General features: G+C 44.8%; 1 protein-coding gene across 1 annotated transcript; it reads right to left on the bottom strand.

The window, feature by feature from the left end:
- Positions 1-32289: 32289 nt before the first annotated feature.
- GLRX2 (glutaredoxin 2) lies at positions 32290-48672 on the bottom strand. Its single transcript, XM_063426188.1, has 5 exons — positions 48583-48672; positions 44717-44794; positions 42003-42060; positions 41184-41360; positions 32290-33643 (listed from the first exon to the last, which is right to left on the bottom strand). Exons 1-5 carry the CDS (start codon positions 48618-48620, stop codon positions 33521-33523), a joined length of 474 nt encoding a protein of 157 aa, XP_063282258.1. The 5' UTR covers positions 48621-48672; the 3' UTR covers positions 32290-33520.
- Between the last annotated feature and the right edge of the window lie 23417 nt (positions 48673-72089).

Below are 72089 nucleotides of genomic sequence, written 5' to 3' on the forward strand. Positions count from 1 at the left end.
AACCAAACGGAAGAGAATAAAAACAGCAATAGTGCTCTCAATAAAATCTTTCTGGTATATAAAATATACTCACAATACATAGAGCAGACTGACTGCTCTATGACAACAGCATAGGTGGTATGATCCCCACCTAGGATTCTTTGGAGTAGTGGAGAAAAGTAAAAAAGGCCAGGTTGTAGTAAAAATTAGATACAAATTAAATAATAAAAATGTGAATAAAAGATGATGGTACACAGACGTAAAAAGGACCAAAATCTATTTATTAACAATATAAAAAGCAATTAAAATTGGCGCCAAAATTGCTCTAACCAATCGTAGAGCAAATTGTGATTGCAAATAAAAAACTGCTTATTTTTTTATAAAATATACATAGCTGATCACAACCTAAATAATACTTGTTTTTACACTCTTTTAATATATTTAGACTCCCATAAGTGAAAACTATGGTGGGGGGGCGGAGCCTAACCAGCGAACTGGCAAGACGTGTGCAGCAGGAGCTCCTGCCACACGGGCGCTGTTAATGCCCACCTGTCGAGCCATAGGTCTCAAATCCTCTTGCCAGTGTGCCCATGATACGGAGGAAGCCTACCGGAGCACACTGATATCAATATCGACGCCCGGGATGACCGAGCACCGCGACGGCAGAACGGGGCCTAGCTCGAGAGGAGGCAGGGAAAGACGGCCGCTTTCCCGCCAAAGGCAAACAGCCGCAAGCGACTACGAGTGCTTACCCCCCCCCCCCCTATGGACCGGTGGGGGAGATCCCGGTCCCCGCCGGGCGGGGAGCCCCATACTCGACACCACATGAGTAGGCCTGCAACTCCACCACGTAAGGTGGGACCTGGGGCACCCAAGATGGCGGACATAAGCGTATCCAGAATAAGCAACAGGCAACAACCCGCCAAACAAGTCCACGACACACTAGTAAGTGATTCAACCGGTGGAAAACCGCAGCCGTACCTCCGGGCCACGCGGCCTATAGAGCCACAAAACAGAAGAGGCACCACCAAGATGGCGGCCCAACACAGGCCCCGAACAAGAGGCTCATACCCCAAGCGACCGGTACAGCCAATGGAGGCGTTGGACCGGCTATATAAAAACTTCTGTGCAGTGCTCCACAACTGTGGAGTGACAAACCACCAAGCTATGAAAGAAGTGGCCCTATGGATGCGCCCGGCAACCAGGCGCCGCCACTATGACGCACTACCGAGGGCCCCAAGAGCAACCGCCCTGAGGGGTAACTACAAGCAACCAGCAAAGCGGGACACGACAACTGGACGGGCAGGTAACATCTCCCGTTCCCCCGCAAGCAAGGACAAAAGAGCCACACACGTCCCACGTACACCCACCTCACCGGACCCAAGACTCCGAGCCAAACGCGGCCCACAGCGGCCCCATAGGCCCCAGACCCATGGCTTAAAAACACCAGCCTGTAAACTGACCCAAGACAGAAAGGGCAAAGTACGTTGCCTCCTACAATCAATAACCCTGGAGAAGCCATCAGCCCTCAGCAAGCACCTACCTACCATGGGAGTCGGTTGACACCGGATTGAATAATTGCAGCGAGCGGCCGCTGGCGGCAACAACAGCCGAGAGCTGTGCAATATTTACAGGACTGAGCGCTATTTACCTTGAGGGACTCTACTGTTTCATGCAGCACAAGCAACCTTTATTGTTAGTTTATACATGCCTCACTAAAGTTCTAATATTCAGTTCAACATGTTCTATACCATAGTTAGTTTAGCCCACAAGTGCAGGAGTCTTTAAGCTACTCTCATCTAACCTCTTACTGATGCATACTTATTCTATTCACAAATTTGAGCCTGTCGCTCTGCTGCCCCTGGTGGATAAACATAAGCCTACAGAAATCTTTTATTACTAGTGACCTTAAATCGCGTCTTCATGACCAAACGCAGATTTTTGTTATGTTATTCACAATGGCCCTGCAAGTATGCCGACTTAGATGTGTTAAGCGACAGTTATCCAGAGGCATGTCTATTAGTCTACTAGACCAAACTTAAATCTGCCAAGCTTAGCGTGTTTAAACTACTCTATTACTGTTCTAAAGCCTGAAATTTCTATGTATTTCCACGACGAAATTTGGCAAAACACCTGTGATCACATGTTTTAAAAATGTCGTAACTTGTGCATAGCTTAACTTACCTGACCAGTACCACTAACGCTGAACTAGCCAGACTGCTTGCATATTGAAGTTAGCATGTACTTAGCATAAGTAACTAATGTTTTGTTTTTTATTGTTATATATGTGTGACCTGTCGCTTGACTAGCATGACCTAGCGAGATACTAATCCGGATCCTATGATCCTTAGCTTGTATTTTCAAATTGGAGCTTAACTACGTTACATAAAAAAAAAATTAGGCATTGAAAATCTGGAAATGTACGTTAACTTTGTGTATTGTTGTACCAACCCTATAATGTAACTCGCTTTAATGTTTCCTCCGTCTTCTCTTCTGTACCCTATACTATATGCCTTAATAAAAATCAGATTGACAAAAAAAAAACTATGGTGGGAAAGTAGCCGAACTGGAGATGAGAGTGGAGTGTGGCCCTTTAGGAGAGAGATAGAAGTTACTCTTGAAGGCCATAAGCATTCCTGAAAAGATGGGTTTTGAGGTACTTCTTAATGGATTGAAACAGGGTCGGTGCAAGGACTTCTGTCTACACAGGCGAAGACACATTTTGCTGCCCCCAAAATTTGTCTTCACCTGTCTATCTAATATTCCCCCTTCTGCCCCTGTTGACCATTCTTTGGCCCCTTTTGTGCGTCTAGCCACCTTTTTCTTTCTCGTTTTCCATTTCTGTATATTGCATCTCCTGTTTGGCTGTCAGGATCGGGACAGGGATCCAACACGCAGCGTACAAACAGTAGCCAGATACGTATACCGGACCTTAGAATGGCCGGACTAACGTAAGTAGTACTGAGAGAATAGTCAAAGACAAGCCGAGGTCAAGGGTAACAGAAGACAGGAGAGCGAGAGACAAGCCGAATCAAGGATACAGAGGTAAGCAGAGTAGAATAAACAAGCCGGGTCAAAACCAAAGGGGATAAGCAGAACACAAGCACTGAGTGACTAGAACAAGCTAGAACCACGACAGGGCAATGAGCTGACGAGAGAAGCTCCGTTAAATACCCTGTTCAGAAAAGTAACCACGCCTCTGAGGCGTCCTGATTGGTCCTGCAGCACTTGACTGGCAGGTCGTTCCGGTAGTGTCCTGACGTACTTCCGGACGTAATGCTGTAAAAGGCAGTCACTCCCTCGCGGCCGGCTTTGCACGACCGGATAGACCGCGAGGAAGGAAGCCATCAGACCGTCCGGATGGAGGAACTGCTAAGTCTCTACCTCTTTCGGAGGTAGAGACCACAGGTACCCTGACAGTACCCCCCCTCTCAGATACGCCCACCGGGCGGAAGACACCAGGGCGAGAAGGGAAGCGAGAGTGGAACGCCCTGCGGAGACGGGGAGCATGCACCTCCTCCTGAGGTACCCAACTTCTCTCCTCAGGACCATAACCCTTCCAATCGACCAGATATTGCAGTCTCCCTCGGGAGACTCGAGAATCAACGATGGAATTGACCTCATACTCCTCCTGACCCTCCACTTGCACAGAGCGAGGAGGGGCGATCGTGGAGGAGAACCTGTTACATATTAGTGGTTTTAGCAAGGAAACATGAAATGAATTCGGAATGCGTAAGGCATTAGGCAACGCTAAACGATACGCAACTGGGTTAATTTGAGACAGTACCCTGTAAGGTCCAATATATCGAGGAGCAAACTTCATGGACGGCACCGGTGCTGCCCTTCTACGTTTGTCAGCGTGTTTTTTAACCAGCATGGAATTGTGCAGAAGGATTTGTCGAGTCTGATCCCACAACTTCCTTAAATTGGCAACATGAATATCCACCGACGGTACCCCTTGAGAAGAAGACTCCGAAGGAAGGATGGAAGGATGAAAGCCATAATTCAAGAAAAAAGGGCTAGACTGCGTAGAATCACAAATGAGATTGTTATGTGCAAACTCCGCCCAAGGAATCAAACCGACCCAATCGTCCTGGTGTTCAGAAACGAAACAACGTAAATATTGTTCAACTTTTTGGTTAGTGCGTTCAGCAGCTCCATTGGACTGAGGATGATAGGCAGAGGAGAAATTCAATTTGATGCCTAGTTGGGAGCAGAAAGATTTCCAAAAACGGGAAACAAATTGGGAGCCTCTGTCAGAGACAATTTGGGAAGGTATCCCATGCAAACGGAAAATCTCCCTAGCGAATATCTCCGCCAATTCAGGCGAAGATGGGAGTTTAGGTAAGGGAATGAAGTGAGCCATCTTAGTAAATCTGTCCACCACAGTGAGGATAACAGTCTGCTTTTTAGAGATAGGCAAATCAACAATGAAATCCATAGCCAAACAGGACCATGGCTTTTCAGGGACCTCTAAAGGATGCAGAAATCCGCATGGGAGCGAATGAGGTTGCTTAGTCTTGGTACAAACCTCACATGCCCCGATGAATTCTTTAATATCTTTACGTAAGTCAGGCCACCAAAAATCTTTAGAGACCAGAGCATATGTTTTGCGGATGCCCGGATGCCCCGCCACTTTGCTGTTATGGAGACAGCGTAGCACCTCCAGTTGGAGAGTGGCAGGAATGAAGTGTCGATCCCCAGGAGTCTGTTTGGGTGCCAAATGCTGAGACTTCATGATCTCGGAAAGCAATGGAGAGTGAATCCTAAGATTCGTGTTTGCGATGATATTTCCCTTAGGAACTATGGAGGACAGGACTGGTTCAGTTATAGTGGATGGTTCATATTGACGAGACAAAGCATCGGCTTTAGAGTTCTTAGAACCAGGTCTATAAGTAAGTACATAATTAAAGTGAGTGAGGAACAAGGACCAGCGAGCCTGTCTGGCGGATAAGCGCTTAGCCTCCCCAATATAAGACAAGTTCTTATGATCCGTTAATATAGTAACAGGGTGTAATGTCCCTTCCAGTAAATGTCTCCACTCCTTTAAAGCCTTAATGACCGCTAACAGTTCCCTCTCCCCGATGTCATATCTGCTCTCAGGCCCAGATAATTTCTTAGAGAAGAAACCACAAGGGTGTAACGGTTTATCCACCCCTAACCTTTGAGATAGAACAGCCCCAACTCCTGTCTCAGAGGCATCGACCTCGAGCAAGAAAGGCAGAGTCGTATCAGGATGAACAAGAATGGGAGCCGAGGCAAAAAGTTCCTTGAGAGTCTTGAAAGCAACAAGAGCCTCCTTAGACCAGACCTTAGTATCAGCCCCTTGTTTGGTCATATTGGTAATAGGCGCAATGATAGAGGAGTATCCCTTAATGAAGCGCCTATAGTAGTTGGAAAAACCAATAAACCTCTGGATAGCCTTGAGTCCTTTGGGCAAAGGCCAGTCTAAAATAGATTGGAGTTTTCCAGGGTCCATTTTAAAACCTTTCCAGAAATCACGTACCCAAGAAAGTCTGTCTGAGACTGATCAAAACTGCATTTCTCCAATTTGCAGTATAGACCATGTTGCAGAAGTTTGTGTAATACCTTTCTGACCTGTTTATGGTGAGTCTCAATCTCCATAGAGTGTATTAGTATGTCGTCCAGGTAAACAATAACACAATCATGTTGAAACTCCCTAAGTACCTCATTAATCAAATCTTGAAATACTGCAGGAGCATTGCAAAGTCCAAATGGCATAACCGTGTATTCGTAGTGGCCATACCGGGTATTGAATGCCGTCATCCACTCGTGACCATGCTGGATTCTCACCAAATTGTATGCCCCTCTAAGATCTAACTTGGTGAAGATCTTGGAGCCCTTAAGACGATCAAATAACTCGGTAATCAGTGGGATAGGATAGGCATTTCTGACAGTTATTTTATTCAAGCCTCGGTAATCGATACAAGGTCTCAGCGTGCCATCCCTTTTTCTTAATGAAAAAGAACCCAGCCCCGGCCAGAGAAGAAGACCTCCTAATGAATCCCTTTTCTAAATTCTCCCGAATATACTCCTCTAGAACCGAGTTTTCCTGAACAGACAAAGGATATACATGGCCCCTCGGAGGCATCGTCCCTGGTAAAAGCTTAATCTTACAATCAAATGACCTGTGTGGCGGCAAAGAATCAGCATTCTTCTTGTCAAATACTGCCTTTAAGTCTAGGTAAAGGTCTGGTATTTGTCTTTCTGTGAACTGAGTAGGATTCTCCGGTATGATAATATTAGCTAAGGGAGAAACCTTGCTTAAACACCTATCCTGGCAGCCCTGGCCCCACGAGAGTATCTCCCCTAACTCCCAATCAATAATAGGGTTATGTTTCTTCAACCATGGGTACCCTAGAACTATGGGAACGGAAGGGGACGAAATGAGCATAAGAGATAAATTCTCCACGTGTAGGATACCAACATTTAAATCAATGGGTATGGTTTCACGAAAGATAACAGGGTCTAGTAGTGGTCTACCATCTATGGCCTCAACGGCCAAGGGTGTCTCCCTTAGCTGGGATGGGATGTTGTTTTTACTCGCAAAGGCCTGGTCGATAAAATTCTCCGCAGCACCGGAATCTATCAATGCCATAGCCCTTACTACTTCCCTCTCCCAAGTCAAGGAAACTGGTAGCAGAAGCCTGTGATCTTTATAATTAGGAGTAGAGGACAAAATAGAAACACCCAAGGCCTGTCCTCTAGAGAGACTTAGGTGCGAGCGTTTCCCGGACGGTTAGAACAGTTCGAGAGTAAATGACCTTTGGCTCCACAATACATACACAAACCCTCTCTTCTTCTGTACTGTCTTTCCTCCTCAGAGAGGCGGGTATACCCTATCTGCATAGGTTCAGGAAGCAAAGATACCGTGGAGTTAGGACTTGGAAAAGAGGGAGCTAACCTAAAAGAAGGTCTCCGATTCCTCTCTCGAGTGTTCTGTCTCTCTCTTAAACGTTCATCTATACGAGAGATGAACGAAATTAAATCTTCTAAATTCTCAGGGAGTTCTCTAGTAGCAACCTCATCAAGGATTACATCAGATAGGCCATTCAAAAATACATCCATATACGCCGGCTCGTTCCACTTGACTTCTGACGCCAGAGACCTGAACTCTAGTGCATAATCCACAAGTGTTCGGTTCTCCTGTCTCAGGCGCAACAGTAATCTGGCTGCATTAACCTTTCTACCTGGAGGGTCAAATGTTCTTCTAAAAGCAGCTACAAATGCGTTATAGTTATATACTAATGGGTTATCGTTCTCCCATAGTGGATTGGCCCATCTCAAAGCCTTCTCAATAAGTAGGGTGATAATAAATCCTACCTTTGCCCTATCTGTAGGATAGGAGCGAGGTTGCAATTCAAAGTGGATACTAATTTTGTTTAAAAAACCACGACACTTCTCAGGCGCCCCACCATAGCGTACTGGGGGGGTAATGCGAGAAGAAGCACCCACTGTGGCTACCTCTAAACCTGAACTGACAGGAGAAATAGGGGTATTACGTATCTCCTCTGGTGGGTTATTGGCACGAGATAATAGTGCCTGTAGCGCAAGTGCCATCTGATCCATTCTGTGATCCATGGCTTCAAACCGAGGATCAGGAGAAGCAAGCTGACTGTTTGTACTTGCAGGATCCATTGGCCCTGTCGTAATGTCAGGATCGGGACAGGGATCCAACACGCAGCGTACAAACAGTAGCCAGATACGTATACCGGACCTTAGAATGGCCGGACTAACGTAAGTAGTACTGAGAGAATAGTCAAAGACAAGCCGAGGTCGAGGGTAACAGAAGACAGGAGAGCGAGAGACAAGCCGAATCAAGGATACAGAGGTAAGCAGAGTAGAATAAACAAGCCGGGTCAAAACCAAAGGGGATAAGCAGAACACAAGCACTGAGTGACTAGAACAAGCTAGAACCACGACAGGGCAATGAGCTGACGAGAGAAGCTCCGTTAAATACCCTGTTCAGAAAAGTAACCACGCCTCTGAGGCGTCCTGATTGGTCCTGCAGCACTTGACTGGCAGGTCGTTCCGGTAGTGTCCTGACGTACTTCCGGACGTGATGCTGTAAAAGGCAGTCACTCCCTCGCGGCCGGCTTTGCACGACCGGATAGACCGCGAGGAAGGAAGCCATCAGACCGTCCGGATGGAGGAACTGCTAAGTCTCTACCTCTTTCGGAGGTAGAGACCACAGGTACCCTGACATTGGCATTCTTTTTTTATGTTTTTGTATCTTCATCCTACTTTTCTTTACCCCCTTCTGCCACACACTCACTTGCTCTAACACACACACACACTGACTCTTACACACACTGGCCATTACACACACAAACTGCTTATAAACACACACACACTGACTTTCACACATGCTTATACACACTCACTGGCTCTAACACACACACACATTCTCTTACACACATGCACTGCTTACACACTCATTGGCTCTAACAGACACATACACAGTCTCTTACACACACTGCTTATACACACTCACTGGCTGTAACACACACACAGAGTCTCTCAAACACACACACACACTGCTTTACACACTCCCTGGCTCTAACACACACACACTGCTTATAGACACACACACTGTGTCACGATACCTTACCTGACCTCCTCGGACCCACGCAGCACAGCATCCTCCTTCACTGAGCGGCAAGACACTTCTGACGCCGGCCGCTCACTCAGCTCGGAATTTCTAGGTTCGGCGCATGCGCGCCACTGCCGTCGGCTTGAAGCCGACAAGGTCCTGACGCGGCCGCGCCCCCGGACCTTTTGGGGGCGTGGTTTTAAGGCTACACACACCACACTATAAAAGGGCTGCCCTGACAGCAGTAAGACGCCCTAGTGTGGTTCTTGCTGGTTCCCCTAGTGCTACTTTCCGTGATATTTGTATTCTACCCTGGTATTTGACTTTTGGCTTCTCTATTCGACTACTCTACTCTCTGGTTCCCTGTACTTTGGCTTGCTTATCGTTATCCCGTCTTCTGTTGACCTCTGGCTATCCCATTTGACTACTCTAACGTGAGTCCGGCCATTCTAAGGTCCGGTATACGTTCTATAGTTAGGTTACACTCTGCGAGAAGGGGTCACTGTCGTGACATTACACTAGGGCCATGGACCCTGCAGGTGTTAACCCTCTTGGGCTTGGTACTGACAATAGGTTTGAGGAACTGGACCATCGTATGGACCAGATCGCTCTCGCCGTACAGATGTTAATTAACCGTACTGCTTATCTCCAGCCGGAGGAGCAGACTCCTAGTCAGAGACCCCAGGAACATCCCATGGAAGTGCTACCTACAGGCACTTCCAATCAGGCTACAGCGCCTCTCCGGTATGAGGGTGATCCTAAGGGATGCAGGGGGTTCTTGAACCAGATAAGCATCTATTTTGAACTCCATCCTAGAGCGTACCCTACCGATAGGGCTAAGATTGGGTATGTTATCACCCTGTTAGTAGATAGGGCCTTAACCTGGGCTAATCCCTTGTGGGAAAATGACAACCCAATTGTCTTTAATTATATAAACTTTGTTGCAGCTTTCAGGAGAACTTTTGATCCCCCAGGCAGAAAGACTAACGCTGCCAAATCCTTGTTACGTTTAAGACAAGGTACCCTTTCTCTAGTAGACTATGCTTTGGAATTCCGTACTTTAGCTGCAGAAGTCAGATGGAACGAACAAGCTTTCGTGGATGTGTTCCTGAATGGAGTGTCTGACAGAATCTTAGATGAAGTGGCCACAAGAGATTTACCAGACACTCTAGAGGAATTGATAACATATTTGGCTCATATTGACGAACGCCTTAGGTATAGGCAGAATACCAGAGAGAGACCTAGGAGGGTGCCGGAACGTCTTGCTCTGACTTATCCCTCGTCAGAAACCCCAACAGTTACCCCTCCAGAACCCATGCAATTAGGGGCTACAAGATTGTCTGAGACAGAGAGACAATACCGTAGGAGGGAAGGTTTATGTTTATATTGTGGCAGGAAGGGACATACACGAGTGAATTGTCCTAGCCGGACGGAAAACTCTTGCACCTAAGTCCGCAGGGGGGACAGACCTTGGGTGTTATGTGTATGTCCTCCTTCAATGATAAAAAAGATCTCCGGCTTCTTCTACCTATTACTCTAGAATGGGAGGGAAAGAAAGTATCCACCCTTGCTTTAATTGATTCTGGGGCTGCCGAGAATTTTGTGGATCACTTGTTCGGGCAGAAAAATAATCTCCCATTCCAAAGAAAATCTGCACCCTTGGCCGTTGAGGCCATAGATGGTAGACCACTGTCAATACCTCTTATTACCCAGGAAACCATTCCCCTAGTATTATCTACAGGTCTCCTTCATAGGGAGGTTATCACCCTGCAACAGATAACATCCCCTATTTTTCCTGTAATACTTGGGTTTCCTTGGTTAGCCCAGCATAATCCTTCGATTGACTGGGAGAAGAGGGAGATTCTTAAATGGGGAGAATCTTGTCACAGTAAATGCATTACTCCGATCAAACCAGTGGGTTTGATCAATATACCTACTATGGAACCATTGACCACCCAAATACCCAACCAATATATTGATCTTAAAGATGTCTTTGAACCTAAAGAGGCAGAAAGATTACCTCCTCATCGTCCCTATGATTGTTCTATTGAATTGTTGCCCGGCACTATGCCTCCACGAGGTACAGTTTATCCCCTGTCGATAGCCGAGAATAAAGTATTGGAGGAATACATTGCTGAGAACTTAAAGAAGGGGTTTATCACTAAATCTTCATCGCCTGCGGGCGCTGGGTTTTTCTTTGTATCTAAGAAAGAGGGGGATTAAAGACCCTGTATTGATTACAGAGGGTTAAATAAGATTACTATACGTAATGCTTATCCTATCCCCTTAGTGACTGAACTATTTGACAGGTTGAAAGGAGCTACTGTATTTTCTAAACTGGATTTGCGGGGAGCATATAATTTAATCAGAATAAAAGAGGGGCATGAATGGAAGACTGCTTTTAATACTCGTTATGGTCATTATGAGTATCGAGTTATGCCCTTCGGGTTATGCAACGCCCCAGCAGTCTTCCAGGACTTCATTAACGATGTGTTACGAGACTTTTTACAAATGTTTGTAATAGTATACTTAGATGATATCCTGATTTACTCTAAAAACATGAACGAACACTATGAACATGTCAGATTGGTTCTTTCAAAGTTATTAGAGAATGGTCTCTATTGTAAATTGGAGAAATGTTTGTTCCACAAGGAAGAAGTGCATTTCCTGGGATACATCATTTCTAGTACGGGTTTCCAAATGGAGCCGAAAAAGTTAGAGGCCATTCAGCAATGGCCCTTACCAGTTGGACTTAAAGCAATCCAACGCTTCTTGGGGTTTGCCAATTACTATAGGAAATTCATTAAAGGATTTTCTTCTATAACAGCCCCTATTACTGCTATGACTAAGAAGGGAAGGAATCACAGGGAATGGTGCCCAGAAGCTAAGAGAGCTTTTGATTCATTAAAAGAAGCCTTTTCTTCAGCGCCAGTATTACGGCATCCTGATCCTTCCCGTACTTTTATACTGGAGGTAGATGCATCTGAGTCAGGGATAGGAGCGATACTATCTCAAAGACCTTCGGATGATCAACCATTGCACCCATGTGGATTTTTCTCTAAGAAATTAACAGAAACTGAGAAAAGATACGATATAGGGGAGAGAGAGTTGTTGGCAATTATTTCTGCTCTTAAAGAATGGCGATACTTGCTTGAAGGGTCACCCATCCCTGTTACCATTTTTACAGACCATAAAAACCTCTCTTACTTCAGTGAAGCCAAGAAAATGTCTGACAGACAAGTACGTTGGTCTCTATATCTCAATCGTTTCAATTATATTGTTACATATAGGCCGGGGTCAAAAAATATTAAGGCTGATGCCCTATCCCGCCAATATGAACCTTTTACATCCTCCAACGAAGTTATGTCCTCTTTAATCCCTAAGAATCGTATTGTCACTACTGTCTATGCTAGAGTCTCATCGGGATTAATAGAGGAACTATCTACGTTCCAAGATCGCACTACCTTGACTGTTCCACAAGGAAAACTATATGTGCCATTGGCCTATCGGGACAGAGTACTATCCCTCATGCATGATTCCAAAATGGCAGGGCATCAAGGGATACATAAAACCACATCATTGCTGGTGGAACGGTTCTGGTGGCCTTCCTACAAGAAGGATGTTCGTGAGTTTGTCCTTGCTTGTGGTATTTGTTCCGCTACTAAATCCCCTAAGGGTCGTCCTTTAGGTCTCCTCATGCCCTTGCCTATTCCGGAGACTCCGTGGTCGAGTATTGCCATGGATTTTGTAGTAGACCTACCTCCTTCTAAGAACCACACTGTCATATTAACGATAATTGACAGATTCTCCAAGATGTCTCATTTGGTCCCTCTTTATAAATTACCTACCTCTTCTGAACTGGCTTCTATATTTATAAGGGAGGTTGTCCGCTTACATGGGGTACCCCATGATATTGTCTCTGATAGGGGCCCTCAATTTATTTCTCGTTTCTGGAAAGCGTTGTGTGGACAGTTGGGTATCAACCTTAACCTTTCCTCTTCTTATCATCCCCAATCAAATGGTGTTACGGAAAGGATGAACCAATGCCTGGAACAATACATCCGCTGTTTCACTTCGGTTCATCAAGATGACTGGGCGGAGTTGTTATCATGGGCAGAATTTGCTCACAACCATCATGTCCATGAATCCACTTTACACAGCCCCTTTTTTATCAATTATGGGTTTAACCCTACTACTCTACCAAGTTCCGTCCCTTCTACGGGAGTGCCAAGTGTGGATGACACTGTCCGGAATATGAGGGAGACTTGGCTAGGGGTTAAACAAATCTTGACTCAAAGGGCTAGTGTGTACAAAGCTAATGCGGACAGGCATCGGAGACCTGCCCCCACGTTCATGGTCGGGGATAAAGTGTGGTTAAGTACCCGAAACATTAAACTTAAGGTCCCGTCTATGAAATTTGCTCCCAGATTCATTGGCCCGTTTCAGGTTCTCAAACGTGTCAACCCTGTTTGTTACAGTCTTCGTTTACCCTCTAATATGAAAATACCGAATTCGTTTCATGTCTCACTTCTCAAGCCATTAATTTGTAATCGGTTTACTCGTAGTACCTCTCCTCCTCTTCCTGAAGTTGTGGAGGGACAAAACGAATATGAAGTGAGGTCTATTTTGGGTTCTCGTTTTTCTAGGGGTAAACTTCAATACCTTTTAGACTGGAAGGGTTATGGTCCTGAGGATCATTCGTGGGTGGACGCTTCTGATGTTCACGCCCCTCGCCTGGTTCGTTTGTTTGAAAGGAGGCGTTCTAACCGCCCTGAGGGCGGTCCTTGTGGGGGGGGTACTGTCACGATACCTTACCTGACCTCCTCGGACCCACGCAGCACAGCATCCTCCTTCACTGAGCGGCAAGGCACTTCTGACGCCGGCCGCTCACTCAGCTCGGAATTTCTAGGTTCGGCGCATGTGCGCCACTGCCGTCGGCTTGAAGCCGACAAGGTCCTGACGCGGCCACGCCCCCGGACCTTTTGGGGGCGTGGTTTTAAGGCTACACACACCACACTATAAAAGGGCTGCCCTGACAGCAGTAAGACGCCCTAGTGTGGTTCTTGCTGGTTCCCCTAGTGCTACTTTCCGTGATATTTGTATTCTACCCTGGTATTTGATTTTTGGCTTCTCTATTCGACTACTCTACTCTCTGGTTCCCTGTACTTTGGCTTGCTTATCGTTATCCCGTCTTCTGTTATCCCTTGACCTCTGGCTATCCCATTTGACTACTCTAACGTGAGTCCGGCCATTCTAAGGTCCGGTATACGTTCTATAGTTAGGTTACACTCTGCGAGAAGGGGTCACTGTCGTGACACACTGGCTCTAACACACACACACTGTGCAGCACTGCCATCCAGTGTCTCCACCCTCTGCCTGGAGACACTGAACTTTCATTATAAAGATGCATTAATTCAAGGCATCTCTATGAGGAGATGCTGACTGGTCAGGGCTGTGTTTGACTTGTGCTGCCTCTGCCCCTGATCTGCCTCCTTGACAGTCTCGGCCAATCCTATGGAAAAGCAGTGTGATTGTTTCAGAGATTTAGTCATGATGTCAGCCAAGGAGGCAGATAAGGGGCAGAGCCAGCAGCAGACTGGAATAAAAGTAAGATTTCGATATATTTAAGGAGGGCAAAGGGGGGAAAGAGGAGGCAAGATGGTGGTTTTAACACTATAGGGTCAGGAAAACATGTTTGCGTTCCTTTAATTATTTACAACAAGGTAAGATCTAATAACATGAGCAGGCGCAAGGCTCCTTTTCACCACCCTTCTTGCCGGCCCACCTTTAGCTTTGTATTTGGGGACTGACTCTGGGAAAAAGTGATGTTGCGTGCCCTGCGCTTCATTGGCCGACGTCCTAAATCCTGTTCACGTATTGACTGACGTTTGCGGCAGATAGAATCAAGCAGACTAAGCCCAGTTGCTATGACTGACAGCTGATAGGGGATCATAACACTGCCTGTTCTGCACAGGCAGTGTTAAACTTCCCTGTCACTCAGTCAGCTTAATGCCGTCTCCCGCAAACTTCATACAATCTTAACCCAGCCTGTGAATACACATTCTCTCACACACAATTTAATTTTATTCAGTCCAGCTCACAGCATCAACACGGAGGGCACACATGGGAGCAGTGAGGAAGAGCAGGAGAGCCAGCGATCCCTTGCTCAGTCCTCCCCGGACACAGTGGCAGAACTACTGCGGTTGCAGGGGTCGCGTGGTGCCCACCGGCTAAGTAACGCAGCCGTGGTGCCCACCGGCTAAGTAACGCGGCCGTGGTGCCCACCAGCTAAGTAACGCGGCCCCAGCCCATGCAGTATTACCGCCTGGGACACATTGAAGGGGCCCATCGGGTGGTCCATGCTGTTAGGGCCACCCAATGGCAATGTATTTCCAGGGGGCCTGGTCAGCGATGCAGTACTTTAACAGCGCGACCAGGCCCCCTGACATGACATCAGCGCTGGGAGGAAGTGACTGCCCCGTTTTTTTCCACCGGTGCCCCGTGGTTTCTAGTTACGCCTCTTCCCGGACACACTGTATTTTGGCAGAGTAGGCACCTGCTGTTCAGTTAAGCAGGTGCCTACTTTACCTTAGCAAGCTGCCAGCCACCTACTGGGAGGCACTATGGTAGCCAGCTGATGGACCACATGACAAGTGGAACACATATTCTGTAAAACTGAACTCCCACATTTGACCTATCCTCAGATATCTTGGATCTGAGCGTTCACTATAGCCGAACAGCGATCAGATCCCACGAACACAGTCAAATCACCATGGGCTTAAACAATAGCAAGGGCTGATGAGAGACCGAGGAGGGACAAAGCAGCCAGTTCCAACTGGTCTGGCAGTGTCCCTGGGACAACGCCCTGCTGGAGAACAATGGGACAGGAAACAAGGAGGGGAAGAGGCACACCTTCCCATGGATTCAAAGGGGCAGAAAAAGTGTCCCAAAATCCAATAAGCCCAAACAGACTTTTTAAATGGAAAGACTTCCCAGGGGCCATAGTCACAAGGCAAGAGGCTGACAAGCAGGCCTCTCCAAGAACAAGTGGCGAAGGGCACTTCGTCACAGACGCTTCTGGCATTGTTTGTTGTTCAGGAGCGACTTGACAAGAGGAATATGACATCTGAAGCCCATGTCCAGGATCCGTCTGTGTGTGGTGGCTCTTGATGCACTGACTCCAGTCTCATTCCCCTCCTTGTGAAAGTCCCCAACACTTTTTTTTTTGTAAATTTGATTTTTATTAACGTGTTTGCATTGTCATTTCAACAGGAGATAGGTACAGTATAATAGGACTCGCAGGTCCCTATCAATATGGACAAGTGTCCGGTGTAGCCAGGCTCGCAGGCCCCAAGAAATTCGAGTGGACTCGCAGGTCCCGCTTTTTTCTCATTGACAGTTTGGTTCTCATTTATTCATAATTAGTGTTAGGCGTTCAATTGAGACTCGCAGGTCTCCTCATTTCTTAAGGGTTTATGGATGCGCAGATCCAATATTTCGCCTTCACATATGTATCAAGGTCTTGAGCCGTTCGGCTCACTGCTATTGTCGTATGAGTTTACCTTTTGGTTCCCAATTCGATTGTGGGTCTGTGTGTCATGTATATCTGACATTGTGTTCCCTCTGTCCTCGGCTGTAGGGCAGTGGGTTTAGTCGGTCCTGTTTTCCTTAGTAGTTTGGGTGGGTGCCACCCTGTGTCTTACTCTTAACTGTCCAGAGGCGCTGCCTCCATTTGTCTGTGGCCTTCAAGTGGTCACTAAGGTGTCTTCATTTGCGGGTAGTTTTGGCCTACTGTACTTGTATACTGTCAAGTGGGGTCCGTCGGTGTATTCTCTTCGGGGATTGGGGAAGGGTAGGCAGGTAGGGGCGGGGCGGTCGTCTGTCGGTGGTCCTCTGTCGTCTTGGGTGTCCAGTTTCAAGTTCTATCGAGTGGTCGGGGGAAGGGCGTCAGCTGTTGTCCGAAGGTCTAGTTGGAATTGTGGTTTTGCTGTCTCTAAGATCCAGTATGTCCACAGTTCTGTGTATGTCGTCGGGGTAGTGTTAGTCGTCATTGTTAGTTCCTCTATTGTCCTTAGTTCCTCCATCTGGTTGAACCAAGCCAGCATTGATGGTGTGACTGGTTTCTTCCAGAATTGAGGAAGTACTCGTTTGGCTACGTTCAATATTCTGATAGTCATAGATTTTTTATATTTGGAGTGGGGGGTCGGTGTGTGGTGTAAGAGCATTGCTGCCGGTTCCAGGGGGGGTGGGTGCTCTGTAAACTTCCTCAACATTTTGTGTATTCCCCTCCAGTACGGGGTGACCAGTGTGCAGTCCCACCAGATATGTTTCAATGTGCCTTCCTCCTGTCCGCATCTCCAGCACAGGCTAGGCGTATTTGGGTTCATTTGATGTAGGAGGTGTGGTGTCTTGTACCAGTGCGTCAGGAGTTTGTAGGCCGTTTCCTGCGTTTTACTGTGTGTGGAGCAGTGGTGTGTGAGGTAGCATATTGATTCCCATTCCCTTTCCGTGAATGTGACACCTAGGGTAGCTTCCCACTTTCCCACGAAACGGGGCGGTTCGGTCGGGAGTTCCGACTGTAGCATGGAGTATAAAAAGGATATCCCGTGGGGTAGTGGGTCTGGGTGCGCACTGATTTTTTCTATTGTGGTATATTCCCTTGCGAGCGCTGGGCCCTGTGGTAGGGTGTGTATGTAGTTTTTGAGTTGGGCATAGCGAAAACGGTGCATGAATGTGGGGGGTGTCTCCCCAAGCATGTCTGTTAGTTGTCTACAGGCCCCTCCTTGGAGAATGTGATGTAGACGTGGGGATGCGTTCGGGACGATGTCCCTTAGGGCTCGTGGGTCTAGTCCTGGGGGAAAGTCCTCGTTCTGTGTTAGTGGCATGAGAGGGGAGGGGTAGGGTGACATGTTTCCCTGTCGTTGGACCTTCCGCCATACTCCCATCGTGCTTTTTGTGTATATGGACATGTCATGTCCTTCCTTCGAGTCGCGACTCCATGGGAGTCCTGCGATCGGTCTATCTGCCTCCGTTTCTTCTACCATTTTCCAGAGTTTGTGTACCCCGTCCTTAGACCATTCTACGACCCTCTGTAGGTGTGTGGCCACGTAGTATAGCTGGAAGTCCGGGAGGGCTAATCCCCCCTTGTTCTTGGGTCTGGTCAGTGTGGAAAATTTTAGTCTGGGCTTCCCTCCTCCCCATATGTATCTGGTCATCTCTTTCCTGAGAGTTACGAAAAAGGGTCTCGGAATTACAATGGGGATGGCCTGTAGGAGGTACAGGAGGCGCGGGAGGAAATTCATTTTTATGACCTGTACTCTCCCTAGCCACGAGATATGGGGATACGACCATTCCCTCATGTCCCTCTGGAACGTCTGTAGGATGGCCGTGAAGTTGTCTCTGTACAAGTCTCCCGTGTGTTTGGTCAGCCATATTCCCAGATATTTAATTTTGTTTTCGGCCCATTGGAAGGGGAAGTTATGTCTCAGGGATTCCGCCCTTGCTTGGGGTACACTGACATTTAGGATGTGTGATTTTCCGTAATTAATTTTCATATTAGATATGTCCCCAAATGTTTGTAGTTCTTTCATTACATTCGGTAGGGTAATTACTGGGTTGGTCACCATAAACAGCAGGTCGTCGGCGTATGCCGCGACCTTGTGATGTACTGGGCCTGTCATTAGACCAGTGATGTCTGCGTTGTTCCTGATATGTGTGAGGAACGGCTCCAGGGCCAGGGCGAATAGAAGCGGCGACAGGGGACATCCCTGCCTGGTGCCATTGTGGATGGTGAAGGCACTCGTCAGCGCCCCGTTAACCAGTACCTGGGCCGTAGGCTCACGATAAAGTGCCTCTATCCATTGTCTCAGGTGGGGGCCCAGGCCCATGTGGGCTAGTGTTTCAAAGAGGTACTCCCATCCCACCCTGTCGAAGGCCTTCTCCGCGTCTGTGGATAGCAGGAGAAGGCCTCCGGCAGTCGTCCCGTTGCCGTGCATGAGGGTAAGTGCCCTGATGGTGTTGTCCCGGGCCTCGCGTCCCGTCACGAACCCCACCTGATCAGGGTGGACCAGGGAGGGGACGTGCTTCGTGAGACGCGCGGCCAGGACCTTAGCAAGGAGTTTGACGTCGCAGTTTATCAGCGAGATTGGCCTGTAGTTCCCACAGAATTCTCTGTCTTTGCCTTCTTTGGGGATGACAGTTATGTGGGCCGTCAGGGCTTGCTTGGGGATATGTTCTCCTTCCCTTACTGCGTTGAACGCTTCCACCATTGGTGGGAGCAGCTCCTCCGCGTATGTCTTGTAGTATTTCACCGGCAGGCCATCTGGCCCTGGGCTTTTGCCGGGTTTGGTGCTTTTGATAGCCGCCGATAGCTCTTCTAATGTGATGGGTTCATCGAGCATTTCGGCGGTTGCAGCGTCTAGGGTCGGCATTGGGTATTTTGCTAGGTATGTGTGGATCGAATGGCGAAGACGGGCCCTCGCTGGTTCTGTCTGGGGCTGCGGGAGTGTGTAGAGGTCCGTGTAGTATGCGCGGATCGCTGTCATGATGTCTGATGGGATGCGGTGTATGGTCCCCCCCTTGTCCCTGATCTTGTCAATATATGTGTGTTGCCTCCGTTTCTTGAGCATGGCCGCTAGAAGCTTGCCGCTCTTGTTCCCGTGTAGGGTGAAGAAGGCTTTGTGCCTGGCTGCGTCCCTGTGATGTTTAGAGTGGATTAGTGTGGCTAATTCCCTCCTTAGTTGTAGGAGGCGGGACTGGAGCTTGTGGTTCGGGTCAAGTTTGTTTAGGTCGTCTGTTTGATGTATTTCCTCTAGGAGGTTTGTGAGTCTTAGTGCTGTTCGTTTCTTTATGAGCGCTCCTTGTTGGATGTAGTGTCCCCTTATTACTGATTTGTGTGCTTCCCATCGTACTGTTGGGGACGTGTGTTCGGCTGTGTTGAGGGACAGGTAATCTCTAATTTTGTCTCCGATCATGGTTACTACCTCTGGGTTGGTTAGAAGGTATTCGTTTAACCTCCATTTCGGGGTGGTGGGGCGAAAGAGTGGTGATTTTAGTGTGATGGTGACTGGCGCATGGTCTGACCACGTCGCCGTGCCAATCGTGGCTTGAGTGACCAGTGAGAGGTCGTAGTGTGTGGTGTATATGTGGTCTATGCGGGAGTACGAGTTGTGTGGGTGGGAGAAGAAGGTGTAGTCTCTTGTGTCAGGGTGGTGGGCCCTCCAGCAGTCAACCAGGCGGTGGCTGCGGAGTAGTGATTTAACGGTTTGTCGTTGTTGTGTGGGGATGTGGGAGGTGCCTGATGATGTGTCCCATGTTGGGTCCAACGTCATGTTAAAGTCCCCTCCTAGTATGAGGGTTCCCTCTCTAAATTCCATAAGTCTGCGGAGTGTTTGCTTGAGAAAGCTGTAGTGCCGTGTGTTGGGGGCATATATTGTTGCGAACGTAAACGGGCGCTCAGCTATTCTACCTTTGAGGAATAGGTATCTGCCTTCGTCATCTGTCATGCATTCTCCCCCCTGGAGCGGCACGCTCTTGTGTAGTAGTATCGCTGTTCCTCTGGCCTTTCCCCCGTGATAGTCACTGTAGTAGCCTTGCGTGTAGCGGTGATCAGTCAGTTTGGGTCTAGCCCCTTTCTTGAAATGTGTTTCTTGTATCATGACTACTGAGGCTCTCCGCTCGTGAAAGTCCCTCAGTGCCCCGGATCTTTTCTCCGGTTTGTTGAGTCCCTTTGCGTTAATAGTAATTATCTGTAGGGGGGCGGGCGTCAGGGCCATGTCTGTCTTCTTGTGGCTTGGGTGGGTGTCCCTTTCAGTTCTTAGTCTCTGTTATGTGTGCGGTTCTAAGGTAGGTCTGTGGTCGCAGTCAGGGGGGGCCGTCCGGTGTCCAGTAAGAGCGGTGGTGGGTTATGCAGAAAAAAAAGGGGGGGGGGGGTAGGTAACGTGTGGTCTGTGTCTCGGTCTCTTGACCGTTGGGTGTAGACGTCGGGGAGTCACAGTCCTCGGCACCACCTGTGGTGCACGTGGGTTGCTCACCGTTTGGTCGGCGTCTCTCCCGTCAGGCGGTGGTCGGGTGTCCGGGCGTCTGTGTCGGCGTCTCAGTGACATGTCTCCAGGTGTCCCTGTACGGCTTTTAAGTGGTGTTATAAAGGGGCTTGTTCATCTTACCCGTCTCTTTGTGTTTCAATTCCTGGGTTTTTGTGTGTTGATGGTCTCACGTGTGTGTCATGTCCGGTCTCTGTAGTGAGGCGTATCATAAACAACAGCATTAACAGTGAATTAATCAGTTCAACAAGTAAATACAAGTAACTGGCAGTTCAAACATTATTAAAGTAAAACGTTAAGCATATCACTGTCCCCCCTCCCCCTGGTCCCCCGGCTAAGCAAGCTGGAGTATAGTGATCAGGTCCCCATTCCGTTGGGCAGTGTGGGTGTGTCTGACTTTAGTGCAAGCGCCCATGAGGTCGGGGCCTGGTCTGGGTCATTTCTATTACCTTTAGAGCTGTTAGACCACCCTGCTGGTGTCTTGGGCGTAACCGGCCCAGCGGGCGCCCCGGGGCCCAGGCTCCCGCCTCCCCTGGGCCCCGTGGCGCCCACCGCGCCGGCGACCTCGGGTTGGGCAGCCCCCTCCCTTCCCCTGTTTCACAGGCACCCCTATCGGTTGCACCCCCCGCCCCAGGTGGGCCCCGCCGGCGCCACCGCCCGCCTGCTCCCCGAAGTTCGTCACAGGGCAGGTGGGTGACCGCGGCCGGGCCCAGCCAGCGCGAAGGGCCCCCCCCTGCTTACTTTACTCAGCATATACGTTACAGTGGTAATTAACAGTGGTCAGGTCCCCTTCCCGCCTCCCCACTCCCTCCGAGCGAGGACCTCATCTGTGTAGGGGGCCCCCTCAGGTTAAACAAACAGCGTATTTGGTATAATAAAAGTGAGTGTCCTTGAGTACGTTCCCATCCCATTGCCTCCCTCCCCCCGGTTGGGGGACCCCTTCAATGCCCTTTCAGTCTGATAGGTTACCCTACTCCACTGAACTGTGGAGTTCACGTTGTGCTGTCGGTCTCCGTTGTGCATGTGGCGTCGTAGGGGATCTCCACTCCCGGTGGCTTGGTGTTTCGCGTCCCAGCGGAGTCCATTTAGTGTATCATAGTCACTGGTTTCTCGGGGTTGAGATGGGATCGGGTGTTTAGTTCGTTGGTGGAGGACCACGGGTTGGGGGGGTTCTAAAAGTTCGGTTGCTTACATGTTGGCGCCTGAGGGGCGCGTGGTTTGTTGTCTCTGCCTCCGAGGCCTCGGTGGTTGTTGCAGCCTGTTCTGAGTCTCAGGTGAGAAGGTGTAAAAGGCCATCGGGTCAGGCCAGGGCAGATGTATCTGAGGCAGTTGGAGTTCTCTTGTAATGTCTCTAAAGTCATCTTCGTTCCTCACCATAAAGGGGCCATTTTGCGTGGTGATTTGTAATCCGTTAGGGAAGCTCCAGCGGTACCTAATTTTGTTGGCCTGTAGCACTCTCGTGAGGGGGCGCATGGCCCTGCGGTACGCCAGGGTTGCCGGGGATAAATCTGGGTAGAGTTGTAGTTCTGCCCCGTTGTGTAGGATTTGGCGACGGTCTCTGGCACTTCTCAGGATGTCTTCCTTAACCTGGAAGTGTGTTAGGCAACAGATGACATCCCGTGGTGGGGAATCCGGCGGGCCCCTGGGCCTGAGTGCCCTGTGTGCCCTGACAAACTCTATGGGCGAGTCGGGCGGTTTCTGCAGGAGGGCGTTAAATATTTCTGTAAGCGTGTCCCGGATTGGTGTGGCTTGGTCCAGATCTTCCGGTAAACCGCGGATCCTGAGGTTCTGTCGTCGCCCTCTATTATCTAGGTCTTCCACGTGGAGGGCCATTTGGCGTAGTTGTGATTCTTGTCTTGTTATAATGCTTACTGTTGCGTTCTGCGCCGACGTGACATGGTCGCAGTCAGCCTCTAGTTGTGCCAGTTTAGTATGGATCCCCTGCATGTCCTCCCTCAGGGCATGTAATTCTCCAGCTATAGACTTGTGGAGGGCATCATTGGCCTCTTTGAGGTCGGATTTCGTGGGCAGGTTGCTCAGTATAGCCGCCCAGTCCAGCTGGGAAGGGGGCAGATCGGGTGGAGTCAGTACCTGCTCGTTGTGTCCGCCGCATGGCAAGGCCGCATGGGTAGTGCCTGAGGCTTCCGTTTCCCCGGAGGCCTGATCGGCCTGGTCTGCTTGTGTTGTGAGGAATCTGCGCATGTTGGTCGTCTGTGACCCCCTCGGGGTGTCGGCGGTCGTAGTAGCTTGTTGGGACCGGTTATTTCTCCCCATTGTCGGCGGGTTAAGGCTAGTGAGACGGGTTTTTTATGTCAGCCTGCAGGGAGCTCCTGGTTCACGCCGCCATTCCGCTCGGCGCTCAAGCCACGCCCCGTCCCCAACACTTTTGAATGGCCTTTTACTGACAATCCTATCCAGGCTGCGGTCATCCCTGCTGCTTGTGCACCTCTTTCTTCCACACAACTTTCTATGAATGTGCTTTGATACAGCACTTTGGGAACTTCAATTACCTTTTGAGGCTTTCCCTCCTTATGGAGGGTGTCAATGATGGTTTTCTGCTCAAATGTATGGTCAGCAGTCTTCCCCATGATTGCGATTCCTACTGAACCAGACTGAGAGACCATATAAAGGCTCAGAAACCCTTTGTAGGTGTTATGTCTTACTAGCTGATTAGAGTGAGACACTGTGAGCCTAGAATATTGCACCTTTTCACGATATTCTAATTTACTGAGATTGTGGATTTGGGGTTTTCATGAGCTGTAAGCCATAATTATCACACTTGTGACAAATCACGGCTTGAACTATCTTGCTTTGCATGTAATGCGTCTATCTCATTTATTAATTTCCCCTTTTACGTTGCATTACTGAAATAAATTAACTTTTGCACAATATTCTAATTTTTCGAGTATCATCTGTACATGCTCAGAAAATGTTTGAAAAACGACAGTCTGTGGTCTTCCCTGCTTCACTTCATGCCCAGAAGCAAGGAAGACCTTAGTGATTAACCATCGGAATTCAAGAACTATTCTACGTAAGATATATGAATATGACTGAAAGATCCAATCATAGACTAAAACTAAGGATGAGTTTTTCCTCTCTTTTTTAACATAATTTAGAATAAAATCTATTATCTTTCAAAACATGATAAAATGATTATTGTATGAAAAATAGTATTGAGTTGACAAATAAGGCTATAATTTCTATATCTATGTCAATTTCATCTAACCTGGACTGCGTTAAAATAATTACCTTTGCAATATCAATGCAGCCAAGGGTTGAGCCTTCTCTGGTTAGCCCCCAGTTATTATCAAACTGTTCATAATCAGTTTGACATAAAACCAGGGCACAGTACCCAGATAATCCTAGTAGTGATGTCCTGAAAGGTTCGCTGGCGAATAGTTCCTGGCGAACATAGCTTGTTCGCGTTCGCCACGGACGGCGAACATATGCGATGTTCGGTCCACCCCCTATTCGTCATCATTGAGTAAACTTTGACCCTGTACCTCACAGTCAGCAGACACATTCCAGCCAATCAGCAGCAGACCCTCCCTCCTCCTGGACAGCATCCATTTTAGATTAACTCGGAAGCTGCATTCTTTTTTTTTTAGACAGAAGTGTGTTATATTTGAGCATGCTAGGCTGAACGTGCGTATATCATGGCTAGTTGCACTGAGGGTATGAGTATATAGAAGTACATTGTTGTGAAAGATGGCTGTCATGTTTAGGGTGTAGCTTGCACGTTATCAACTGTGTATTTATATCAGCAGCTCCACCACTAATTATAAATCAAGTGTGAGTCGCCCCATGAGATGAGACTAGTGAATAACATAATACATGAACGGTTAAGGTAAAGGCATGTAAGGAACTACGACAATAAACTCTTTAGGAGGTGAAATAATGACAAGTTTAAACGCTTGCTACTTTACGATTAGTTAATGTGCAGAGAGCAGTTCATGTGATCAAAGGCATGGTGTGGAGGATCGGCTATAGTGGGACATGCTTGGCAGGCTGCTGTTTACTGCTTGTGCTCATCCGATCCCTTCTGGGCGCCAGGTGCAGACCCTGGGAGTCCCTGATACCTGGAACAACAAAGGCAAGTCTCTGGCTGAGTGCCGGCTTCGCGGCTTGAGGTGGTGGAAGCTTGTTTTGTCGGGTGGTCGGATCTGTCCCAGTGGTGCTTCACGTCTGGTGCGGTATTGTGGTGGCTTAAGGTGGAGGCGTGTGCTTGACATGGGGCAGGCTCTGCATTTCTGCTTGTCCCTCTGGTCCCGTCTTCGACGCCTTTTGCGTTGGTGGATTTTAATGGGGACTGCTTCACTTAGCTGTGGTGGAGCTTGTTGGGGCTGTGGTGGAGCTTGTTGGGGCTTCCTGCTTGTTATTTGCTTCCAAAATTGATTAAAGAGTCTGTCCAGCTTAGACTCAATATCCTGCCATGCTTTGCTGGTACCAGGAGGACACGCGGCTGCCGCCATATTAGGAGAGTCGCAGATGAGTATGTCAGACTGGGCGGCTGTGCTCTGTGCATCCATTAGCTCCAGACAGCCTCTCAGGGGTGGACCGGGATAACCCCCACCAGTCCGAGGGGGGGGGTAACGGAGCTCCTGCTGGGAAGCAGCTGCTCCTGGGCATCCCAGGATCTGGAGATCGGCCGCCTCTCCCGCCTGGTGAGCACCAGGCCACACTTGCCACGCGGTGGTAAGTAAGACTCTGTCGAGTTGCTGACCGCTATTAAGCATGTCGGGTCGGTCAGGTAGGAGCAACATTGCTGGGTCATCCCCTTCTGGGGTGAAATTCGCTTGTTGATAGCTGCTTAAAGTGAGATATTGAGGGAGCTCACACGAAGTGCGTCTTTCCTCCATGACAGCTAGGCCCCGCCCCCCGGAAGCTGCATTCATTTTTTTTTTTTATTCTTTATTTATCAACCATGCATGGTGTTTGTACAGAAGAAAAAAAGGTGGGGGGCAATGTAAGCATCCAATTATCGGTACAGTGAGTCATGGCTTTAGAATACCAATGAGGGTGTTGATTAGAAGCTTCGCTGGGGTCTTTGTCATCATATATCAGGTCGGGTGCGGAAGCTGCATTCTTAGTGAGAGGAGGGACAGTGTAGCTGCTGCTGATTTAATAGGGAAATCAATAGCTAGGCTAGTGTATTCAGTGTCCACTACAGTCCTGAAGGACTCATCTGATCTCTGCTATAAGGACAGCACCCTAAAAAGCCCTTTTTAGGGCTAGAACATCAGTCTGCTTTTTTTTTCTGTGTAATCTAATTGTAGTTGCCTGCCTGCGTGTGTCAGGCTCACAGCGTATACTGTGCCCACTTGCCCAGTGCCACCACTCATATCTGGTATCACAATAGCTTGCATTAAAAAAAAAAAAACAACCTTTTTTGACTGTAAAATAATAGCAGTCAGTTTCCTTCACACGTGTGCGTTTCAGGGCCTGCCAGGGCACAGTGTCACACCAGTGCAACTCATATCTGGTGTAACAGTAGTCTACAATAAAAAAAATAAAAAAAAAATACAGGGGGCTTGTCACCTTTCAGGGACCCTTGGTGTTGTACGTGGCTGGGTGGAAGAAGAGACCTTCAATGACATCAGTGAGGACAAGGAACGGGACATGGCTAGCTTGGTATCCAACCTTGTGCAAATGGGGAGTTTGCGGTTGTGCAAATGGACTGTTTGCGGTGCGTTAAACGGAGAGTTTGGTCTGTCACTGTGAAGTGGGCGTAACCCTTACACTACCTGATCAATACAACATCATACCTGATGTTTTAAAGCACGTTATTCCAAACAATTTAGGAATGTTAGGTGATTTATGCCCTTTATGGATTAAAACCAGACTCTGCATCAACTATGTAATTTTCCATGGTAGTTTTACCATGGATCACCCTCCGGCATGCCACAGTCCAGGTGTTAGTCCCCTTGAAACAACTTTTCCATTACTATTGTGGCCAGAAAGAGTCCCCGTGGGTTTTAAAATTCACCTGCCTATTGAAGTCTATGGCGGTTCGCCCAGTTCGCGAACATTTGCGGAAGTTGGCGTTTGCGAACGGAAAATTTTATGTTCGAGACATCACTAAATCCTAGCAATATAACAAATAAATGAAGGGGACTCATTCGTATCCGTTGTGTGTTTCCGTGCAGACACTGATACTAGTATTGTTAAATACACCATCCTGTTCTGCATAAATATTTTTCATGTTGATGGACAAAATGGGAAATGCATTTCCTTAAATATTCGAGGGCTTCAGCTCCTAACATGTTTACTGGTAAACAACAAAGAATGAAAAAATGGAACCCCAAAAGGCCCCTAATCGGGAGAGTAGTGGTGAAAAGGGAATCCCTGCCTTTAATAATCCTAGGGATATAGGGGAATAAAATAGACAGGAAGAAAAGACAGGGTACAAGGATTAGATGTGTAATTGCACATACAAATCCTACCAACTACTAGACAGGGAGATAACCAAACCCAAAGTGGTTGGTATGAATTCCTCCAAGCTGCAAAGTGTAAAGGTATAAGTAGGTAGAGGAAGGAATAAAGGGTAAGGGTGGAGGAGCACCTCCAGGGGGGGAAAAAGGGGGGGGGAGGGGGAAAAAAACCCACAAACAACACCCCCAAGCCCCAATCCCAGTAAAGAACCTACTGTCTAAGAGAGGTCCTAACCCTATTTTACCTCGGCACAGTGAACTCCACAAGTGCCTACCTGTTACCCTTCTGTCTCCCTGGCTAGGTAACTAAAATTATAAATCAACTTAAATTAAACTAATCCATAAGTGCTACCTCAGTGAACAAACTGACCAAAATAAAATAAAAAATTAAATGAAAACTCGACGCGCGTTTCAGCGTGCTAACACGCCGTCGTCAGGAGTAATGAACCTTTGCATGGCTTACTGCTCGTTTATATAGGGGTTGTTACCATTAACTTGTAACAGTTTGCTGGTGTGTATCCAGCGTGTGTATCCCCATTCCGTCTCTTGTGGTTCGCTGATTGGTCACAAAGCAGCCCACCCAGTCTGTGATTGGGCTGCTGTTTGGACCATATGACCACAGGCAGACGCCGTCCGATTGGGTAGTACCCTTCCATCTGCGGTTCACTGATTGGACACAACGCAGCCCACACAATCCGTGATTGGGTTACTGCTTGGATCATGTGACCGCAGGCGAACGCTATTCAATTGGGTAATACCCACGTGGGAATATGGGGGGGGGGGAGTGGTTTAGATCGCGTCAATCTTGACGTCATTGAATTTTCCAAACCCAACCCCTTATGCAGCATACAGATTACGTAGGATCCCTCCGGTGACTCGGACTGGCATACTTAAAGGGACCTCCCATATTCTATGTGTCCAGAGCAGCCCATCTTAATACTCTGAAGGGGAGTTTGGCACATAATAGGTGGGTCATAAGTCTATCAGACCTACCCCTGGTTATTAAGCCAGGAATAATGGTCCTATTGCCACAATGTCATAGTAATGTATTGCTAAGATATCAATACATGGGGTCCTATAATAAACATAGCTGTATAACAAGTATTCCTAACTACCCAAACAAAAACCAGAACCATATAAACGAGAGACCCAGTGATGAGAGTATAAATGGGGACCCCATGTATTGATATCTTAGCAATACATTATTATAGGACCCCATGTATTGATATCTTAGCAATACATTACTATGACATTGTGGCAATAGGACCATTATTCCTGGCTTAATAACCAGGGGTAGGTCTGATAGACTTATGACCCACCTATTATGTGCCAAACTCCCCTTCAGAGTATTAAGATGGGCTGCTCTGGACACATAGAATATGGGAGGTCCCTTTAAGTATGCCAGTCCGAGTCACCGGAGGGATCCTACGTAATCTGTATGCTGCATAAGGGGTTGGGTTTGGAAAATTCAATGACGTCAAGATTGACGCGATCTAAACCACTCCCCCCCCCCCCCATATTCCCACGTGGGTATTACCCAATTGAATAGCGTTCGCCTGCGGTCACATGATCCAAGCAGTAACCCAATCACGGATTGTGTGGGCTGCGTTGTGTCCAATCAGTGAACCGCAGATGGAAGGGTACTACCCAATCGGACGGCGTCTGCCTGTGGTCATATGGTCCAAACAGCAGCCCAATCACAGACTGGGTGGGCTGCTTTGTGACCAATCAGCGAACCACAAGAGACGGAATGGGGATACACACGCTGGATACACACCAGCAAACTGTTACAAGTTAATGGTAACAACCCCTATATAAACGAGCAGTAAGCCATGCAAAGGATCATTACTCCTGATGACGGCGTGTTAGCACGCTGAAACGCGCGTCGAGTTTTCATTTAATTTTTTATTTTATTTTGGTCAGTTTGTTCACTGAGGTAGCACTTATGGATTAGTTTAATTTAAGTTGATTTATAATTTTAGTTACCTAGCCAGGGAGACAGAAGGGTAACAGGTAGGCACTTGTGGAGTTCACTGTGCCGAGGTAAAATAGGGTTAGGACCTCTCTTAGACAGTAGGTTCTTTACTGGGATTGGGGCTTGGGGGTGTTGTTTGTGGGGTTTTTTCCCCCTCCCCCCCCCCTTTTTCCCCCCCTGGAGGTGCTCCTCCACCCTTACCCTTTATTCCTTCCTCTACTTACTTATACCTTTACACTTTGCAGCTTGGAGGAATTCATACCAACCACTTTGGGTTTGGTTATCTCCCTGTCTAGTAGTTGGTAGGATTTGTATGTGCAATTACACATCTAATCCTTGTACCCTGTCTTTTCTTCCTGTCTATTTTATTCCCCTATATCCCTAGGATTATTAAAGGCAGGGATTCCCTTTTCACCACTACTCTCCCGATTAGGGGCCTTTTGGGGTTCCATTTTTTCATTCTTTGTTGTTTATCAATTGTGGGTTATTCCCCAGCAGGGAGGAGGCAGTAGGGCTTTTTTCATTTTTCTTCTGTACATGTTTACTGGTAATTTCACGAATTGAGTAGGGGTTTTGCATTTTACATCTTAAAAGCAGACTTGAAAACACACTAGAGCCCTTGTTATTCATATACTCCTGGCAACAATGAGCCCTATAGCAACCCATTGAAAATCAGAACAAACAACACAGTTTCTGGATTTAGAGGGACACATTTACCTGAATTACCAGTAGGAATTGTTACCTATGCTAAATTAAGGTATCACATAAGTATTTGGGCCTTCTAACTCACCAATTGTCAAACAGGACAACACAGGGAGGAGGGATCCTGATCTCCCCTTTGCACACCTGTGACGACCTGGCAGTTGTGTTGGGTGATAAATCTGTATTCACGGTACCAATTACACTGTGTAACGTGATTGAATCTAAACTGGAATGGACTTTATATTTTGTACCCCCATTTTATTTGTTTATTTAACATGAAACTTCTCAATAAACATTTAAATGGGAAAAAAATAGCAGACCTGAAAATAAAATATCTCCCTAGTTCCGGACAATTCCCAGTGGGCTGGCACAATAGCACTGTCACAATAGCACTGCTCTTTTCTCCAGTCATTATATATTCCCTTCACTATCTCGCCTCTAAGGTCACACATTCCCCATTATTTCCCCAATTCTATTGTCACATCTGTCCAATTGTATTCACAGATGTTTAGCATTAGACAGTTGCAAAATGCTGACCAAAGTTTCTAAACAAATTTAAACTAGAATATATTGTAAAACCCATGACCGTCAGGCATTTACAGGAGAATGATGAGATTCACAGTCCGTAGTTATTAGTGTGTGTGGCTTATGAATGTTAATAACATCTGCCTACTCACCCATCCTCTGTGCTTTTGGATAAATAAATCATGATTTGGACAACCAGTGGACAAGTCATGCCATGAGTTAACACCTACATAATGCCAACACTTTACCTTCAATTTAGTGTCAGTCTGGATCGCCTAGATTTCATTATATACCCTATATACTCGAGTATAAGTCGAGTTTTTCAGCACATTTATTGTGCTGAAAAACCCCAACTCGACTTATACTCGAGTCAATGTTTGTATTATGGCAACTTACATTGCCATAATACAGACTGGGGGCTGGCAGAGAGCTGTTACTTACCTCTCCTGCAGCTCCCGTCAGCTCCCTTCTCCTCCGCGCTGGTCCGGTCAGCTCCCTCTGCAAGTCACAGTATAAGTCTCGCGAGAGACCGGCGCGGAGGAGAAGGGAGCTGACAGGAGCTGCAGGAGAGGTAAGAAGCAGCTCTCTGCCAGCCCCCCTCCTACACAGTGCCCATCCACTGGACCACCAGGGACTGAGAGCCCCCCTCCCTGGCCAGCTAGCAAGCAGGGAGGGGGGACGAAAATAAAACAAATCAAAATGTAATAAAATATTAATAAAAAAATAAATTACTAACAAAACAAGAATATTAAAATAATAATTTTAAAATAAAAATGCCCACCCCCCACCAATGCTCTGCATAACACACACACTGCACTCATTATATACACAAACTGTAAATAAATATTCAATTAATATAATTTTTTTAGGATCTAACTTTATTTCAAATTTACCAGTAGCTGCTGCATATCCCACCCTAGTCTTATACTCGAGTCAATAAGTTTTCCCAGCTTTTGGGGGTAAAATTAGGGGCCTCGGCTTATATTCGGGTCGGCTTACACTCTAGTATATACGGTAGCTTTAATTCTGAAGTATCTATACATAAAATCTCATAGCAAATGCACAGTGCATTACATACCATAGAGTAAAATTAATTTATATACATAACTCCTAAATGTATCAACCAAAGCTAACACGCACACACACGCAAAGTGAATTTCAAATGAAAATACTGTGGGCTTAGAAAATGTTCTTCCATTTTTCATTTTGTGGTATAAAATTTTAAAATTAATCTTGAAATCACACTACAGGAATCTGTAGTATTCTTCAAAAATTGATTTATGAAGTGTATATTGCTCTCAACAGTACCAATATAAATAAAACATGTACAATCCATTGTGACACTAAAAATAAAAAAAAAAAACACAATAGAAAAGAATAAAAAGATGAACCAAAACATTTTATTGAAACCACTTAAAAGAATTATAATTGTAAGCTGCTATAACGAGAGTATGTAATGAACATTTAAAACAGTACCAGTAATGGATTAATACTAAGGAATACAGGTCAAATGGTACTGCAGCAAAACAATTAAAAATGGAAAGGCACATACACACTGGCCCAAACAGGAAACATGTACATCTTCCACAGCCAAGTACCATAGCAGTCCTTAGATGGAGGTTTAATAGTTGTACATATATTGGTGAATTACACTCCTGGAAAAGTCAGCTTCATTAGTGTTACTTTATATTCAGGATTCCTGTAACATTATCAATGAGGTATAGAGGTGTGTTATATCCAAGGAATATCAAAGTAAATACATTGTTTAAAAAGCAAACAAGCATCTTTATTACAACAAGCATCTATAAATGAGACTACTGTATACAGGAATAAATGGTACTTAAAATGACTTTAAAAAAAAAAAAAGTTACTATACATTTGTGTTTTATTATAACCTAAAATTTGCCAATCCCTTAACGATCCCACACACCGTTTTTTATTATGTAAATACACCACAGGTTTTATATACTGCATATTCACATAATGTATGCTTATTAACCAAAATTATTTTATGTTTTGAGATATATATATATATATATATATATATATGTAGTCAAACAGTTTGCAAATGGTCTGACAACTTACCTGGGTTCCAACAGGCTTCGGTCATCCCCTTCACATAGCTATGTCCAGCAGTGTAGGGCTAGCTCATTTGCCAATTGTCAGCTAAGAGATTTCAGGCAGTTTGCTTATTTCTTGCACGGCCACGGTTGGTTTATTGCTGCAGAGGAGGCGGCAACTGACCCCAGCTAAGTTGTCAAACCGTTAGCAAACAGGGCACTTTTGGCACCATAAACATTACAATTGGGTTGTAGTGATTATGGTGCTTGGAGTGTTCCTTTAACTGTATTTTTTTTTGCAGTCATCACTTTTTGATAACTAAAGATCTTGTTTTAGCACAAAACATCCAGCTTATTGAACATTGTCTGTCCCATAATGCACTGTGGTTCTTAAATGGTCTCAGCTCATTTAACATTGTCTGTCTTATAATGCACTGTGGTTCTTAAATTGTCTTTTCTTTTATTATTTAAAATTGCGTGTTATATATATATATATATATATATATATATCATTCAGAGTTGTGGGCTGTCTAAGTCAAGTGTCGAGGATACAACACTGCACATTACAATATCTCTAGATGTCCAGCAGAAAAGCTGCACATACAGCCTCCTACCACACTGACAGCTTCAAAAAGCAGAAGTGGTCATGGTGGCTGGAGTAACCCTTTAATGTACTGGGTGAAAAAGTGCATTATATGTTTTAACCTTTATCCTGAAGCTGTATTACAGCGTGGCGCACTAACCCTGATGGACACGGGAGATTCTATAGACCAACTCCTACTGCTTAGCCGGGCTAAGAATGATGGGAGTAATAGTCCACAGCATCTAGTACAGGTGTATGCCCTAATTAATACAGACCTCAAACGCTAGAGATGTAAACTGGATTATAGAGTACCTTATTAATCATGTATGTACCCAATTACCCCCATATTTGCCATTAAAACTGCCAATCTTCTAAATGGTTACATAATGATCCCAATAATAATTAATGCAGAGCAATGTTACTTTCTTGAGAGCTGCATTTTAAAAAGGAATTTATTAAATATTTATCAATGTTTAAAATTATACCAATAGCCTTGAAGTTATAGCACAAGATTAAATTAAAAATAAAATAACCAAACAACGTTGCCATTTCATTGTAGGTCTTCTTAAACACTGTGAGGTAGACCATGAACAGTCAGAGCACAGAGCGATCAGCTTCCTGCACCACTGATTCCACACTGCTGCACAAGTTCCATTAACTTCCCTTCTTCTTTAAGCTTCCGAGTTTCCGTTCCGCCTCCAATACAGGATCCATTAATAAAAACCCGAGGAACCTTGTTAAAAAGAACAGGATGAAGAAATGTTAAATATGACTGCCTTTTTTTTTTTAGTTCTCATTTGAAACCAAATATGGATTACAGCAGGAGCAGCAATTGAAGCAGCAGCATTGCAAAGTTCCAAAATCAGCATTAGCGCAAAACAAAATGTGAGCCTTCCCTCTAGACTTCACTGAAGGCCAATCTCCAACTTTACCCTTTAATTTCTGCATCCCTGAAAGCTGTTTAATTTTGCTTGATTTTGATGCGTGTTATGTGAAGTTTGCAGCAATTATCTTGCATTCACAAACTTGCAGCTGGCTTCAACTAATTGCATAATATGGTCTCCAATCATCTCATCACTAGATTACAGGTAATTAAAGGCACACTATAGTCACCAGAACAACTACAGCTTATTGAATTTGTTCTGGTGAGTAGAATCATTACCGTCAAGCTTTTTGCTGTGAACGCGGTCTTTTCAGAGAAAATGCAGTGTTTACATTACAGCCTAGTGCTAACTCCACTGGCCACTCCTCAGATGGCTGCTAGAGGTGCTTCCTGGGGCAGTCCTGAAGAGTAAGCAGCACTGCCATTCAGTGTCTCCACCCTCTGCATGCAGACACTGAACTTTCCTCATAGGAGATTAATTAATTTAATGGATATCTATGAAGAGATGCTGATTGGCCAGGGCTGTGTTTGACTTGTGCTTGCTCTGCCCCTGATCGGTCACCTTGATGGTCTCAGCCAATCCTATGGGGAAGCATTGGGATTGGTTCAGACCCCCATTTCTGATGAAGTCAGCAGACAGCAGGCAGGTCAGGGGCAGAGCCAGCAGCTTCAGACTTGAATACAAGTTAGAATTTACTATATTTAAGGAGGCAATTGGGTCATGGGGGCTAGATGATACATGTTTGTCTTACTGACCCTATAGTGTTCCTTTAACAATATATTTAGAAGAGTTCCCAAAACCCCAGCATTATATATAATTTTATTTATTGTAAGCTTATTTAGGCAGGGCTATCTTCATCTACTGTTCCCGTACATCATGCACATTTTGTAACATTTACCCATTATGCAGCACTGCAGAATATATTGGCGCTATATAAATAATTGTAGTTGAGTGTTCCTTTAAAAAAAAAAAAAAAAAATTATATATATATATATATATATATATATAATATATATATATATATATATATATATATATATATATAGTGAGGATGTAATTGTATATGCATGCCACAAGGTGGCAGCATGAACTGGTAATTCTCTGGCAGATTGTGAGACGAGGAACCATAACAATATATGTCAGTAATGGGATTCTCCTGCAAACTACACTTCACAATGCATATTTAACCTGGTTATGGTACCAATATACTAAAGCAGAGCTCAAAGTTTTACCTACAAGTAAAGAGCCACCCTCAGAATGTTTACAGGACGTGGAGAGGCTTGCAGGTACTGCTCCCTGAATATGCGTTCATGCAGAACCAAAAAGCAATTTGTCCTCTTGCTATCTGGTGCTTGGATTGCACGGCTGTGCACAACACCGATCACCACAGACAATGACACTGTTTGGACTTGCAAGGCTAATGTTTGGCTCTAGGAAACAGTCCCTTCACATCATGAGTAACATTCCAACGCATTGAGGAAATTTATGAGAGCTGGGAAGACTCATTCTTAGCTTATTACTGGCAGGGTTTCAAGGTGGAGTTATGCCGCAATAAGTCATCTGTAACCAGCATGCTGTGCAAGCGATGGACGTAAAATATGCACAGATTAAACTTGTGCCAGCCCAGAATACTTGTTCAAGGCTGCCGAATGACAATACTAGAAGTAGACATACTCCTCCGGCAGCAAAGTTTATTTTTACAAAAATACTACATATGCAGGATCCAGGCACCATGACCACTTCAAATCACCGTGGTCATGTTGCTTGGGGTAACCCTTTAGTCAAGATAGAGATCTGTTGAAGCCATAATCGCCCCCTTCTAACAAAAGAAAATCCAAATATAAATATTCCATCTCATATAAAAGGGATAAACAATTTCATCCAGCATTCTAACACATTCTGGCTTCAAATAGCCTGTTTCCTGGCCATATCCATGGCAGCACAACAATGGGTAGCTCCTCCCCTATCCCTAATAAGACAGGAACCAATTAAAAAAAAGGTACAAATACCCCCTCCTACCTCAGTCTTTTTGTTCCTGTCCCTATAAGACCAAATTAGTCTTTTTCAGGACTATAGTCACTTTCTTTTTGGCTTACCTGAGGGTCTTTACCTTCTGCCCCCAAGGGAGTTCAGCCTATCTTCCTTGGGCAGCTTCAGTACCCAGCCCTGTGCAAAGGTGTCCCCCTGAAGATACCCCCTTAGTGACCGGGGGTTTGCTTGCTGTGACCCTAGGGGTAGCAAAAGAAGAATGCCAATAAACTCTTATTCCCTGCAGTGACCAAGAGGTAGCAGGAAGTGGTGAGAAGAATATATATCCTAGAAACATCCTTAGATTTCTCCATATTGACAGCCCACATGTATGTATAACGATGCAGTCTCATTTAGACACCCGAAAAATTGATTTACATCTTTCTAAAGCCTATGTAGCGGCTGGTACAGGCTTTCACCCTGCAATAGCCCTCACATCAGTATCCAGGGCTTTGAAAATATGGATTGAGAACTTGGAAGAAGATATCAGAGATGGGAGAAGCAGATCTCTTCTGGAGAGGTTAAGCGATATTAAGCTGGCCGTTGACTTTTCCTCTGAATCATCGGTGGATATGGTAAAGGCTCTGGCAAGGAACATGGCTCTCTCAGTATCGGCTAGAAGAGCGTTGTGGCGGAGATCTTGGTCTGCAGACTCATCATCTAAATCTAGTCTGTGTGCTCTTCCTTTTCATGGAGAGATGTTTGGGAAAAATCTTGATGAGTGTATCAAAAGAGCTGCAGAAAGGGAAAAGAGCTTTTCTTCCACAAGACCGGAAAACCCGGGGATCTTTTCGAGCTAGGAGATACTCTGAATACCCTTCCTTTCGAGATACCAGTTCATATAAACCCGGAAGAGAATATGGAAGATCCCTTCCATGGAGAGGAGGACATTCTTCCAGAAGAAGAGGTAGATCCAGGGGTTCTTCATTCCACAAGAAGCCTTTATGACGGGGTCGCTTCCCAATCTGGAGGAGTAGGTGCCAGTCTACTACTATTCCAAGAAATTTGGGAACATTCAACTCAAGACAGATGGGTGCTGGATATAATACAAAGAGGTTATTCCATAGAGTTTTCCAGTACTCCTCCACCTCGCTCCTTTCAACAGACAAACTGTCCAAGAGATATAGAGAAAAGAAACGCCCTAAAATAATTTGTTTCATCCCTTCAAAAAGATGGACTTATTGTTCAAGTTCCACGGGCTCAACAGACACATGGGTTTTACTCACATATCTTTCTCACCAGAAAATCCACAGGGGGATGGAGGCCTTTACTAGACCTAAGCAGGCTAAACAAGTTTCTCTTCAAAGGTTTTCCCCTAGGAAATATCCCTTGGACCATAATTACCAGAGATGCCAGCAAGTGTGGTTGGGGAGCTCACGTTCGGGACAAGGGAAGTGGCCTTTTTCTGGCTTCCGGGACCCCTTCAAATCTCCTAGAGCTTCTTGCAGTTCTCAAGGCTCTGAAACACTTCCGACAGCTTCTATTCTTTTTTTTTTTATTCTTTTTTTTTCTTGTGCATAGATTGACATTAAGCGTGAAGAGTCACAATAGCATCAACAAGCTTGACCATAACATGACAGATTGTGACAGATTAGCTGGCACTTTTTTTTTTTTTTTTACATGAAAATATCAAACGGAGTAGGCATCAAATAAACACACATTGTTTAAGAGTAATAAACCAGCAGAGTCAAGTTATGTCAGATAGTGGGATGACAGTTAACACATTTTAGACATATTGAGTAGGCTGACAATAACGCTGTCAAGGAAGAGGTCTCGTAACATGCTAAACTATAATTATTAATACTGTAGCTTAGTGACCGCTGGGTGTCATTTGTGAGGTTACGGCAGATTTGACATTGGTGTTATATTAATGTGCCCCTCTTGAGCTAGAAATTAGACAACCTCCATATTTGGGTCATCCTGGCGTGTTAACCAAGAGGCAAAACAAAACAGTCTCACAACAGGACATACGATTCATTACATTGTACCGGCAAGAGCACCAGCTGGCATGCTGGAACAACTCGACTGGCATATAAACATTAAGGCTGCGGTAAACTAAGTGATAAGATCAGGTGTGAGCGTGAAGGGGATGGGCCCTCAGTGTATATATCCTAGCTCGTAGTGTCCATGGCAGGTGACACGGAGGTCTAACTTTGAGTCCAGGATCAGCCGATTCCCGTCGACGGTAGTGATGGTACCGGTTCAGGCAAGTCTAGTCCTCCTGCCATCTCGGTGCTCCGCTTGGAACGGTATAGCCGCTGGCGTCGGGTGGATCCGTGGTGATAGAGCTGCTGCCGCCTCACTCCCCCAGCCCAGGCTGGGACGGGAGTCATTACCCTGTTTCTATGGATCCCCCCGCGACGTGCGGTAGGATCGTGGGCCCTCGTGAGCACCGATGCCCGGATGACCTTTCGGGTGTATGGGCGGTCGGTAGGGTGCTTTCTTTTGTGGCTTCCCAGTCCAGATAGGAACCGGACGATCTCTGTTACAGTCCGCTGTTTGACTCGGGGAGTTGAGCGGTGAGGTTGGCTGTGAGGGAACCGGAGGTCCAGCGCAGCGGCCATTTTGCGTGTACCTCGTGGACTTTGAGGTAGGTGGTTACCTTGCTTAGGTTTCGCTTGCTGCCTTTGACGCTGGGCCAGTTTTCCAAAACTCGTTGAATATCGCGTCCAGCCTTGCGGAGAAGTCTGCTTGCTCAGTGAGGCAGTTAGTGGGACTCTCTGTGTTCTCCCAGGGTCATGTGGGAGAGACTGTGACTGCTGACATTGGTGCCTTCTGTGGCTGTATGGGTTCAGTCGGCCGCCTCCCCCAGACACATGGCCCCGCGGCCGGACAGAAATGTATCTTGGCGTGTGTATAAGAGACGGGTTTCCCCATGGTCCCTGCTTGTTTCTGCTTCGTCCTCCGGTCAGCTCGAGCTTATTTGGGTGTCGATTTGGACATAAATTGCCTATTGTTGCTCATTAGTGCTGGAGCTCTTGGAAAGTGCTGCCGGCCATCTTGGATGTTAGGCCCCACCCCCCGACAGCTTCTATTCCACAAGTGGGTCAAAATCAGATCAGACAATGCTACAGTGGTTGCATATATAAATCATCAAGGAGGGACGAGGAGTTGCAGAATGATGAAGGTAATGAAACCTGATGTCCTGGGCACAATTAAATTTGGAAGGCATCTCTGCAATACATCTCCCAGGAATACAAGACTCAGTAGCCGACTTTCTCAGCAGGATAAGACTAGACCCAGGAGAATGGAGTCTATCAAACAACATATTCCTTCAGATTGCAGGGAAATGGGGTCGTCCACAAATAGATCTGATGGCGACAAGTAACAACAGGAAGGTGAAGAATTTCTTCTCAAAAATTCCAGATCCACAAGCCATGGGAAGAGACGCACTAACATGCAATTGGGAATTCGACCTGGCCTATGCATTCCCTCCGAATCCTCACCTTACCGCTACGGAGGAGACTGAGACAAGAGAAGGTATCATTAATCCTGATAGTCCCTTTGTGGCCGCGCATGCCTTGGTTTCCTCTCCTATTAAGTCTCTGCAAGAAAGACCCGTGGCGTCTTCCAGTTGTCCCATTCCTGCTACAACAGGGTCCAATCCCTCATCCAAACCCAGCATCCCTTCATCTGATGGCATGGTACTTGAAAGGGAAGGGTTGAAAAATAAGAGATTTTCTCAAGCAGTAATTGAGACACTCCTACAAGCAAGGAAGAAGTCCACTTCATCTACTTATTACAGAATCTGGGATGTATTTTCTTCACGGGCCAGTTCAAGACCTTTGGATATTCTGAATCTATCAACCAAAGATATTTTAGAATTTCTACAATCTGGCCTGGAAAAAGGATTGAATTACAATACCTTGAAAGTTCATATTTCAGCCCTCTCTGCTTTAACTGATCATAAATGGGCATTGGAGTTAGACATAGCAAGATTTATGACGGCAGTCATGAAAATTAAGCCTCCCATTAAATCTATTACTCCACCTTGGGATATTCCTCTGGTCCTTAAAACAGATCCTTTTGAACCATTAGAATCAATCTCATGTCCTCTCCTCACTATCAAGACAGTGCTATTGGTGGCCTTAGCCTCTGGTAGAAGGGAGTCTGATCTTCATGCTCTTTCTACTGAAGAACCTTTTGCTATATTTCATAAGGACAGAGTCATTCTAAGGACAGTTCCAGAATTCCGTCCTAAGGTAACATGTAAATGAAGAATAATACTCCCTGCACTGATTTCAGAATAATCTAACGACGACACTGACTTGAAGGCTATTGACTAAGTGAGGTGCCTCAGGATATATTTACAGAGATTGTCAGAATGGCGAAGTTCTAAAAAGCTTTTTGGTATTCCCAGCGGCTCTAGGAAGGGTCTCCAAGTCTCTAAAGCCACTATTAGTAGATGGATAGTTGCAGCTATTATCCAATCATATAAAGAATCTAAAGCACGAATCCCTGAAGGTCTAGCACGTTCTCTCTCATCATCCTGGGCAGCTGCTGCAAGAGTGTCGGCAGAACTGATTTGCAAAGCAGCCACTTGGGTCTTCCTCAAATACATTTATCAGACATTATCGTTTAGACGTAAAGGCTGGTCAATACGATGCATTTGGCAAATCTGTTCTTTCTGCATCTAATGATTAATTTCTCACTTACAATGTTGTCACGTTTGGTTAATTGTGCTAATACACTTGCACTATATCATATTTGTCTGAGTATTCTTTCCCCTCCCTTGGTTTAAGCTTGGGTATTACCCATTGTTGTGCTGCCATGGATATGGCCAGGAAAGAGAAAAATGTACTGATACTTACCGTAATTTTCTTTTCCTGGTCATAGGCCATGGCAGCACAAGGATCCCACCCAGGGATATTGCTGTTAACTAGACTGAGGGAGGAGGAGGTAGGAGGGGGTATTTGTACCTTTATTTTAATTGGTTCCTGTCTAATTAGGGATAGGGGAGGAGCTACCCATTGTTGTGCTGCCATGGCCTATGGCCAGGAAAAGAAAATTACGGTAAGTATGAGTGCATTTTTCTCTATACCCAACAGATCTGCATAGAGGTATTACTATGCACAGCATTCGTAGACTTTTTTTTCCTTATTCCAACACAAAGATCTTGACGGTTACCTGTCCAGACCATTATTAATCTGCTTAATTACATTTCAAATCCTTATCACATTGTCACTTACCTGGATTTTATCTATTTTATATAAAATTACATATGCAACTCGACATGCTCTTTCTGGTCCTCCATCTAATTTGGTAGCCATATTAACTCTGCAGCATTTAATCCATCGCCACAATGTTACATACATAGTAAAGTAATAGCGATAGTTACGTATATATGCATGTGATACTTACAGTTCTGGCTCCAGTCATTTTATGAAGAATGGTTTGAATTTGGTTTCCATGTTCTTCTTGGTCCAACTCTACCACTTTATAGTTTATATTTAGATCATTGAACGCTTCTTTTGCCATTTGGCAGTAAGGACACGAAGTCTTTGAAAAGATCACCACACAATTCTCAGAGACAGTTTCCTGGAATAAAAAAAATAAATAAAATGATTGATAGATGGATAGACATAGGTCTACAGAGTAAATTTAGTGATTACATTGTTTATGTTATATATTTGAGCTTGTGGTATGCACATGCTGTCTTGAGAAAAGACTAGGATTGGATCCTAAACATGGTCTATGGATTAATACAAGTTTGTTTTTAAACAGAAGAAGTTTAAACAAGTTGGCTGCACTCACCCGAACATGCATAAATGGGGGTGCTGCTGGGGGCCAAATTATATGATACACAAGATCCAGCGCACTCACCGGTGAATCTTGTGTAATAAATAAATAAAAATTATATATATATATATATATATATATATATATATATATATATATATATATATATATATATATATAGTCAGATTTATAGCATGAGCTTTTCTCTTGCAGCCCTTCGTTACATTATAAAACATGCAGTATTCTAGAGGTTTCCTGTTCCTCTTGTCGTATATAATCCTGTTATGCTACAAAAAACGTCAAGAGAATGGAAAATAAAACTGTTAAGCATTCATTTGCATGTAATTTGTTTGGCTTGTCCCTTCAAGCAGAGCTAAAGTGGTTGTAAAACAGGTTGTGCAGATCTTTACAAATGTATACACAGGCCTTTATTGGTCTTACCTTAACCATCTTTATAATATCAGATTGTGGTGCGCTGGAAGATAAAAAGTTACCCATTCTACAAAAAAAAAGTAAGGAAAGGGGAAAAAAGTTAGCAATATGTTGAAATGTTCCTTCAAGGGTTTCATTCTTTCCTGGAACACACATTGCCCTATCATCATCATATCACACACTAAATTCAAGAAGACTCTGCAAAAACCTAATATTGTAGTCTGAAGAGCATATTAACATGTAAAATGAAATTGTAAAAAAACACTTATTGGTATGTATATCATCATATTCACGATGCAGTTGTTTCCTGGAACAATTAAACTGCTTTTCCATTGGAAAGTATTAAATGATTCAGATATCCAAACACCTAATTATCATAATAAGCATTATGTCATAAACCTGCCCAGCAACAATAAATGGGTGGCAATATATAGGGATATTATCATTAGAACGCTAAATCATTAAAGGGATACTACAGCTCTCTCTCTGCCTGATTTTATTTACCTACCTGATCCCAGCAACAAAGTCCCTCAGCGCTGTGTTGCGGCTCCGCCTCTTCCAACGCGGGGGGGGGCACTAATTCGCATGCGCGGTATTATTTCCCCTATGGAGATATAGCTGACGCTGGAGGTCCTCATGCAAACCGTGAAGACCTCCAGCGTCAGTTACTGGAGGTCCAAAAGTCCGGTAACATTCCAGAAGAGCCACTAGTTGCTGTCTTAGTGCTGCCACATACATTTCTAACACTGTAATGTTTTACATTGCATGACTAAAGGTAAAAGGGACACTGTACCCAGACAACTTCAATGTGCTGAAGTGGTCTGGGTACCTATAGTATGTATGAGCCAATGCCACAACAATATCAATCCCACCAATGTTTCTCTCACATGCAATGAACAGCACTTCGTACCAAATTAAACAAAGTCAGTGCCATGGTAGCTATCTCAGAAGTAACTGTGCTATGAAGCAAGGAATTTGGAGATTACAAAAAATAAAAAAAAAGGGGGGTGGGGGGGAACAAACTGTTAATCCCATTAGGCATTCATGAATAAAAATAAGTTGAGTGGCAAGGAATGTCCTATAACAAGCCTGGTTCCTGTGATAATTTGTAATATGACGCCAAGCATTCAAGCAGACTACTGGCCTTGGACATGACTGTCTATTTTTAGAGAAGTACTGTGATATGTGTAGTGATTTGACTACATTGATGTTTGGCACGTCTCCTGGCTAGACCCAAACTAGTCTCTCAATATCTCTTGCTCTCCTAAAGAGCCATACTCCACTCGCACCTCTATTTCAGCTACTTTTCCACCTTGTTTGGTGGCTGTCACCCTTGCTGCCCTGTTGTGTATTTGTACCCCACCTCCTCTAGACTGTAAGCTTGTTTGAGCAGTGTCCTCATCTACCTATTGTTCCTGTGTTACATTGTAATTGTCTCATTTATTGTAAAAAAAATTGTAAAAAAATGAAATTAAAAAAAAAATAGTGCAGCAGAATTAGTTGGCGCTATATAAATACCAATAATAATAATAATAATAATAATAATAATAATAATAATAATAATAATATCTATTCACAAAGTAGATTTGACAAAGCAGTTGCAAAATTGTGTTATATGTGGCTGTTTCAGGTTACAAAATCATCATACTATTGCAAATATGCACTGGTCATGGTTTCTATGCCTTCCCCCTGCTGTACAGTCCCAGCCGAGAATTTTAAAACAAAGAAATGAAAGTTATTTTGTTTTAAACTTATTTGCACAGTTTGGAAGTGTATTTCTCTCTGCTGAATCAGCGGTCTTGATTTGGACTTGTTGCAAAATGTAGGTCAAATTCGCTGATTGGGAACGTTTATGCAACAATTGTGGCCTGAGACATGCAAAATCCAGGTATAGTGACATCTTCTGCCAGTGTATAACCTTTGTTTAATATACCGTAACAAGCCCAACACATTTGCAATACTACTACACCAAATACATGGACCATACTGCTAGAAGCATTACTCTAGCACGGATTATAAACCAGCATACAGAACGGCACTCTTGAAAGCGTTATAAACATTTTAATAAACTGTGCTTTAATTAAAGGACCACGCCATACTTCCAATCCCCCCACCAAAACAGCCCACAGTTTATTAGATATACCCCCAAGGAGTAAATACATGCATATTCTCATGTATGTATTCATTGGGAATATAGTTTAAAATAGATTACAAAAGCTGCATTTCTTATGACTGCAGCCTCATCACAAGGAAATAACCAGAGGCTTCTCATTGAGAAGCCTCTGACTTGGTCTCCATGTGCACAATGTTGAGTGCACGTATATCAGACCGTGCACATGTGCGCACCAGGTCGCAGGGATGAAGCTGTCAAGCTGATCTGAGATCTGTGAGGGAGGGAGGAGGAGGGAGGCAGGCACACTGAAGTAGAGCTTGCCTGCCACTTCCATTAGCTCAGGGAAGCTAACGGAAGTAGGAAGGAATCCTCCCTGGCTGTTTAATTGACAGCCAGGGGGGAGTTCCCTGGCTCATAGAAATCAGCACGTTTATAAACTGGGGTTAAATGAGGATACTTCTCAACCATAAAGCACTTCAGCTTTTGGGATGTGGAGTGGTTCTTTAAATCAGTTTATTTTAAAAGTAAAAAACAAACAAAAAATATTTAAAATACAAAAATCTATCATCTGAGGCCATAAAAATAACACTTAAGCAATTTTGCTGCTCACCTCGCTGCAAATGACCAGGTGAACCTATTTAACTGTTGATGAGCTGGTTTGCCTTTCAGATTCCAAGAACTGCTTTTCCTGTGTTAAATAAAAAAAAAAGCAAAACAATTTCATTTTAAAAATTCAATGTGACATTCAGTGCATTTGGGAAAGACTGACTGTAACTTTCATAACCATGCTTCCATGTCATCTGTAATGAGGGATTAAAGTAAAAGTGCTCTCACTAAACTTTGTCATAAAGGCGTTACAAAGCAAATCTTCTACAGAAAATGTTTTTGGGAGCGATTAGGTTTTGTGTGTGTTTATTTTTTGTTAGTTTTTAACATTTTCTTTCATTCCTAGAGCATAAAAGAAAATGCTAGCGACAAAGGATCACATCCATTTCTGCTTTTCCAAGCGCTAATTGCAACAATTAGCACATACTGTCAGCCTGTCCCGTCACAAATCACAATGCACAAATGACAAAGTGCTAAACAGTCTTCGACTGACACTGTCAACAGCAATAATTTGTTTCAAATGTTAAACGGCAACTGCTAGCATGATAAATAACATCTCACGTCGGCAAGTTCCATGTTTTTGATTAAACCAGAATACCACATCCAAAAAACACAGCTAGCAAAGTCAGTATATGGTAATGTTTCAGTCGACCTCCGAAGTCACAATAAGATGTTTTCATGAGTGGCGAATTTAGCTGCTACAGATTAAAATTTAGAAATAACAGCGAACGGCAAAGGTGAAGCATCATTGAAAATGGACGAATTTCAACCCCTTTATGTCAAGAGACTAAATAAATCACCTAATGTCATAATGCTCCTAGCACATAATCTGAAGATGTGACTGAAAATGTTGAGATCTAAGCTTCTAGCCAGTTGTAAACATTACTCTTCCATGCAAAAATCAATCTGCAACGTGACCTCTGGGAATGGAAAGGACAGCAGCATGCACAAAAAATCCTGTGTCCAAATGGCGATTCCAATGTAGTGGAGATCGGTAGCGACACTGACGGATAGCAATTAAGAAGTCAAAACTCCCGCTTGGGGAGGTGCCATGGCACTCTTGGCACCATAACCACTACAGCACGTTGTACTGGTTATTGTTCCCAGTAATGGGACAAACCGTTTAGCAAAAGTCAGACCTCTTATTTGGTTTTCTACTGGCATCAGGTCTCCTGTGTTGTTGCATAAGACAGATGCGGATACCTTGCAGATTCAATGGCTGAGAGTCGCCTGACCGTTCTCAGCCAACGAATGCAATTCTGTATATAGGAATATGCACAGAATTTACATACTTGGCTAATGACACCCCAATGATGCTGCCATGGGTGGAGTTACAATTCCAGCAGCAGAGGAGTTTCAGCAAATGTAACTACGTCCCACAAAGCAACTGCGGCTCCACAGCCTGCTTCATGCTGGTTAGCTTCAGTTAGCTAAGAACACCTATTATTTCATTTGTTAAGATAATTAACTGAGCACTCTCTGCCAAAAAGTGAGGTCCTCTATCTCCTAGTTTATCAAGCTGTGTTATGCGTACAAAGAGGGTACAAGCACCAAAGTCAGGGGATTCGCCAAGAGGTGGCTGTAGGCACTATAACAACTTCATTTTATTTAAGTGGTTATAATACCTTGAATATGCTCCTCTACTGCTATCCCCCTGAGAAGTGTAATTTCATAGTTTGACACCCCCTGCATCAGAGAGGCAGGATACTCACTTCTCTTCTCACATACCCAAGCATACAGTGACATCAGCATGCCTAGGATGCTGATATCAACGGTTTGGAGCTCCTGCGTGTGCAGAATGCGCTCCTGTAATGCGTGGTGTACTCTCAAGTGAGCTGTACTGCATAACCTAATCACCTCATTTTCTATGAAAAATGAAGAGATCAAAAATGAGGCCATCGAACTGTGGGAGACGCACATGTGGTGTCGCATTCTGGATCTCTCATTGAGAATCATAGTAAGAGAAATTTAACTGGTGCGTAGCAGAGAGGACAAACAAACCTAGGTTCTACAATGCTTCTAAATAATGATTGGTGTCCTCATGACGATTGAGGAAGTGGCAAGGGGGGCTGCAGATGAAGTAGAGATAAAGGGAACAGATTTGAGACAATATTACTCTAAATCAGTTGCCATAACGTATGTACCAAGTAGGTAATGTACCAAGAAGGTTCCCTACATATCGAAAAAGAGAGGAACTTTCTCATGGTCTCTCTTTTGTTTGTAATCCATCTCCTGTGTGGGAGACACACAGGTTGTTAGCGCTTACCACTGCTTTTCTGACTATCAGGGATATTCATTAAACTCCAAATTTTATCAAATTGAAATAGAATGGCAAATTAAAGCTAAAATAGCTGGTTTAGAACAAAATTTCCAACAACTATAGTCTTGATTATATTATTGGTTTTAATTTGCTAAATATCCAAGTTTAGTGAAGGTTCCTGTACTGGAAATCAGTATGATTGGCTAATGCAGTGGTGTAACTAGAATCGCTCACTGTGTTTCACCACAATGACCTTGCTTCACTGAAAACAATTGACAGCTGAAAAGTTAAGCGGAGTGCAGTTTGTTTTTAAATTGTGTGCACACACATGATTAAGGGCATCAAACAATTAAACTCTGATCTCAGAATGATGGCAGAGCATATCTTCACAAAACTGCGAAAGGAGCCATCAATAAACATTGGGCAGTCATATTTTAACAAACAGATTGTAATTTCAATTTGCAGTGCTGCCGAATATGTTGACATTTAATACAGATAATAAATACAATGCATCATATCTATAACTTTCTGCTTGTATTCCGGTGGCCATGGAGGCAGGGTATCCTGTCCTTCGTGGGCACCGCAATCTTCTACCTCTTCTAGGTCTTCTTCGACTCCTGGTGCTTCATCTACATGCGCAAGAGTACAACATTGATGTCCACACAAGCTGCAGAACGCAAGATCCTCCCTATAAAGAGTTTTTTTTCCCCCGCCCTCAGTCATCACTAGTGATAGCTGAGGGCTTGACAAAGAAAATGTCCCCGCCTTTTGTCAGGTGTAGAATTTTTTTTATCTTTTGTACTAGGTTGGAATTTCCAACACAGTCTTTAGGAGCAGTTCACAAATATTTTATCTTACTCATCCTTTTTGGGGGGTGGGGGGGATGAGAAGAGGATTTTGTGTTACAGCTGCTTTAAATTACCATGACTAAAAGTGATGCCACTTAACCTCCCATCAAAGCTAACCATATCCCCAAATTCCCAGCCCCCCCCAAACTTAGTAGCCTAACTAGTTAAATCATTTTGGTGCTTTCACTCTGCTGCGTTGTTAAAACACTACATTACTTTTTCTTATTATATTATTATTATTATTATAACAGGTCAATATTTTCAATTCGCTATTTTGACAGCTGTTGCTTTAAATGTACACAAATACATACACCCACTTCTTATAATGCACCCTTAAAGTTGCCTGAAGTTGTAAAAGTCCCAAATTCCAAATGAATGTGTTTACAGTAAAACACCTCTATAAACACACACACACACACACACACACACAAAATCAATGCTCATTCTTCTTTAAAAAAAAAAAAAAAAAAAAAAAAAGAATCATTAAGATGAGGAACCATATAAAACCACTAGAAACAGGACAATTTACTAAAAAGTCTGAATAACTCTAGATAAATCAATCCATATTAAAGGGCAGGTAAGTCATCGCAGATCACTCTGGTTGCTGAAGGGTTACTCTTAAAATTACATGAAATTCCAGGGCCTGCAGACTAGTTCCAGGGGCACCTACCTTCCTGCTGTAAGTACAGATGACTCCTAGTTCTGTATGATGCCTTTTACAATGGGAGCTGTGACAGTGCTGACAGCTATTGAAACACCTACCTGCATACAGTCCTATACAGCATGGGGAGGAGCCGCATCTCACAAACTCTACCAAGCACTTCCTATCCGGCTTGAAACACGTGGTGTCTGCGAGTCACGTGATACGCATGATCACATGATATGGGAAGGTGTTGTTTTACCACCTTTGATTACCAACTCCACCTTGTTTTATTCTTCATGCAGTTAGGCAGCTCAGTTAGAGTCAAGCTTGTATGCAGAATTCACATGTTGCTGCATAACTTCCAACATCTCGAATGGACAAAGAGGAACACTTTAATTTATAGTGTGAAAGGGGGAACTGTTCTGAACATTTTTAGGTGACTTAAAGGGACACTATAGTCACCAGAACAACTACAGCTTAACCCCTTCAGGACGGAGTCAATAGTACACGTTCTGATCAAAACAAAACGTAAACAAAAACTGGAATTTGCGCTATATGTCTGTTCAACCGTAATTCACCTCTTTCATATTAAATGCACCCACACTTATTATATATCATTTTGTTCAGGAGAAACAGGGCTTTCATTTCATATAAAATATTTATATATGAAACAATTTATTATGAATAAAATAAAAAAAAAACTAAGAAATTAGATTTTTTTTTTTAATTTGTAGTTCCGCCTCACATTTTAGCTGTAAATGTCATAATACTGTTAGGTTTTACTGCAACAAAATGCACATATTTGTAATCAGCGATGTCTCACGAGTACAACAGTACCCCCCATTAACAGGTTTTATGGTGTTTTGGAAAGTTACAGGGTCAAATATAGAACGTTCCATTTTCAAATTGAAATTTGCCAGATTAGTAATGTTACCTTTGAGACGGTGTGGTAGCCCAGGAATGAGAATTACCCCCATAATGGCATACTGTGGTGGAATCTCGGTAAAAATAAATTTAGTAGGCCGAGATTACCACGTGGCATGTGTACGTGCATATGCTGACGTATCGATCAGTTGGTTGCACGAGGCAAGATACGATCAGTAGTGTACGGAGCATGTGCGAGAATACAGGATGTAGTATTCCCCCTCCTCCATTGTGCTGGACAAGCCATGCGGTCAAGCAGGAAGTTAATTCTTATTTGTATTGATTGGTCAAGAGAAAGTGCGGGTGGAGCTTAATATGGGAGGAGTTATGTGCCTATATAAGGAGCCTGCACTATTGTCCGGGGCTCAGAACTTGTGGTATTTTGGTGACGCTAGTCCCTCTGAGTCCCAATCGGTGATCCAATAAAGAATCTCTTCCTTCCTGAAGAAACCTGTGTCCATCTCTCTGTGCTTCGCTTCCGTCAGTTTCTCCGGTATCATTTGGTGCATTGGCCGGGAAGCTCATCGTTCAACGGTAGCTGAGAGGCAGAGGCATGAGACGGTCTATCTTTGCCCACGTTCTCTACGGCTGCACCCCTGAACTTCTGCGTGGACCTCCCTTCGTCTCGGCGCCACTGGTCTGTTGTCCAGGAGATCATCGGCCTCTACGTGAGAAGTGCTGGGGTGTCCCCGTCGATGAGTGTGAACTCAGGTTCAGGAACGAGGAGGTAAGACAACTGCTGTTTTAGACGGCAGACCCACTAGGGGTATACCGATTGTGCGGTAGGCCCAAAGGGGTTTAAATCTGTGTATCTGCCCCCTCTGTCGGAGGGAAGGAGCGAAGGCGCACCGCTCGATCGAACGCTCTTTAGTCAGACCGTTTGATTTTGTTAGTCAGGCGGGGCTCTGGTGTAAATAGCCCTAGCCGGACACCGGTGTCTTGTCTAGACTAGCGTTCTAGGGTGTATATTTTGTTCGCTAGGTCGGAGGGACCGGGAGACTAAGCGGCGTCTGTGTAAATTCGGTTCGCTAGCTCTCAACCTATCTGGGCTAAGTGGGAAGGCGTGTAAATTTGGAACCCACTAGACTTTTGATAGTTATCGACTAAGAGGCGTCTGTGTAAATTCGGTCCTCTAGCTCGCTATATGTGGTGCTTGGGCAGTGTGGCTAACCAAAACGTATGTAGATTGTTTTTAGGTAGTCCATCAAGGTACTGGCCAATAGTTTAGTTGGGAATTGTAAATGTGATAAAGATTGTTTAGTAAAGTGTATATCTTGTTAGATAGCGCGAGCTCAGCCGTCTAGCGAGAGTGTTAATAGTGTGTTGCTGTATTATAGTGCACGGTACCATAACCCTGTATATTTACTGACACTGTATATAAGTACTAATCATTGTCGTCCATTGCATGTTTAACACCATAACCACTAATAATTGTATTGTGACCTTAACTTGTGCTTTGACCTATGCTAACCGTACTGTAACCGCTATTTGTAAAAGACGATGTTACTGGGGTGTGTTATAGACGGGTAATTCGTATATAGAGAATTATAGCGTGGGTGACTGTATAGTTACGCCAAAGGGCATAATATTGATTATCTAGTGACTGGTGTAACAGCTGTGTGTGTACGGGAATTCCCTGAGTGTTTATTGTGTTATTGTATACGTTTCACTTGGTAACTGTACCACGTGGTGCTGTTGCCAGAGGAAACGGGTGTGACTGTTGAATAGTACGCGTGCATAGTATTCATTGTCGACGACGTTCCATTGTTAAGTATGGGTGCGTCGCAGTAAACGATTCCGGATCCCTTAGGTTGTATGGTGAAGAATTTTAAAAAGGGATTCAAAACTTGTGATTTTGGGGTTAAAATGTCTCCTGTACGTTTGGTCACTTTGTGTACTAGGGAGTGGCCTACTTTGGTTGCGGCATGGCCGCCACGTGGCAGTTTGGATCCAACTCTGGTACAGCGCTTACACGTGGCTGTATCGGGTAGGCCTGAACTTTACGGCCAGTTTCCTTATATTGATTGTTGGAGACAGGCCGTAAATGACTCGCCAAAATGGCTCCAGACATGCCACGAGGAGCAATGTCGCCTCATGGTAGCTAGGACTTGTTTGTCCACTAGGACTGGTGTTAGGCCCATTTTGGACACGCCCCCTGAGTCCGAGATCCCTTTGCCGCCCCCTTACTTTCCGTTAAGAGGAAGTGACGCAAATGCAGGAAGTCCTGCAACCCTCCCCTCATTACCCTCATCCACTTCCGCTTCCTCCTCCAGTACAGGATCCACCTCCCCTCGTACTAAATCTCCCCTTCCGGAATCAGAACCAACCCCCATTAAAACCGAATATCCTGATTTGGCGCCACTTCAGACTTCCGGTCAAGCTTCATCTAGCTCGACTCGAAGTGTTTTATTTACAACCTTTTCCCAAAACCAAGCTCCCATATCCCCATACCCTATTTCTCCCCGACTGGAACCTATGACTGACGCCCCTCCACGTAGCCCCATACAGACCCGACAGCTGACCGGTGCCCAGCAATTAAAACACTATCAGATGCCTCTTCGTCTGAATCCTGGGCCAGCCTATATCGATGCCGCAGGCCAAATGGCACATGCTGACCCAGTCTTTGTATATGTCCCATTCACGACAACCGATCTCTTAAATTGGAAGACCCACAATTCCTCGTATACTGAGAAACCACAAGCTATGACTGATCTGTTCACCTCAATAGTACAGACACATAACCCGACATGGGCTGATTGCCAGCAGTTATTAATGACTTTATTCAACAATGAGGAAAGGACAAGAATTAATCAAGCGGCCATTAAAGCACTAGAGGATAAAGCCCGTACTTTAAACCAAGCCAATCCATCAGCATGGGCCGCAACACATTATCCCAACACCGATCCCGATTGGAATGTAAATGGTGCTGATATGGTTCAACTCAGAGCCTATAGAGACGCTATAATTGCTGGCATGAAAGCTGGAGGAAAGAAAGCTATTAATATGTCGAAGACAGTTGAGGTGATTCAGAAAAGTGATGAAGCGCCCAGTGTCTTTTATGACCGATTATTGGAGGCATACCGCTTGTATACCCCCTTTAATCCGGAAGACGCAGACAATTCCCGAATGGTGAACTCCGCCTTTGTCAGCCAAGCTTATGGAGATATTAAGCGCAAGCTACAAAAGTTAGAAGGGTTTGCAGGTATGTCCATCACCCAACTAATGGAGGTAGCGAATAAGGTATACATGAATAGGGAAACAGAAAGTAAGAAAGAGGAAGAGCGCAAGATGCGTAGAAAGGCAGACATGCTAGCGGTAGCGATCGCAGGCGTAGATAGACGGGGCCCAGATAGAGGCGATAGTAGATGGAATGAGGAACCTCTAAGTAGAAATCAGTGCGCATACTGTAGGGAAGAAGGGCATTGGAGAAATGAGTGTCCTCGAAGAGAACAGTGTGAGAGAGACAGACCTAGGACAGGTTATGGAAACTTTAGAGGCAGAGCGAGAGGTAGAGGAGGCCCCGGAGGGAGTAATGGTAATAGAGGGAGCAATGGGAACAGAGGAAGTGTTAGGGAAGATAGGTATATCCCAGCAGCGCAAAGGTCCCGCGATAGAGAAGGCAGGGACTTTGTAGGATTGGCTGACACGGTCATGGAGGACTATTGATACCGACCGGGCTCCATCCCCCTTGGTCGAGCGGAGCCTATGGTCGATGTATCAATAGGGGGAAAAAGGAGTGCGTTCATGATCGACACTGGTGCTGAACATTCAGTGGTGACTAATCTAGTTGCTCCTCCATCTGGAAGGACTATTACTGTAATAGGAGCAACTGGAAGAAGTGCTGAAAAACCGGTTCTTAAAAGTCGACTCTGTACATTGGGAGGCCACGTAGTAAAACATCAATTCCTTTATATGCCTGAATGTCCAGTCCAATTGCTGGGACGTGATATGCTATCTAAGTTACAAGCGCAGATTACGTTCCTACCAAATGGAACAACATCCTTAAAGTTTAATGGACCTTCAGGTATCATGACATTATCCGTACCAAAGGAAGAAGAGTGGCGACTTTATACAGCGTTGACTAGCCAAAACCCTAGGAGTGATGAGTCATTATTCAACATACCAGGAGTTTGGGCAGAGAACAACCCACCAGGACTGGCCCGCAATATTCCACCTATAAAAATTGAACTAAAACTTGGGGTTTATCCAGTGAGCCTAAGACAATATCACATCCCGCAGAAGGCTAAGAAGAACATCCAATCTTATCTGGATAAGTTCATACGGTATGGTATCCTAAAATTCTGTACTTCCCCCTGGAACACCCCATTGCTGCCTTTTCAAAAGCCCGGTACAGATGAGTATCGACCTGTGCAGGACTTGAGAGCAGTCAATGATGCGGTTGTTAGTATACATCCAGTTGTACCCAATCCATATAACCTGCTTGCTTTAATTCCGGGCGGGGCTACTTACTTTACAGTCTTAGACCTCAAAGATGCCTTCTTTTGCCTCCGAATTGCCGCAGAAAGCCAATGTATTTTCGCTTTCCAATGGGAGAACGCTGTAACGGGCTCAAAACGCCAAATGACTTGGACAAGACTGCCCCAAGGGTTTAAAAATTCACCTACCCTATTTGGTTCAGTCCTAAGTCAAGATCTACTGGATTTCGAGTCCATCCCAGGAGAGTGTGTATTGTTACAGTATGTAGATGACTTGTTGATAGCAGCAGTTACAAAAGAAATCTGTCAGCAAGCAACGCACGATCTACTACACATTCTCTGGAAAGCAGGATACAAGGTGTCTAGGAAGAAGGCTCAGTTGTGTTTGCCAACTGTCAAATATCTGGGATTCCATATCTCTGAAGGTCAAAGAATTATGGGGCCAGAGAGAAAAGAAGCTGTGTGCCAAATACCGATACCCAAGAATAGAAGACAAGTGCGAGAATTCTTGGGGGCAGCAGGCTTCTGTAGGATATGGCAAAACCTCTGTACGCAGCTACGCGATACTGGCAAAACCTCTGTACGCAGCTATCAAAGGTACAGAGCACGACCCCTTCTTATGGACCCAAGAACAGCAAACGGCATTTGAAGATGTGAAGAAGGCTTTGATGAGTGCCCCAGCATTAGGTCTACCTGATCACACACGACCATTCTACCTGTATGTACATGAGCAAAGAAGAATGGCTGTGGGAGTATTGACACAGTACTTGGGATCATGGCAAAGACCTGTTGCCTACATGTCTAAGCAATTGGATGCAGTGGCCAGCGGACTTCCACCTTGTCTAAGAGCCGTAGCTGCAGCCGCCCTGCTAGTAGCTGAAGCTGACAAACTCACTCTGGGTCAAGAACTTTATGTACGAGTCCCACATGCAGTACAGACGTTGTTGGATTACAAAGGAAATCATTGGTTTAGTAACAGCCGTATGACCAAGTATCAAGCAATGTTGTGTGAAAATCCCAGAGTGCATTTAGAGACTGTAAACACCTTAAATCCAGCTACCCTTTTGCCACAACCTACTGAAAGTCAACATGATTGTTTGGAAGTAATGGATGAAGTATTCTCAAGTAGACCAGATCTTCGTGATTTTCCCATCCAGAACCCCGATGTTCAATATTATACCGATGGCAGTAGTTATGTGAAAGAAGGGATCCGCTATGCAGGATATGCAGTGACAACAATAGACAAGGTGATAGAAGCTCGGCCACTGGCGAAAGGAACATCAGCACAAAAGGCAGAATTGATAGCACTGACACGAGCGTTACAATTGGCTGAAGGTTTAAGAGTGAACATCTACACGGACTCCAAATATGCGTTTTTAACCACTCATGCCCACGGAGCTTTGTATAAAGAAAGAGGACTACTGAATTCAGAAGGAAAAGAAATCAAATACGCAGCTGAAATCCTACAACTATTGGAAGCAGTGTGGGAGCCGAAAGAAGTCGGTATCATACATTGTCGAGCGCATCTGAGAGGAGATGGTGATATAACCAAAGGAAATCGGATGGCAGATAGTGCAGCTAAGCGTGCTGCTGAATCAGGAAGACAGGAGTATGTGGGGCATATAGCTGCTCTTATACCAACTCCACTGTCTCAATGGACTCCAGTTTATACAGCTCAAGAAGAGGAGTGGTTAAAGACTGAACCAGGAAAGTATTTGGAGAACAAGTGGTATCAGCTAGAAGATGGAAGAATAGTCATACCAGCATCACTAGCGGTAGAAATTGTCCAAAATTATCACAACGGGACACATTCTGGGAGAGACAGTACTGAAGAATCTCTCAGAAAACATTTCTACATACCAAGATTGTCCAACTTGACTCAGGCCATTGTACGAAGATGTGTAACGTGTGCTAAAAATAATGCAAGACAAGGACCAGTAAAGCCACCAGGAGTCCAGTTTATGGGGGGACTCCCCATGTCCGATTTACAAATTGACTTTACAGTGATGCCTAAATCGGGTGGACATCGTTACCTGCTGGTAATTGTGTGCACCTATTCAGGCTGGGTAGAAGCATGTCCTACTCGTACAGAGAAAGCAGGAGAAGTTGTGAGATTCCTGCTACGAGAAATAATACCCCGATATGGACTACCCTGTTCTATAGGATCGGACAATGGTCCAGCTTTTGTTCATCAGTGCCTACAACAACTGACTCATATGCTTGGTATAAAGTGGAGGCTTCATACAGCATATAGACCCCAGAGTTCTGGTAAGGTAGAGAGAATGAATAGAACTATTAAGAATCAGTTGGCTAAAATGTGTCAGGAAACCCAACTTAAGTGGAACGTTCTCTTACCCATAGCTTTATTGCGAATCCGCAGTACCCCTACCAGAAGGATGGGCCTCTCTCCTTTTGAAATCATGTATGGGCGACCACCTCCCGTACTTGGTAACTTAAGGGGGGACTTGAGTCAGTTGGGAGAAGGAATTACCCGGCAGCAGGTTGTAGAGTTGGGTAGGACTATGGAGGAGGTACAGAAATGGGTACAAGATAGATTACCTGTGAATATTTATCCCCCTGTTCATAGTTATCATCCAGGAGATCAAGTGTGGATTAAAGAGTGGAATAATGTACCGTTAGGGCCCAAGTGGAGAGGTCCTTATGTTGTTCTTTTGTCTACCCCTACAGCGATAAAAGTAGCCGAAGTGACTCCGTGGATACATCACTCCAGGGTTAAACCAGCAGCAGTCGATTCTTGGCAAGTTACAGCAGATCCAGAGAATCCCTGCAAGATCCGGTTAAAACGCACTACTCAGTCGGAGTAACGAGGAACTATTGTGGATTACAAATTTTATTGTTACAGGGATTTGGTGAAGTGAGTGTTTTTAGACGGCCATAATAAAGCCTGTCCGCTCACCGACATATAGTGTATAAGCCAGGGAAAGTCTCGAAGGGACTCCTGTGAAGACGAGCAGAACTCCATTCCCTGCAGCCCTTACATCCTGGAAGCTGAGGTGCCTTCGCACGGACGAAGACTGAGGATGACGGCGAAAGATGTGTTGATGATAGTGTTTATTTATGTGTATTTTTATATTCAGGAAGGTAGAGGTACCGACACTCCTAGCTGTGAGGTATGCATTAAGACTACAAGAACAGGTAACCATATTTCCCAAACCCTAATTTGGCATTCACAATACGAGTGTAAAGGAGATGTATCGAGATGTAGATACCTAAATATAGACTATAGTGTGTGCCATTTAGGAGTAGGAGAACCTAAGTGCTTCAGTCCGGAGTATCAACCCCGTACAGTTTGGTTGACTCTTAGGAATGGAGATCCTCAGGGGACCCTAATTAATAAGACGGTGTTAGAATCCGTACATTCTTCGGGTGTTCTGCTATTTGATGCGTGTAAGGCGATATCAAGTGGTAGAAAGCCGTGGAATGTATGTGGGGATCTTAGATGGGAGAGGACGTATGGGTCTAATGATAAATATATTTGTCCCAGTAGTAAAAATAAATATGTGAGTCCTAGATGCCCGAATAAAGACTATAACTTTTGCCCATATTGGTCTTGTGTGGGGTGGGCGACTTGGGGACAGACAGTAGACAAAGACATGATAGTGACTAAGTTGCCTACCAGCCCATATTGTAAGTCTATGGAATGTAATCCCATCCATATACTTATATATAACCCCGATAAGTTCTTAGACAAATATGGCAATTTATTTGGGTTTCAGATATACGGGACGGGTCTAGATCCTGGGACAGTATTGTTTATAGGGATAGAGACTGATACGGTATCCTCCCAAACTCATCAAGTATACCATTCCTTTTATGAAGAGATGAGCATAGATAATAAGATCCCCCATAATGCTAAAAACCTGTTCATTGACTTAGCTGAAAGTATTGCCGGTAGTCTTAATGTTACCAACTGCTATGTGTGTGGAGGTACTAACATGGGAGACCAATGGCCTTGGGAAGCAAAGGAGGTAATGTCCGGTTCTGAGGCAGTTGACCAATTAATATCTACACAAGCCGATTATCATATGAGTGTTAGAGGTAAATCTGAGTGGAGATTAAAGACCTCTATCATAGGTTATGCAAGGAAAGGAATAATGTATAATACTTCTGTAGGAGAATTAACTTGTCTAGGGCAAAAAGCTTATGATGATGATACAAAGAATACAACTTGGTGGTCGGCTTCAAATGTCTCAGAACCATCTAACCCGTTTGCTAGATACGCCAATTTAAAGGATGTGTGGTTTGATTTATCCATCACATCTACCTGGAGAGCCCCAGCAAATTTGTACTGGATCTGTGGTAAGAAAGCCTATTCGGAGTTGCCACAGGACTGGGAAGGGGCATGTGTGTTGGGTATGCTCAAACCATCCTTCTTCTTGTTACCGATTGAAACAGGTGAGACTTTAGGTGTTAAAGTGTATGATGTGAATCATAGGAAGAAAAGGGGACCCATAGAGATAGGCGCCTGGGAAGATGATGAATGGCCTCCCCAGCGTATCATAGATTATTATGGGCCAGCCACGTGGGCAGAGGATGGTACCTTTGGTTATAGAACCCCTATTTATATGCTCAACCGTATTATAAGATTACAGGCGGTGGTTGAGATTATTACTAACGAAACATCACAAGCGCTCAATCTTCTAGCGAAGCATAATACCAGAATGAGGACAGCAGTCTACCAAAATAGATTAGCCTTGGATTACCTTTTGGCAGTAGAGGGAGGTGTATGTGGGAAGTTTAACCTGAGCAATTGCTGTCTTCAAATAGATGACGAAGGGCAAGCAATAGCTGAGCTTACTAGCCATATGGTTAAACTAGCGCATGTGCCTACTCAGGTATGGAAAGGGTATAATCCAAGTAGTTGGTTTGGTAGCTGGTATGAGTGGTTTGGAGGGCTTAAGGCAGTGGTAGGTGGAGTCCTACTGATTTTAATGTTGTGTCTACTCCTGCCGTGTCTTATACCCTTAGTAGTTAGGTCTGTGCAAAGCCTGATAGAAAATATAGCAGAGAGGAAGGCTGCTGCACAGATAATGGCGATTTATAAGTATAAGGCTCTAGATCAGGGAGAACCAATGCAGGAAGATGAGTGTTAAAGATTCACATCATAGATAAGTCTGGTCTGGTTCATGGTAACTTGCGGTGTATGCAAACCAAGGTTAAGTGATGCCTCAAGTAATTGTGAAATATCAAGAGGCATCAAAGGGGGGAATGTGGTGGAATCTCGGTAAAAATAAATTTAGTAGGCCGAGATTACCACGTGGCATGTGTACGTGCATATGCTGACGTATCGATCAGTTGGTTGCACGAGGCAAGATACGATCAGTAGTGTACGGAGCATGTGCGAGAATACAGGATGTAGTATTCCCCCTCCTCCATTGTGCTGGACAAGCCATGCGGTCAAGCAGGAAGTTAATTCTTATTTGTATTGATTGGTCAAGAGAATGTGCGGGTGGAGCTTAATATGGGAGGAGTTATGTGCCTATATAAGGAGCCTGCACTATTTATTGTCCGGGGCTCAGAACTTGTGGTATTTTGGTGACGCTAGTCCCTCTGAGTCCCGATCGGTGATCCAATAAAGAATCTCTTCCTTCCTGAAGAAACCTGTGTCCATCTCTCTGTGCTTCGCTTCCGTCAGTTTCTCCGGTATCAATACCATTTGAAAAAGTAGACAACCCAAGGTATTGAACGTGGGGTATGTTTAGTCTTTTTTAGTAGCCACTTAGTCACAAACACTGGCCAAAGTTAGCGTTCATATTTGTTTCTGTGTGAAAAAAGCAAAAAACTAATATTTGGCCAGTGTTTGTGACTAAGTGGCTACTAAAAATGACTGGACATACCCCATTTGCAATACCTTGGGTTGTCTACTTTTGCAAATGGTATGCCATCATGGGGGTAATTCTTATTCCTGGGCTACCATACGGTCTCAAAGGCAACATAACCAATCTGGCAAATTTCAATGTCAAAAAAATGAAATGCGAGCCTTATATGTGACTCTCTAACTTTCCAAAACACCATAAAACCTGTACATGGGGGGTACTGTTATTCTTGGGAGACTTCACTAAACACAAATATTAGTGTTTTAAAACAGTAAAACATATTACAACAATAATATAGTCCATAAAAGTGCCGTTTGTTTGTAAAAAATGCAAAAAACGTCACTTTTACTTAAAATATCATCGTTGTAATACAATTTACCAGTTTGAAACACTAATATTTGAGTTCAGCGAAGTCTCCCGAGTAAAACAGTACCCCCTATATACAGGTTTTATGGTGTCTTGGAGAGTTACAGGGTCAAATATAGTGCTTGCAAATTAAATTCTCTGCACTTTCTCCCTGTGTTGTCAGGCATGTCAATCAAATTTTAATTAATTAAATGACATAATTATGTTAAAAAACTACTTAAATATACACGTAGAATTTTAATATATATGCATTTATAGGTATTTAAATTCTACGTGTATACTAATGTAATCTTTCATGTAATTATATGTATTTATCTATCTATATATATTTGCGGTTATTTGTATTTTATATATAGATAGATATATATAGAATGTCATTCTAAGTGTATTCTGTTTCCAATATATATATATTAATAACAAAATACAGTTAGAATGAAATTACATATGAATATATAATTTATTTTAAATTTTGTTTCAATATTTTATTTATTTATTTTATTATTTTATGTATTTATTATTGTAATTATACGTATATATATATATAATATATATATGTAGATCTATTATATATATAATATATATATACATATTATATATGTAACGTCATTCTAAGTGTATTTTAATACTAATATATATACTAATATTAATATTAAAATACATTACGTATGACGTTACATATATATAATATGTATATATATTATATATATAATATATATACATATATTATATATATATAAATACTTGTATTTTATTTTAACATGTGTATTTAATTTTTTTTTTACACTACCTACCAGCAGGGGGACTCTCTAATATTTTAGACAGTCCCCCTGCTGGCAGATCCATAGCCAGCTATAGGGGGCCATGTGATCGCTCTTTGAGAGCGATCACATGGCCCCCGGGGGCCTCATTTGCCGGAGGGGGGCTGCCTGGGCTCTCAGGCAGACCCCCAGAAGAGGATCGCGGCGGAGGTAAGTATAGCTTACCTCCTGGGGGCTTCAGCTGTTACGGCGTTCTATGCCGCCGCAACGGATTTAAAGCCCTTTAAAGCCGCGACGGCATAGAACGCCGTAACGGCGTTAAGGGGTTAATGTAGTTGTTCTGGTGAGTATAATCATTCCTTTAAGGAATTTTCATGCAAAACTGCCTTTTCTGAGAAAAGTCAGTGTTTACATTGTCCCCTAGGGACTTCCTGGGACAGTGCTGCACAGTAAGCAGCACTGCCCTTTGTCATGAGACGCTGATATTTTCTCATAGAGATGCATTGATTCATTGCATCTCTATGAGGAGGTGCTGATTGGCCAAAACAGTGTTTGGCCCAGCCCCCATCCCACCTCCTTGCCGATTTCAGCCAATCCAATGCTTTTCCTATGGGATTGGCTAAAAATCAGAAATTCTGATTATGTCACCATGAAGTGGAACAGGGACAGGGACAGGGACAGGGCCAGCACTGGAAATAAGTTGAGGTTTAATATTTTCTAAGGGGGTGCAAGCCACCTAAATGGTGGATTTAACACTATAGGGTCAGGGATACATGTTTGTGTTCCTGACCCTATAGTGTTCCTTTAACAAATGACAATTCAATTTATGCAACTAAACTGTAATCTAAAACATGAACAATGTATCTTATTTACACAAACTGTTTTCTAAATACAATTATTGCAGTTTAAATACATTTTACTATGAGGATTATTGCTATGGAGCTCTGTTAGAAAAGGAAATTAGAAACTTAACGATTGTTAGCCTGTTACATCTAAAAATATTAAAAGTGCAATCTATCTGCTATGCCACTGATTGTTATGGAACTGCTCATGGTCGCTGTCGTGGCACTGTGAGTAAATATGTATGTAATCAAATGCACAATAAAAATAAAGAATTAAAAAAAAAAAAAAAAAGAATGCAGTGTTACATAAAAATAAAAAAAAGAAAAAAAAAAAGAAAAGGAAATTAGGAGGAAAAGAGGGGCAGAGGGATGTGGGTACAAAATGAGGACTGTCCCTCCTAAATAGGGATATTTGGGAAGTGTGCTGCTGTAGGGGAGCCTATTAAACGGTCAAGGACTAATACCAAATTAACGGCAACCCTTTCCCTCCAGCCCCTCCATGCATGGCTGTATTTACCACAAGGCATTTGCCTAGGGCGGCACTTTCAGGGGGGGCAGCAAAAAACACCACCCCAAGCACCCAGGCAAATGCCTTGTGTCCTGGCGGGCCCAAGAGCTGGCTGGCTACCTTAGCCCCCCTCTCCATGGTGTCAAACTACTGATATTCTATCCGGGTGGTGATGGAGCGATGTCCTCCGCTCTTCTTGCACTCCCTTCTGTGATGCTGGGAGCCAGAATATCATGACAATGGCCCCGGCATCACTAAGCAGTGCAGAGGAGCTGAGCAATAAGAGCTGCGTCCCCTCGCTGCCTCCATTGAGTGTCAGCAACCCCAGCAAAGCTAGCCGAGCCAGCAGGAGTCAACAAGAAGCCTGACGAGACAGGGAGAGGAAGATCAGCTCTGCACAGAGGCATCCAGGCAGCTGCTGGTAAGTGTTACTCAGACTGTGGGGTGGGGAGTGGGTCAGTCTGTGTGTGTATGGATCAGTCTGTGTGTGTATGGATGATCAGTCTGTGTGTATGGATCAGTCTGTGTGTGTATGGATCAGTCTGTGTGTGTATGGATGATCAGTCTGTGTGTGTATGGATCAGTCTCTGTGTGTATGGATCAGTCTGTGTGTGTATAGATCAGTCTGTGTGTGTATAGATCAGTCTGTGTGTATGGATCAGTCTATGTGTGTATGGATCAGTCTGTGTGTGTATGGATGATCAGTCTGTGTGTGTATGGATGATCAGTCTGTGTGTCTATGGATGATCAGTCTGTGTGTCTATGGATCAGTCTGTGTATGTATGGATCCGTCTGTGTGTATATGGATCAGTCTGTGTGTGTATGGATGATCAGTCTGTGTGTTTATGGATCAGTCTGTGTGTGTATAGATCAGTCTGTGTGTATGGATCAGTCTATGTGTGTATGGATCAATCTGTGTGTGTATGGATGATCAGTCTGTGTGTGTATGGATGATCAGTCTGTGTGTCTATGGATCAGTCTGTGTATGTATGGATCCGTCTGTGTGTATATGGATCAGTCTGTGTGTGTATGGATGATCAGTCTGTGTGTTTATGGATCAGTCTGTGTGTGTATGGATCAGTCTGTGTGTGTATGGATGATCAGTCTGTGTGTGTATGGATGATCAGTCTGTGTGTGTATGGATCAGTCTGTGTATGTATGGATCAGTCTGTGTATGTATGGATCAGTCTGTGTGTGTATGGATCAGTCTGTGTGTGTATGGATCAGTCTGTGTGTGTATGGATCAGTCTGTGTGTGTATGGATCAGTCTGTGTGTGTATGGATCAGTCTGTGTGTGTATGGATGATCAGTCTGTGTGTTTATGGATCAGTCTGTGTGTGTATGGATCAGTCTGTGTGTGTATGGATGATCAGTCTGTGTGTGTATGGATGATCAGTCTGTGTGTGTATGGATGATCAGTCTGTGTGTGTATGGATGATCAATCTGTGTGTGTATGGATGATCAGTCTGTGTATGTATGGATCAGTCTGTGTATGTATGGATCAGTCTGTGTGTGTATGGATCAGTCTGTGTGTGTATGGATCAGTCTGTGTGTGTATGGATCAGTCTGTGTATGTATGGATCAGTCTGTGTGTGTATGGATCAATCTGTATGTATGGGTCAGTCTGTGTATGTATGGATCAGTCTGTGTATGTATGGGTCAGTCTGTGTATGTATGGATCAGTCTGTGTGTGTATGGATGATCAGTCTGTGTGTGTATGGATGATCAGTCTGTGTGTGTATGGATGATCAGTCTGTGTGTGTATGGATCAGTCTGTGTGTATGGATCAGTCTATGTGTGTATGGATCAGTCTGTGTGTATGGATCAGTCTGTGTGTGTATGGATGATCAGTCTATGTGTGTATGGATGATCAGTCTGTGTGTGTATGGATCAGTCTGTGTATGTATAGATCAGTCTGTGTATGTATGGATCAGTCTGTGTGTGTATGGATCAGTCTGTGTGTGTATGGATCAGTCTGTGTGTGTATGGATGATCAGTCTGTGTGTGTATGGATCAGTCTCTGTGTGTATGGATCAGTCTGTGTGTGTATAGATCAGTCTGTGTGTGTATAGATCAGTCTGTGTGTATGGATCAGTCTATGTGTGTATGGATCAGTCTGTGTGTGTATGGATGATCAGTCTGTGTGTGTATGGATGATCAGTCTGTGTGTCTATGGATCAGTCTGTGTATGTATGGATCAGTCTGTGTGTATATGGATCAGTCTGTGTGTGTATGGATGATCAGTGTGTGTGTTTATGGATCAGTCTGTGTGTGTATGGATCAGTCTGTGTGTGTATGGATCAGTCTGTGTGTGTATGGATGATCAGTCTGTGTGTGTATGGATGATCAGTCTGTGTGTGTATGGATGATCAGTCTGTGTGTGTATGGATCAGTCTGTGTATGTATGGATCAGTCTGTGTATGTATGGATCAGTCTGTGTGTGTATGGATCAGTCTGTGTGTGTATGGATCAGTCTGTGTGTGTATGGATCAGTCTGTGTGTGTATGGATCAGTCTGTGTATGTATGGACCAGTCTGTGTGTGTATGGATGATCAGTCTGTGTGTTTATGGATCAGTCTGTGTGTGTATGGATCAGTCTGTGTGTGTATGGATCAGTCTGTGTGTGTATGGATGATCAGTCTGTGTGTGTATGGATGATCAGTCTGTGTGTGTATGGATGATCAGTCTGTGTGTGTATGGATGATCAGTCTGTGTGTGTATGGATGATCAGTCTGTGTATGTATGGATCAGTCTGTGTATGTATGGATCAGTCTGTGTGTTTATGGATCAGTCTGTGTGTGTATGGATCAGTCTGTGTGTGTATGGATCAGTCTGTGTGTGTATGGATCAGTCTGTGTGTGTATGGATCAGTCTGTGTGTGTATGGATCAGTCTGTGTATGTATGGGTCAGTCTGTGTGTGTATGGGTCAGTCTGTGTGTAGGGGGGTCAGTCTGTGTATGTATGGATCAGTTTGTGTATGTATGGATCAGTCTGTGTATGTATGGGTCAGTCTGTATGTAGGGGGGTCAGTCTGTGTGTGTATAGGTCGGTCTGTGTGTAGGGGGGTCAGTCTGTGTATGTATGGATCAGTCTGTGTATGTATGGGTCAGTCTGTGTGTAGGGGGGTCAGTCTGTGTGTAAGGGGGTCATCCTGTGAGTGTATGGGTCAGTCAGTTAGTGTATGTGTGTGTGGGGGGTAAGTCTGTGTATGTATGGGTCAGTCTGTGTGTAGGGGGGCCAGTCTGTGAGTGTATGGGTCAGCCAGTGAGTGTATGGGTGTGGGTGTGTGTGGGGGGGAGGGGTCAGTCTGTGAGTGTATGGGTCCGTCTGTGTATGGGTGTGGGGCGTCAGTCTGTGTATGTATGGGTTTGTCTGTGTAAGGGAACAGTCTGTGTGTGGGGGGCAGAGTGTCTGTGTATGGGTATGTCTATGTATGGGTCTGTCTGTTTATGTGTATGGGTCAGTCTCTGTAAGTGCTTGAGCTCCAAGAGACAGAACTCTCATCTCGTGACCCCCCCCTGTACCCGATGGATAGACAGCCTTCTCAACCACCATGGATCTGATTGTGACACCCCTCCCTGCAAGGTAAGATGAGGGAAAGGGGAATACAGTATTCTTTTTTTTTTTTTGTAAACAACTATTAAAGTAAAAAATTGTAAAGCTGTTCACTGTCCCACTCTCTACACCCCCTGAACACAGTTCACCCTCACAGACAGTGAAACCCCCCCACATACAGTACACTCCCACCAACACAGAGTACACCTTTGCATACACACACAGTGCACACCTCACACATCATCTCTTCACCTACATACCTTTACCCCCACAAACACATGCATACATACATACATGCTTTACCCCATACACACCATATCTCATATATATATATATATATATATATATATATATATATATATATATATATATATATATATTAGTTAAAGGACCACTATAGGCACCCAGACAACTTCACCACTTCATCTCAATGAAGTGGTCTGGGTGCCAGGCCACTCTAGTGTTATCCCTGCAGCTGTAAACATAGCAGTTTCAGAGAAACTGCTATGTTTACACTAGGGTTAATCCAGCCTCTAGTGGCTGTCTTACAGACAGTCGCTAGAGGCGCTTCCGCGCTTCTCACTGTGAAAATCACAGTGAGAAGACGCTGACGTCCATAGGAAAGCATTGAGAAATGCTTTCCTATGGGCGGTTTGAATGTGCACGCGGGTCTTGCCCCGCATGCGCATTTGGCGCTGACATGGGCAGAAGGAGGAGAGTTCCCAGCCCCGAGGTAGCCCGGCGCCGGAGAAAGGTAAGTGTTTCTTTTTTTTTTTTTTTATTCTTTATTTATTACAAGGTTAAACACCATAATCAACAGTTACATTATCATACAAAAAGTAATATGGACACCTTCAGGCAGTGGCATGTAAAGGAAGCATGTATAAGAGTACAATAAAAACATTTGGTTCCTTCAGGTATGATGAATGCATATGGGCCATGAAGGCCCACGTATAGTTACGGTGATCCACCCATTTTTAGTATAAATGTAAAACAAAGTAAAAAGTAACATTAACATGACTGGCTTTATCATGTGAATCGTGTCAATAGGTTGAGTAATTCCGCGGCTCCAGTGAGCCTATGCGCTATTCGTCTACATCTCCCATCTCCAGCCCTTAGCATGAGTTCGCCCCAATAGATGCAGTGTAGGACTCAAGAGAAACTCTAAGGGGTCGTAGCTCTGTGCAATCAAAGCTAATGAGGTACTGGCAGACGGAAGATGAGAGAAAATCCAGTCATAGTAGAAAGAGAAAAAATAGTGAGCGAGAGAAAGAATAAATGGGAGAAAAGATAAAAGATAGGAACAGAGAAAGATTAAGGAAATAGATCTAGAAGTGGGGGGGGGGGGGGAGATTGAATAGGGGACGTGAGTACCCATCCACATATATGGAAATAAGCGGGCATTATCATGCCGGTGCGTAGTATTAGGCTGCATCGAGTCGTACGGCCTCCACGTGAGCAGTTGCACAACCCAGACCTCCCAGCGGGATCCTCAAAGTCCCACTAAGGGAGGCAATATGGAGTGTATATAACAGACAGGAGGAAGTCCCAAAAGACAGGGGTACGGGCAGTGGTGTATCCTGGTTTTGTGCTGCCCTAGGCAGGACAAAACTCAGGCGCCCCCCTCCCGCCCGCGCCACCCCATCCAACCCTTCCCCCCGCCCGCACCACCCCCACCCTTCCCCCGCCCCGCCTTCTAAATACACACACATTCACTTACAGATACGCATACACTAGCTAACAGAAACACACACTCGCTAACAGAAACACACACACACTTACAGACACACTCACACTCACTAACAGACACACACTCACTAGCAGATACACACACACTCACACTAACAGACACACACACACGCACTAACAGACACACACTAACAGACATACACACACACACTAACAGACACACACTAACAGACATACAGACACACACTAACAGACATACACACACACACTAACAGACATACACACACACTAACAGACACACACACACTAACAGACATACACAGACACACTAACAGACATACACAGACACACTAACAGACATACACAGACACACTAACAGACATTCACACACACACACACACACTAACAGACATACACACACACACACACTAACAGACACACACACTGGCATACACAGACACACTAACAGACATACACAGACACACTAACAGACATTCACACACACACACCAACAGACAGACACACACACACTAACAGACAGACACACACACACACACTAACAGACACACACACACACTAACAGACAGACACACACACACAGACAGACACACACACACAGACATACACACACACACACTAACAGACATTCACACACACACACTAACAGACATTCACACACACACACTAACAGACAGACAAACACACACACACACACTCACACACACACACTAACAGACATACACACATACTCACTCACATATTTAACACATTTTTTTTTTTTCAATTTACCCCCCCAGCCTCCTTACCTTTGGGAATGCTGGGGGGAGGGTCCTATTTCTCCCTGGTGGTCCAGTGGCTGCTGGGCAGTGCTGGCGGGTGGGCGGCCGGCGAGGGAGCGCTTCCTCTGAGCTGTCTGCTCAGCTCCCTCGCGCGCCGCACAGTGAGGCTGGGAGGCGGAGCCGGAATATGACGTCATATTCCGGCTCCCAGCCTCACTGTACGGCGCGCGAGGGAGCTGAGCAGACAGCTCGGAGGAAGTGCTCCCTCGCCGGCCGCCCACCCAGCCCAGCAGACCGCCCGCCCGCCCAGACGGCTTGTCAGTTAGCCGCAAGGCTAACAAGGCATTTGCCTTGGGCGTTTGGGGGCGGCTTTTTTTGCCGCCCCCTGGAAAATGCCGCCCAAGGCAAATGCCTTGTTTGCCTCGCGGCTAATACACCCCTGGGTACGGGGGGGGGAGGGGGGAATGAACCCCTCCCTATCCCCTAGTCGCCCACTCCGCTGTCCACCCATGGAGCCCAGATCCTTTCAAACTTCGCAGTCATGCCTCTGACCTTAGCTGTCAACTTATCCATAATAAAAGCATCTTTAATATTTCGTACCACAACTTCCAAAGGGGGGGTTTCGCTCTGTAGCCACACTTGTGCCAGGGCTCTCCTAGCAGCCAAATTCACTTTGTGTATCAACTTCTGTTCGGTCCTGGACCATTCCTCCATAGGCCTGGCCAGGAGGGACACCCAAGGATCTAGCTTAACCTCTCTATCAAAGATATCTTTTAGTAACCCTGCTACCTGTTTCCAGAATTTCTGAGCCTCCGGGCAGTCCCACCACATGTGTAAATAAGTTCCCTTGTAGCCTCAACCTCTCCAGCACAAATCCGTAGACATTCTGTGCATTCTACAAAGTTTCACCGGGGTTGTGTACCACCTAAACATGGTCTTGTAAGCCTGTTCCTGTATGGATACACATATGGACAAAGTCCCCGCGGCCTCCCAAATTTCTTGCCAGTCTACCCCTTCAAGTTCCTCACCAAGGTCAGTTTCCCATTGGGACGTGTAGGTGAGCGCTCCCCATTCTAACGTGGACGTACTTAGATGCGAGTACATAGCGGTAATAAGACCCCTTGGGAAATGCTCTTTGAGGCACATGCTTTCAAAAAAAGTAAGCGGTGTCAACGCGATAGCTTTAACTGCCGGCGTCAGGGCGTAAGCTCGAAGCTGTAGGTACCGAAAGAAATCAGAAGGGCGTAGAGTAGCCCTGGTCTTCAAGTCCTCAAACTGAAGAAGTGAACCGCCTTCGTATAGATGGCATAGACGTTGTACACCGTTTTTTTCTATACCCTTAAAATCTCTAGCATCTAATCCTGGGCTAAAGGCTGTGTTTCTCAGGTACGGAGCTAGCGGGGATAGCTGCGGGGATAGACCATATTTAACTGCCGTGGCATCCCAAATCTTCATAGAGTTCGCTATCGCTGGGCATGTGATGTGTGGTGACGGTCTATTAGCCTTAGGTATGAAGAATTGGGGGATGTCAGGCCCCATGAGGGAAGCTTCCAAATCTACCCACCTCCTTTCGTCCGGGGGAGAGTGCCAGAGTGCTATTTACGTGAGCTGGGCTGCTAGATAATAAAAATACAAGTTCGGCAGACCTAAACCGCCTCTCGATTTTGCTCTGTATAAGATATTTCGTGAAACGCTGTGTTTCTTATTCTGCCAACTAAACTTGCCGATAGCCTGCTGGAGCGTGCCCAGGTCAGATTTAGTCAGCCGAGTAGGGAGAGCCTGAAACAAAAACAAGATCCTAGGGAGAACATTCATTTTTACCGTGTGGATCCTGCCGATCCAAGAGATCGGCTTATCCTGCCATCTTTCCATATCCGCTATTAAAGTGCGAATAAGGGGCACATAATTTTGTTGGTGGAGTTGGGCCGGTTCCGCCGTCAGTCGAATCCCTAGGTATTTAATATGGTCTCTAGTGACACGTATTTTATAAGTCCCCCCTATGTGGGCTATTTCCGAATCCAGCATACAGAGTGGGAGAGCGCTCGACTTGGATAGGTTCACCTTATACCCTGCTATCTCACTATAAGCCTCTAATACAGTCATCAACGCTTCCATTGATGCCTTTGGGTCCGTCAGGGTCAGTAGCACGTCATCGGCATAGCCGGATACTACGAATCGTTGACCTCTGATCTGGATCCCTCGAATCTCCTGGGTATTGCGTATCTGTTGTAAGAGGGGTTCCAATGATAGAGTGAACAGCAAAGGCGATAAAGGACAGCCCTGTCTTGTTCCATTACCCAAGCGGAAGGGGATGATTTTCGATCCCGCTATCCGGATCCTTGCCTGTACATCAGTGTACATTGCCCTAACTGCGGTCACATACGAAGCCGTAAGGCCAAAGTGTTGGAGAACTTCGAATAAGTAGCGTCAAGAGACAAGAGTAACGTCGGTATCCCTTTGTCTACCTGCCTCCAAATAAGATCTATGTTACGTCTAGTGTTTTCAAATAATTGTCTACTAGGTATAAATCCCACCTGGTCTGGGTGAATTAAACTTGTGAGGAAAGGGTTCAGTCGGGTAGCCAAGATGTTTGCCAATATTTTGGAATCATGGTTTATCAATGAGATCGGGCGGAAGTTTTCCGGGGCCGAATCTTCCCTGCCAGGTTTTGGTAAAAGCACCATGTCTGCAAGAGACATGTCCCTATCCGGGGCACCACCCTCCATGAGGTCATTGAACAAGGTTTCCAAATGGGGCGTAATTTCTTCGCGAAAGATTTTATAATAGCTACCTTCAAAGCCATCCGGACCGGGAGCTTTATGACCTTTCAGTGAGGAAATTGCTGTATCAATCTCATCGGCAGTGATTCGCATTCCCAGGGCAGCAGAATCCTCCCCTCTTAACGTCGGCAGAGACAAATGTGACAGAAAAGTCCTGGTATCATCAATTTCACGTTGTCGTGCCACATCGTCGCCTCTAGAGTGATTGTATAAATCGGAGAAGTAATCCGTGAAAACCTTAGCAATGTCGGTGGGATCTGTACGATACTTACCTGTTGCGTCTTTAATTCTTACTATATGTGAATGGCCCTGTCTCGGGCGTAAAGATCTGGCCAATAGTGAATCCATTTTGTTGGATTTTTCATAATATGTCCTCTTCGACCACACAATGGCTCTGGCGGTATCATCAAGGAGGGCCTCGCGAACCGATGTCCGTATCTCCCGTACACTTGCCAACGTAGCGGGCGATGGGGCAGCCTTGTGTTTCTCCTCGGCTTTACCCAATGCCTCCAGGAGGGATGACAACAGTTGAGATTTACGTTTCTTTTTCAGGGAGGCTTCGCGGATCAGTATGCCACGTATAACAGCTTTATGGGCTGCCCACACCGTCGCTGGGCGGAGATCAGATTCCGTTTCCCTAGCGAAATATTCTATCAATTCCTTCCGAACAATCTCCACCACTGTCGGGTCTTGCAGTAACGAAGTATTTAGCTTCCAAGACCATGGAGTCGCCACGCATAAATTATCCAAGGTCAGCGAGACCTCAGCGTGGTCTGACCAAGTGATAGAGCCTATCGCAGACCCTGAAACCCTTGATGCTGAATGCGAGTTCACCAAGAACATACCGATTCTGGAGCAAGTATCATGGGGGGCAGAGTAAAAGGTGTAATCGCGGTCAGCTGGATGATGTGCCCTCCAGATGTCTAAGAGGCCTGTGCGGAGTATGAAGGAACGGAACAATTAGTACTGTCCCCCTCTCCTGTGCGATCTCGGCAACCCGACACTCTGGCTTCGGTCCACTGCTGGACATGGTGTAGTGTTAAGGTCTCCTCCCACTATGATCATGCCATGAGGCAAATCATGTACCATTTGAGCCATAGTGTTCCAAAAATCAGCGGAGGGGTCGTTGGGAGCATATATGTTGAGAAAGT

The sequence above is a fragment of the Pelobates fuscus genome, chromosome 7 (assembly GCF_036172605.1).
Source record: "Pelobates fuscus isolate aPelFus1 chromosome 7, aPelFus1.pri, whole genome shotgun sequence".
Taxonomy (NCBI): Eukaryota; Metazoa; Chordata; class Amphibia; order Anura; family Pelobatidae; genus Pelobates; species Pelobates fuscus.

Coding starts and splice junctions, on each gene's coding strand:
- GLRX2 (XM_063426188.1), bottom strand. CDS start 48,620: ATGCGGCTCCTCCCCATGCTGTATAGGACTGTATGCAG. Junction 41,361..42,002: donor ATATTATAAAGATGGTTAAG/GTAAGACCAATA, acceptor TTTTTATTCCAG/GAAACTGTCTCTGAGAATTG. Junction 33,644..41,183: donor AAATGACTGGAGCCAGAACT/GTAAGTATCACA, acceptor CTTTTTAACAAG/GTTCCTCGGGTTTTTATTAA.